Consider the following 72,089-nt stretch of genomic DNA (forward strand, 5'->3'; position numbering starts at 1 on the left):
CTACTCGCCCGCAAGGGTCTCAAGGCGCTTGTACGAATACCGCTGTGGAACCCATCCTGGCTTTCCCTGTGAGGTGTCCACTCCTGGGCACCCCCAAGGTGGAGGCCAGGCATCCTTAGTGTTGTGGGGAGCATTGTGGGGGCCGTTGTGGAGATTAAGCAAGCTATTGCCCAGAGTTGCAGAGTGGGACTCCATGATTGGAATAGGCACTGAGGCGAGAATTATCAGGTTCGTGGAATTTTGAGCCCAAGACCCACCGAGGCGGGGAATTGAACCCTGGTCCCGGGCTAGACCTCTGCATCAGGGTCTGCCGCTCTAACCATTGAGCCACACTTCTCCACGTTGCTTGTCCTGACTAGAGTGGTGGTTTCTGCCTGGTTTTGGCGCCAGCCTTAGCCAACCTGAAATCCCATTTCTAACACCCTTCTAATGTATATGTTGGGCTGCTGTATAGCCTATGACCATCTGCTGATACTGTAGTTTGCAATGCTGTATTGGGTGTTCCGATTGGTGCTGTAGTTCTTGAGCTTACCCGCCTCAAAGGTTTGGGCTCTCTCTTTATTATATTAGTATAGATATATATATATATTTTACTTAGTCAAACAATAACTTCTGGTATGTTTTAATTCGCTGACCCATCTCCACCCATAAACATCATCCATCGCTGATGCCTCATAATCTCTAAACACCATCAATCACTGCCCCAAGAACCTCTGGCTCACTGGTTAGAGGAGGCAGACCTGGAAGCAGAAGTCAGCCCGGGACCAGGGTTCAATTCCCGGCTCGGCGGGGTCTTGAGCGCTAAAATGTCCATGGACTCGACAATTCTCGCTCCGGTGCCTACTCGATTCACGGGTTCACACTCTGCGACTCTGGGCAATAGCTTGCTTAATCTCCACAACGGCCCCTCGCGGCGGGATGCCTGGCTTTCACCTTGCGGATACCCTGCCGGGGTTATCTCACAGGGGAATACCAGGACGGGTTCCCTAAGCAAGCGCTTAGAAACCGCTCGGTGATTTGCGCTATATAAATTCCTGTACATTTACATTTACATTTACATTTACCTAAACTACACTCATCCCTGAAGCCTGAAGATCATTTATACCCCCAAAATCCACCATCACTGAACGATAAAATTACTCATTAACCCTAACTCCACCCATTCCTTAACCCTAAAACCCTCTTTCTATCAAGTCAAGTCAAGTCAAGCAAGCTTTATTCGACAATTGTCATAAAAGCATTAAATACCTAAAATACATTATGATATTAAAAAGTTTAAAATACAAAGCTTAAAATTCATTAAATCTATATACGACACAGTTCATAGGTACTAAAGTGCATGATTAACCATCAGATTTTAGGGTCTTTAACAAAAAAGGATTAACCCGCCAACAGTTTACTTCTGATTGCCCATGCCCAACCTAGGAACTTTGCCACAGCAATATACACAGAGGTATTATTACTGGTACGAATTATTCTAGTGGCTACCCTACCACTCCTGGTGCCCAGTAGCTTACACATTGGGCGTAGCCATACCCGCCGAGATACTGCATACGCAGGACACCCAAATAACATATGGTTAATTGTTTCCAGAGATACCGGGCAACCAGGACAGGCAACCTTTTCGCCCCCTGACCATCTGGATGTGAACGCTCTAACTGGTAGGCTGCCAAAATCCAGAGAGATCCCAGTCAATGAAAGTGGGGCAATTTTCCTAAAAGCTTTGGAGGCCACAACTTCCCAGTACAAGCCCTTAAGGACCTTTTTCGGGGGAAACCTAGCATTGACAGGGTCTTCCCACAGCTCTTTTAAGCCTAGCTCCGCAAGAATCCCACCAACTCTAGCTAACCACTTGAACTCTCTCCCCAGCGCTATGCTCACCTGAAAAAGTCAATTCCACAGCGCCAGGAAGCCACTTGGCCACAGAGCGCTCTATAAATATTTTCAAATTCAAATTTATTTTGTGAAAGGTATCAGTCTTAATTACATCCATGAGCCCAGCAGCAAATAGACTCAATTCGGGGGTTGTCCATAGCCGCCTCCAGTATAAAACTGGGCGCAGTGAGGCAATTAAAGCGATTGGTCTCATTCCCAAGTCATAAAAGAAAGGGCTCATAGGGGTGCTCTGGGGAAGTTTGATAAGGTTTCTTAAGAACCTATGGTGGTGCTTTAGCGTTGCCAGCTCAACCTGCTGATTCCAGCATAGGTCATGTTGGATGTTAACACCCAAATAACTAAATGCTTGCACCTGCTCGAGAGGCAATTGGTTCATGGATATGATACCCTTAAAAGATTTGTGTTTGTTAAAAGACATACATTTTGATTTTAAAACATTCACTTCCAAACCTCGGTTGGTGCAAAAGTTTTCAAAGATTCCTAATTCCTTTTGCAATCCACTCCGGGTTTTTGCGATCATTAGACAGTCGTCGGCAAACATTAATATGGGCACTTTGGCTCCAGCTAAAATTGGGGCATCGACGTTGGCTTCAATCAATAATTTGGCCACGTCGTTTATATACATAGAAATAAAGTTGGGGCAAGGACACAGCCTTGCCGTACCCCTCTTTCAACAGGAAACTGGCTAGTGACGTTTCCTGGGCGACCCCACCTAATTTGCGCGAAGTTACATTCGTGGAGTCTTATTATAAGTGAAAGAAGGGCATGAGGCATGTCCATATCATTTAGAACAGACCACGGAGTTGAACGCGGGACAAGGTTGAATGCTGCCCTTAGATCAATAAAGGCAGTGTATAGACTGCCCCCACTTAATTACACAGTCTTCCAGTAAAGCATAGCGAAATGCAGTACTTGGTCGACTGTGCTAATAGAGGCTCTAAATCCTGCTTGTAAGTGGGATAACATTTTCTGCTCGCGTTCCCACTCCTGTACCTTATTTAAAATCAGCCTGCCAAAAATCTTTTGCATAGTATAAATCAGGCTGATTGGGCGGTAATTACCAGGAAGCAATTTATCCCCTCTCTTAAACACAGGAATAATTTCCGCACCATTCCATGATTTGGGTACTGGAGCTCCTTTGGCTATTAAATTTGCCAGCAACAGTATATAACTTCACCAGGAGTGTCTGTCATGCAGAAAGATGTTTGCTGGGACTCCATCTATACCAGGCGCTCTACCTGGAACCACTAGGTCTAAGACACAATGTACATGCATCTTCCAAAAAGGGTGTTTATGGGACCTCTGGATTAAGGTATGCCTCCTCTCCCTTGGTATATTGTGGCTTGAAATAGGCCACCCATTCGTCTTGTGCTACCCAATTTTGAGGCTTGTCAGGATTACCCTCACATCCCCACTTAATACATTCCAGAAACTCCTCGAGTCTTTTTGGGCACCTGCTTCTTTGAGCTCTTGCCACCTGCGCTCATCCCAGGCACGCTTAGATTTAGAGACTGTGCTCTTATAGGCTGCCCTTGTAAGACGCACACTGATACTTGATCCACTTTTAATGGCTCTACCCAGATCTATCCGGGCTTGCCTGCACTCCCCAGTATACCAACATGGGGGGTGGTGGATACATTTTTTATTTGGTTTACTAGGCCTAACAAACAAACTATTAAGTTCGCCAAAAAAGGATTCATGTATCTTAGTGCCGGATTCCAGAGGTGAACCCATATCCCCTTTGCTGGCTTGTGCCCCCATCTCCCTCGTAGCTTGCTAAAAATAAAATCTATATTCTCTTGGCATTCCAACACTTTGGCCCATTTTACATGGCGCATGTCGTTCGTGACGACTAAGTCTTGGGAAGACCCTTCGGCCAGCCCCCTGTCGTCGGTGGATACCTTCCAATATGACAGAGACATACATAAAGGGTTATGATCACTCTCTCTTTCTATGCCTAATCCCCACCCATCCCATCACCCTTAAAACACCTCAGCACACCAAAACTCCACCCATCTCTGAACGCTAAAAAAACCCTCACCACCTGTAAGGGTTTTGTATTGGGAGGTATAGAAAAAGCAAAGGTAGGAGGCGTTCTGTTTTCAGGGGTATTTCATTTATTATACTAGGGAACCAAAGTATTCAAATTACACCAGTCTCAAGGGTTTCTTGACTGTACTTGAGGCTCCTCCTCATTGTCTTCTTCAGGAAATGGCGCTCCTCATACATGGTGACAAAAAAAAGGTCCAAAAGCAAATAATGAGTTATAGGTTTCCCATTAAGAGAAGGTTCATGTGCTACCGTTACCAAATAGGGTGGTTTGTGCGCAGGTAGCGTTAATTAGGAAGAGTTCTGCAGAGGGTCATGATCTTTCTTATACAATTTTTCACAAGTCGTCTGTCACCAGAGTGGTATCTATGTTGTGGTCCCCCAACACCAACTAAAAGCACAGTTTAGGTGGTGGCACTTGCCTTTGACCACGACCCGCCTCCTTGGTCGTGGTGAGTGAGACTGTGGCAGTGTTCTCGCTCTTAGTTTCACAGGTACATCAGGCAATGTTGTGGGTTAGTCTGTTCTTGGGATCCTCTCCTCCGGTCCTCCCCGTAAGCCAAGCTGTCCCTTCTTCCGAATCTTCTGCTCGTGCTGGAGGTCCTTGGTCGTCTGCTCTCCTCGTCTTCTGGTTCGCGTCCTTGCTCCGGCTGCTCAGGCCCAGCACTTCCTCTACACTCACGTCCTCTCTCCCGCTACTCCGCTCTGGCACTTCCTCCGTAAAAAAAGGGGCATGGTTGCTCACACTCCACCTTCCATCAGAAAGCTAGAACGCTCTCTGCTTTCCTGCTAGGGGTCGGGAAGTCGGCCATGCTTGAGCCCTATCCGTCCCCACATATCTCCCCACCCCCCAGGAATGGCCGTTGTGGCCATTCAGCTGCTGGATATCTGGAGAGGTAGTCAGCGCCAATCTGGGTCTTTCCTGGTATGTGTATGGTCTAAAAAGCAAATGGTTGTAGTGCTAAGAACCAGTGCAGGATACAGGGATTTGATTCCTTATTCTGTGCTTGCCAGGTGAGGGGTGCATGGTCTGTGAGAACCAGAAATTTACATCCCAAGAGGTATTACTGGAGGGCTTCTACGGCCCATTTTATTGCTAAGCATTCTTTTTCGATTATGGAGTAGTGTCTCTCCCTAGGAAACAGTTTTCTAATTATATATAAGGAGGGTTTTAACGCTCCCTGCGGATCGGATTGACAGAGGACGGCCCCAGACCTTGTTCGAATGCATCTTTCTGAAGTATAAAAGTTTTCCTGAAGTCGGGACAATGAAGAACGGTATCTGGCATATATGAGATTTTAGGGTATTGAAGCTGTCTTCATGGTCTTTGTTCCATAATGTACGGCAAGGAGTTCCGAGTAATATCGTAATGCAGTTAGTTAGGCTCCACCAAAATACATATGCAAAAGTGCACTGGGGGAAATCAGGAGAATTGACGGAAGAGATACCCGTACAAAGGGGTGTGCGCCAGGGCTGTGTCCTGGCACCAACCCTATTTTTACTGTACATCAACGACATGATTGAAGCTCTTAAAAAACCATCCATGATTCCCCGAAACTAGGTGGTGAGCATATTTGTGCTCTAACTTTTGCAGACAACACTATTTTGTTATCGCAAACACCTAGGGGTCTACGGAATCTTTTAATTGCATTGGATGGGTATTGCAAGGAAAAGGGCCTTGAAATCAACCCAGTAAAAACTAAATATAAGACTATCAGACCCCATAGCTCATTCACAAATAAACTGCAGTTAAATGATGTCATTTTGGAGCGTGTTCCAAATTTCGAATATTTTGGGGTTACCGTTGACTCTAAACTGTCATGGAACCCCCAGATCATGAAATCTAAACTGATTCTTACTCAAAACGCATCCCCAATTATAAAGAAACTTTCGTCTATTACGTCAAAAGCGATTAGACCGGCACTCCAAGTATATAAATCGAGAGCCCGGACTGCGGCTCTATACGGTTCAGAATTATGGGGGGGAGGGGGTCCTATCATCAATACCTATAGGGGAAAATAAAATTATGAGAAGGTTCACTGCCCTCCCGCAAAATACACCAGTGATTCCCCTTATGCTGGATATTGATAGTAAACGTATAGAGCATAGGGCTATCTGGATGACCATTTCGTATTGGATCAGAATATGGACAACGGAGGAACTGCTTGTCTACAGGCAAGCCTTGCAAGAGTTGATTAATTTGGACGTTTATGTCACATTCCCCTGGCTGGTCCATATTCGTAAATGGTTACTGGACTTGGGCCTGAGCAGACACTAAATTGGAATGTAAAACCATTTTTTGGAATTTTATTGAGCAGAGTGTTATAGCAAGGTCTAGTCATGGTTCCCTTACAACTCAGTTTCTGACTCTTAAAAATAGTCCCTCTTTTGAATTTTTTTTAGATGAGGTGGAGCCTCTTTTAGCCAAGATACGGCATATTACAAATCAAGACATTTACATCCAGGTGGGGGAAAAGGAGTGACGAGGTAGAAGATTGCACCTGCACAGAATGTTCCCTGGGAAGAGATGAGGATATTGCTCATGTTTTATTTTTTTGTAAATTATATGAAATTCCCAGGAAAAAGTGGATTAAACCTCTGGGCAGGAATCTCGGCATTAGAAAATATACTGAAATGTCGCGTATCCTTAAGTCAGACACCTCCAGACTGGTTGTTTTTGGAATGAGCAGATTTCTACTGGCTGTTCATTTTATTAGAACAAAGCGAGGCTTAAGGTTCTGATATGTAATGCACTTAATGAATTATGATGGTTTGGTATTTAATGAATGTCATTTTATACACTTGAATTTGTATATTAAGATAGTGGGAATTTTTTTTACATTATGTCTGTTCGCTCATTTTATAAAATTGTGTATTTTAGTTATTTTAGAAAATGTATCCCTCTGCTGCTAACAACCTAGAGTTTTAGAAATTGTTTGGAAAGAGGATAATTGTTTGTTTTTTATGCAAATGTGTTTTTTACTTTGATGATTCTGTGAATCGAATAAAGATGCTTAAACAAAGAAATGCGTAACAGGTTTTTGTAAGAAGGTCTGTGAGAAGGCTGGCTATTGTAGAGAAGTGAAGAAGGAATTTGCGGTAATACCCAATAAAATATAAAGATCGTATATCTTTCTTTGTGGTAGGGGTGGAAAGTTTCCAAATAGCCTCATTTTCATCCATTTGTGGCTGTATAAGTCCCTGCAGTATACTATACCCTAGATATTGAATCTTGTTCGTGCCTAATACTGACTTCTTTGGGTTTATGGTTAAATCTGCTTCTTGTATAGCCTCAAAGACCAAAGCCAGGTGAGTTAGGTGTTCTTCCCACGTAGGGCTATATATAACTATATAGTCCAGGTAAACTGGTATATTGTCTATGGGGTTTCAGTATCTTATCCATAAGATGCTGAAAAGTTGCAGGGGCTCCATGCAAACCGAAGGGGAGGACTCTAAATTGGTATAAACCTGAAGGTGTAGCAAACTCCGTTTTTTTAGGTCTCGCCTGGAATTAGCATCCGAAGGATGCGTCCAGGCTGGAGACTTATAGCTGCCGGTCTCGGGGGAATGAGGGACAAAAGGGTGCCACGCGCTTCTCTGGAGCTGGATTTGACTGCGCGCACGCGCACCCACACTCACGCATGCGCACATACACACACTCACGCATGCGCACATACACAGCCACACGCATACACAGCGACACGCATACACAGGCACACACACACCCCCCCACGTCGCCGCAGCACCTACACACACACTAGCACACCTACACGCACACACAGAGACCCCCCCACACACACACCAGCGCACCTACACACACGCATACAAAGACCCCCCTCCCCCGCCGCCGCCGCCGCCATCGCACACATACAGAGCCCCTCCGCTGCCGCACGCGCACACACACATGCCCCCCGCCCTCGCAGCTCAGCAACAAGGCGAAGCCCCACTCACCGGCTTCCTTAGTGCGGCAGCTCTCCTCTCATCGGCAGCTGCAGGGCTCCTCTATGCCGGTTACCACGGGCTCTCCCGCACTCCTGGGAGCCTCGTGGAAGGCGCCAGCAGCAGGACTCTTCCTCCCTCCATCTCAGGGCGAGTGCACCGGGGCACAGGGTAGGCTCCTGCCTGCTCCGGTGCTCAAAACAGCCGCGGCTCTTCCGTGGGAGGCGGGGTAGGCTCCCGCCCTCCTACTTCCGGTTTCCGGTTGTCCCGCCCGGCCTGCCTGACTTCCTGGTCGCAGGCCGGCGGCGATGTTCGGTTTGTACCGGGCTGCTGCGGTGATGCGGGGGGACAGATGCATTAACAACGGAGCTTCCTTACCGGTATCTGAACCCGCGGTCCGTACCGTGCGTTAACCCTCGGAGTACCGTGTGATAGTTAACACCTCTGTGCATTCTCCACACATATCTTTACAGCGAGAGCCTTACCCCGCAGAACTATCTCATACGCGGATAGGTGGGATAGCTGAGCGGGTTGAAGTCTCTACTGCAGGTTCGTTATTGTGGGCAACATCGTTTTTAACTCTTCTGCAGCCGATACAAAGAGTGACACCTTTATTTACAGTGCTAAGAAGCCGCAGGGGACAGGTTCAAATAAAAACACCAGTGCGTGTGCGCCGCGTGCCCTTGGACGTGTTTATAGAGTGAGCGCTAAGGGTTACTGGCCACTTTACACAAGGGTGCAAAGGCGAGCAGGGCTGGATGCAGAAGGAAGGGGGGGAGGGGGGGCGGCACACTGGACCCTCGGTGCTGCTCTCCCGACCTCCTGTGCTGCTCCTTGGGTGTCTCTCCCCATCTCCGCCTCTTGCTTCTTCCCTCCCTGGCTCTTTCCTTCCTTCCCTCCGCTCCCTGCAGTGCCCCTTCCCCCCCCCCTCTCAGCCTTTCCTATCCTGGTTCACGCATCCTGGAGCCTCGGAGCGCGAGTGATAAGATGTCCTGTCTGAGCGCGGCCGAAAGCACGAGTGGGAGCGCGGCCTCCAAGCCTCTGGGGGTGGGGGCAGGACCACAGGCTCTGTAGCACAGCCAGAGACAGGCACTGTACCCTAGATAGAGACCGGCACTGTACCCTGGATAGAGACAGGCACTGCACCAGAGCCAGAGACAGGCACTGTACCACAGCCAGGCACTGTACCCCAGCCAGAGACTGGCACTTTACCACAGCTAGAGACAGGCACTGTAACACAGCCAGAGACAGGCACTGCACTACAGCCAGAGACAGGCACTGTGCCACAGCCAGAGACAGGCACTGCACCAGAGACAGGCACTGCACCACAGCCAGACACATGCACTTTACCACAGCTAGAGACTGGCACTTAACCACAGCTAAAGAAAGGCACTGTACCCTAGATAGAGACAGGCACTGTATCCAGCGACAAGCAGACACTGTACGTCAGCTAAATACAGGCACTGTACCACACACAGAGACATTCACTTTACTCCAGCTAGAGACAGGTACTGTACCCTAGATAGAGACATTGTACCCTGGATAGAGACAGGCACTGTACACCAGCTAGAGACAGGCACTTTACTACAGCTAGAGACAGGCACTGTACCCCAGCTAGAGACAGGCACTGTACCACATCCAGAGACAGGGACTGTACCACAGCCAGAGACAGGCACTGTAACACATTCTCAACTGGCCCACTTTACACGTAGTGTCTGATTACTACATATAGCAGTATGATTTCAGTGGATTGCACAAGTGCAGCACCTGGGTGGACCCCACAGACCTGTGTGCATATACAGTCTGATTTAAAAAAAATAATAAATGTTGTGGGTGTGTTGTCGTCCAGCTACATCTTGTGGCCCACAGGCTCATGTATTTGGAGTTTGATCTTTTCTTGGTTGTTTCTCTACAATTCCTGGACTAACCCCTAGAAGATATTCTATAACGGTTTGTTCAAATCATATTACTTTGGTTTGATTCCTGCCAAGTTTGGATGGACTCCTAAAGTAGACACTATATCTTGTTGTATATTACTAATTAGTATAGGTTTATAATTCACCACACTTATGTGGAAACAGAACACATACTGCAGCTGATGCACTACTTTACATTCAAAGGTAGCGCCTTCCCATCTGGGCAACTCCATATGCACCATAATCAATGGGGTAAAAAAATACATTTCACAAACCAGTCCGGACCACCTAAGATGGGAAGTATCTGTAGGTGTGATTGGCTCGCCTCATTCTTTATCGCATCCGTTCTTTGGCACAGCTAAATGCTTATAGTGCATGATCTGAGCAGTCTCTGCCATACAGGCAAGCCATCAAATCATTTCTCCCAAAGAGCTCACACACCATCCACCCATGCACCAGCATCTCATGCTTACCTGTTCTATCCCTCACTCCTTTTAGGTCTCGCTGGTACTGCATCCGAAGGATGCGTCCAGCTGGAGACTTATAGCTGCCCGTCCCGTATTTCCAATGCAATAGGTCTCACTTTTGCGAGAGTTTAAGCTATTAGCATTGTAAATGACAATGCCTTTTATTTATGTTTAAAAGCAAAAACATAAATAAAAGGCATTGCCATTTACAATGCCAATAGCTCTAACTTTAATAATGCGAGACCTATTGCATTGCAAATGCTTGTCCTTTACCTGCGGGGTTAGAGGAATCTGCCAATAGCCTTTCGTCAGGTCTAGTGTGTACATAAAGCTGGCCTTCCCTAACTGCTCAATGAATCCGTCAACACGTGGCATGGGGTACGTGTCAAATTTAGTGATTTTGTTTACCTGGCGAAAGTTAATACAGAATTGCAGCTACCGTCAGGTTTTGTTGCAATCGGGGAACACCAGTCACTTTGGGAGGGTTCTATTGTGTTGGATTGTAACATAGCAGCTATTTCCATTTTAACAGCTTTCCTTCGGGCCGCTGGTATGCGATAAGGTTTCAGTTTCACTATCCGATCTTGTAGAGACACTATATCATATTGCATTAAGGAGGTTAGGCCTGGGTTGGTAGAAGAAAGATATGCATATTTGTCTAATAGGTTGAGTAGCTGTTGTTTCTGGTCACCGGTTATTTGTGGTCTTAGGTTGACATTGACATCTGCATCCGTTTGAGAAGGAAGTAGAGGAATGTCTACCGGGGAGATTGTACTTCTATGCATAACAGGTTTTGTGTTTCCCGAAGGGGAGGACGTCTCTTCCCACTTCTTGAGAAGGTTTACATGATATATTTGTCTCCCCCCGACTGAAGAGGCAGGAGTACGCTATATGTTACAGGAGACACTTTCTTATCTATTACATAGGGCCTTTGCCATTGCGTTTATTTTCAGAGGAAGGTAACAGTATAAGTATCTTATCCCCTGGCATGTATTCCCTTAGGTAACTACCTTGGGCATAAAATCTCTTTTGGTCTTTTTGTGCTTTTTCCATATGGTTGTGCGCTACACCCCATAACTGGGATAGGGTACTCTTTATGCCTTCTACATAAGCAAATGTGAGTTTTCCCTCTTTCTCCAAGTTCTCCCACTGTTCTGCTGCTATATTAAGGAAGGATCGTGGTTTCCTTCCGAATACCAACCCAAAAGGGGAAAAACCAGTGGATCATTGCTCGTGCGCTCTTATAGCAAAAAGGACCAGGCGTAGGCGCCTGTCCCAGTCTTTTCCTGTCTTTGAAACAACCTTACGTAGAATATTTTTGATGGTTTTGTTGTAATAATCCACTAGACCATCAATCTGAGGGTGGTAGACTGAGGTACTGATAGGTTTGATCCCCAATACTCTACAAATATGATACATAAGGCGGGACTTAAACGGGGTCCCCTGATCGGTCAGTATTTCTTCTGGGAACCCCACTCTTGTAAAGAAAGAGCTCATAGCCTGCGCTACGTTGGTAGTAGTCATGTTAGATAAAGGGAAGGCTTCTGTATATTGACTAGCATATCAAGCTTTTATTCACTACAGAAAAACGACAACCTGTGTCCAGGAGAGCCATTTGAGCCTTCCCATTCATGTAAACCATTCACATATATTGACCCAGGGGTTTTCCCGTGACATATACGTGGCCTTTGGTATACCCTACCTTCATACGCTCAGCTGCTGGTGTTTTATGTGGACACTGTCTGGCTATATGGCTCCATTCTGCACAGCTGTAACACTATGGACCTTGACTACTAGGGATATGGGTGGATTTAGAAGGTATACAGGGGTTTCCCTGAAGTTTCTTCTTGGTGCACACTGTGCCCCTAGAAGGACTAAAGGTAGGTCTTTGAACTCGGTGATCTGTGAAAAGCACAAGCAAGGTCTACTGCTGTTGCCGACCTGAGATGGGGGTGTTGCTTAACCTAATTATGGGTGCTGACAGGTAAGGCCTCAAGTAACTGCTCTAGGTATACTTTCTCTGTTACCTTTTCCATAGTAGCGGAGTGAGGTGAGAGCCATCTGGTACTTAGGTCCCTGATCCGGTAGTAAAGGGCCCTTGGATTTTCTCCTGCAACCCAGTTCTCCTTCCTGAACCTGGCCCTGTAATATTCTGTGTCACATCCTGAGGTACTGGGTTTTTAAGAACCGGCACAGAACCGGTAACCCAGCGGTGCCAGTGGATCAACACCCAGAGACCTCGGGTTCTCCTGAGTCAGACCTACAGAAACTCGGAGTCTTCTAGGTGAAGTCAAAGATTAGTTTATTGGCTGCAACCAAGGTAACAGGGTCCTAGAAGTACAACACGGGTATATTCTCAGGAGACTGCACACTTTCACGAAGTCAGGCTTCTCTTCTTATAGGTTATTTTCAGCCTTGGGCAAAACATTCCTTGGATTCGTGGTATTTCATTTATAGTTACTGATTACAAAAGAAAAGCAGAGTCATGATGACATGTACATATTTCACGTCGTGCTGCCCATAACAAATCATCCAGCAAGGCCCAACATTTCATCAGATATCGCTGGACCCCTAGTAAAAACGGTCACCTCCCCATCATAAAGCAAGTGAAGAAAAGGAATGGAGAAAAGATGTGAGCGAGATATGGCAGGTGTGCGCGCTGAAATGGTTTTATGGCTGGTTGAGCCTAGATGCTATCTTGCTCGGCCACTGGGAGGGAACTGACCTAAAGAGTTCGGCCTGGGGCAAGGGTTCTAACTTGTACTGGGGTCAGGGAGAAGTCGATTAAGGAGTATGTGTCCTTGTGGAATCAAATTCAACTGGATTAAGGCCTATGTAAAGGGCAACATGTAGCTAAGGGTTTAGAATGTAAATGACGATTTCGAGGTGAAATCGTCACTCGAATACGCCGAAAATACATGTACTTGATGTACTCGTCATTCTCGGTCTTTTGATACCAAATTCGTCCTATTTCGGCGAAGTTTTTATTCTCGAGTCCAGTACTATTATATGCATCCAGATTTTTCAGAACTACAGACCCTCCTTTTGCCCTTACATAGGCAATTAATCTATCCTCATGTTAATCTGAGTCCAGATCTATATTCCTAAAGTCATTGAGATGTTGCTGCAACATCATTCTAGTGCTGAGTTCATTTCTTGACACAGGCTTCCTTACACATGATGTAGCACAGAGGCCACATATTGCAGGAGCACACTGTATGCATAGACAGAACAGGAAAAGAATGGCTAAGACCATCCCAATGACCATCAGAATTTTCCATCCCCAGGCAGATATTAGTTCCCAGAACCATCCCATTAACGACCAATCTCCTTTATCCACATGAATAGATTCGGAAATCTTATGTAGTTTGGAGATGGCCTTGTACACTGTTGGAGCATTATCTGGAATGAAAATGCAACAACTGGACTGGATCAATTTGCATACTCCACCTCGGTCCGCAAGTATTACATCCAAAGCGACCCGGTTCTGAAGGGTCATAAGTCGATCCGACTGGAGCTCAGCAGTCAGGTTACTAAGGGCACCAGCAGTTTCAATCACGGTGGATTCAACTACCCTTGTCAATTGCCTTATGTTCCTGCTGTTAGCCATGGCTCCCCAGAACGGCAGAAAACCCATTGCAAAGTCACCAAATTCTTGACCTGCAGTGTCTTCTTTACTCAAAACACCTCTAACTACCCTTGTCCGATGGTAATCCGCCGCTGCTGTGTAGGTGGGAGGTAACAGGAATGAAACAAAACATGAGCCCGAGAAGTCAGGGGGCAACCATGTATAGGCTCTATCATGGCAGATGAAATAAGTACCCTTAGCGGCTAAAAACGCAGGGGAAGTCTGAGATCCAAAAACATACGTTTCTGTACAGACACTCTTCCCTAGCTGAGCTCTGGGATTCTTGCCAATACCTTGCAGACATAGGTGACCTTGATGGGGTACGATCCAGATAGGGGACGATCTTTTGGCTTGCTGTTTCTCACTTAATGTAGTGCCATATCCGGTCACATTCCAACCTACATATGCGAGTATCTCATCATCCGGGGTATCTTCGTAAGAAGTTACTTCCTTGATCATGTCAACTATACCTTTGACTAGGGCGCTAGTCTTGAGGTTGTCTTTTACAGAACGTAGGGGTTGGATTTCTCGTGCATATATGAACATTGTCCTATAGGCCCATACTGACCCATTGTGACTAAATGGCAGGACCAAATAGGGGATACCTCTATCCGTGGTGTGGGGCATGAGACCACATACCCAACAGTTAGTTGTGTTCATTACAAGTTTGTGTTGGTGTAATAACGTAAATGTAAATGTAAATGTATGAAACTTATATAGCGCAGGACTTACCCTGGGGCATCTCCGCGCTTACTTAGGGAACCCATCCTGGTATTCCCCTGTGAGAAACCCCGGCAGGGTATCCACAAGGTGAAAGCCAGGCATCCCGCCGCGAGGGGCCGATGTGGAGATTAAGCAAGCTATTGCCCAGAGTCGCAGAGTGTGACCCCGTGAGTCGAGTAGGCACCGGAGCGAGAATTGTCAAGACCGTGGAATTTATGAGCCCGAGACCCGCTGAGGTGGGGAATCGAACCCTGGTCCACGGTCAATCTCAGATTCCGGGTCTGCCGCCTCTAACCACTGAGCCACACTTCTCCACTACTCCACTACTCCATAACTGAACGAAGGAGTTATTAATGAACTCTAATCTCCTATTTGATTCGTGGTCAGGCAAAGGGTGGAAAGAATGAGAGGAAACAGTAGGAGGAGGTATGGGTGATGTAGTGGGCGCAAATGTCACATGAAAAGAGAAATAAACATAGCTTATCAGAAAGACCATTACGCTGAATAGCATAAAAATACACACTATTATAAAACTTTTCTTCGTCATCGTGTAAAAAAGTCTCTGCTTAAAGTTCATTTGTTTGACAGGCCTCTCCACATCAGGAAACTCCATCCTCTCTGAGGTGCTGCCCGCGGTGGTAGGTTGTTTCTGCTAAAGGATGCTTCCGTCAGTCTAGGGCAGCTCCCTTGGACCAACCGGAACCAGCGACCTAACGTCGTCAGCTGCACCCAAAAGTCTTTAATCAACCGCGACCCTAGCAGCGGAACCCGGATGGCGGTTCGAAAAAAAACAAAAATAAGCAAGTTACCTAGATGGGAGAATCTGCACTTTCAAAAATAGGATTTGGGGAAACACACATTTTTTCTTTATTAGTCCACAGGTTTTTCTCTCGGATCATAAAAGAAATTACTTTTACTTTTAGTCTGTTTTTCTTGGACGTAAATTGTAGCGTCTTTTTCCGGGTACTGTCTGGTCCAGAAATAGTAGTTCAGGTTCCACAGAGTTCAATTGTTCTGGTGGTGGCACAGTTTCTTGAAAAATGTTCTCACTTTCACAATCAGGATTAGCTTCTTTTACACGTTCATAAGTTGTGCGCTCTGAGTCAGTGCCTCTTTTCCGGACCCATTGGTCATGTGGCAGAGGGAAGGGTATCTTCTTACAATGGATCCCGTGGACCCAATTGGCCTTCCCCTCCACCCTAACAGCCGACCTTGTAGACAGAAGGACGAGGTGAGGCCCGGTCCATCTGGGCTGGTCGTTTCTTGTTCTTTGAAAGTTGCGGACTAGGATCCATGAACCGGGTTCAATGGAGTGACCCGGAGTCTCAGAGACCGGAGGCAAGGTGTTGTGGACCTGTTGATATAAAACACGCAATTTAGCCGTCAATTCATACAAATAGTCAAGCAAAATAGGGTGTTGCAGCTCGCTAAACTTCGTGGGCCTAGGCACTCCCCATATGTTGGCTGGCCGACCAAAGACTATTTCATAGGGGCTGAGTTTCACTCGCGAATGCACAGTCATTCTGGTGGATAGGAGTGCTAAGGGTAGAGCGTCAGGCCATTTAAGACCTGTGCTCGCTTGGATTTTGGCCAATTTAAGTTTAAGCGTGCCATTGTAACATTCCATTAATCCAGCTGATTGGGGGTGATTTGCAGCGTGGAACTTCTGCCTAATGCCTAGCCCTTCACACACTCTTTTCATCACACGACCCACAAATTCACTTCCGTTGTCAGACCAGACCATTCTAGGCATTCCGAACCTGGGGAAGTACTCTTTTACAAGGGCTTTCGCTGTGGACAAGGCAGTATTGTCCCTTAGGGGATAGGCTTCTACCCATCTTGAGAAGGCACAAACAACCACGAGCACGTATTTTAAGTTGTTGCACCTCTCCATGTGTATGAAATCTAGCTGCAAAACCTCGAACGGATACGTAGGAGGTGCAAAATGACCAGCTGGAGTTGGGGTTCCCCTACCAGGATTGTGCTTCAGGCATACCATGCAATTCTTGACAACATTCTCTGCACACTTGGGAATCCCTGAATTCTTCCACACTGGGGCCAACAACTCGCAAATCCCTTTCGCGCTGATATGGGCCATCCCATGAGCCATTGTAACCACTGCAAGCATATATGCATCGGGTAACAACCATCTCTGTTGCTCTGTCGATTCAATCCAACAACCATTTGCATCCATTCTCCCTGTACTTTCTCTCCACATGCTTAACTCTTTCTCCGTGGCCTCAGTTTGGATGGACTTCACACTTTCTATCGTGTCTTCACATATTCCAACATCACCAGTCCATCTTTCTGGGCTCGCAACGTACATTCGGCTCATCACATTCTTTGCAGTTTCCTTAGCAGTTTCATCAGCGAATGCATTTCCACGACCAACATCATCAGTCACTTTCTTGTGAGCACTACATTTTACGATCGCTATTTGCAGGGGCAACGTCAGTGATTCAAGAAGCTCATTCACCAACTGACCATGCTGAATCTTAGCTCCATGCGAAGTCAGGAACCCACGTTCTCTCCACAATCGTCCAAAACTGTGAGCCACTCCAAAAGCGTACTGGCTGTCGGTATAGAAAGTCACTTTCATTCCTTTAGATAATACACATGCTCTCGTCAGTGCCACGAGTTCAGCGGCTTGAGCTGAACCATGTGGTATTCGCGCAGTTTCAATGACTGTGTGCAAAGTTGTGACAGCATATGCTGTAGTCACGTTACCATTTGGGAGTTTAAAGCATGAACCATCCACCCATAATGTACCATCACATTCAGCAAGAGGAGTGTCGAACAGATCAACTCTCCCTTTCGTCTCTTCCTCTGTTCGAAGGAAACAATCGTGCTGTTCTGAAGCATCCGATTCCTCTGCAATTGGTAACAATGTGGCTAGGTTCAAGGTACTGCACCTTTTTATGTGCACGTGGCTCGCTAGTAGCGTCAATTCATAACTGGACAGTCGAGCACTAGTTAAGTGCTGTGTCTTGGTCCTATTTAACAATGTGTCTACTGCATGCGGGACCATCACGATTAGTGTATTATTTATTACTAGACCAGCAGACTGTCGAATGGAAACAGCTGCTGCTGCTGTGGCCCTTAAACAACTTGGCAATGCTCGTGCTACCGGATCCAAAGTTGACGAAAAATAGGCGCATGGCCGCTGTCTATCTCCGTATAACTGGGTCAGCACAGACAATGCACAGCCCTCCTTCTCGTGGACATATAATGTGAAAGGCTTACTGTAGTTGGGGTTACCTAACACAGGGGCCGAACATAATGCTGTGCGTAATTCAAGAAAACTTTTCTGACACTCTTCAGACCAGTGAATGGGATTGGGTGTATTTTTACATGTTAGTGCCAACAAGGGTTTGGCTAATAACGAAAAATTTGGAATCCACTGTCTACAGTACGATGTGATGCCCAAGAAAGCGCGTACTTCTCTCTGCGTTCTTGGCACATTCAATTTTGCTATTGCCTGAATTCTTTCTGGGGTCAGTTTCCTTCCCTCCTTCGATAAGAGATGACCTAAGTAGGTCACTTCTTGTCGGCAATATTGAAGCTTGGAAAGTGACACCTTGTGATGCAAATCACATAGATGACGCAATAATGACAACGTGGCCATTTTACAAATTTTCTCAGTATCCGCAGCGATGAGCAAATCGTCCACGTACTGTACGAGAGTGGCACCTGTAGGCAAAACAATCGTGTCAAGCTGTGTTTTCAGAGCTTGACTGTATATTGAGGGGCTTTCACAGTAGCCCTGAGGAGCGCGTTTGAAGCGGAAGCTTCGACCTCCTAAACTAAAGGAAAAAATATCCCTGCTTTCCTCAGCAATCGGGATACTGAAGAAAGCATTCTTCAGGTCAATCACCGAAAACCAGGAGGCAGAGGCTGGAATCATAGTCAATAATGTTGTAATGTCGGGGACAACTGGGAATTGTGGCACCACTATCTTATTTACTTCTCTAAGATCAATCACGAATCTATACACAGGTGGCTGAGAAGGGTCAGTTCGTTTTAAAACAGGCAGAACAGGACTATTGCAAACATTGCCTCGTGTTTCTTCAATCACGTCTTTTTCAATCAGCTCGTAAACAATCGCTAGCAAAGCTTTTTCACCCTCATTGGATATTCTGTATTGGGGAATTCGTGGCATTTTGACATTCGATTTTAATGTTACAACATATGGCGGAATTTCTAAAAGGCCTACATCATTTGGACCAGTAGCCCAAAGAATATCTGGGAGAAGTGCCAATTCTGTTGGAAGTGCATTTCTCGACAAATACATGGGAGAAACCACTTTCTTACCTAAAGTAAGTTGTACTCCTGAAGGAGAACAGTACAAAGTCGCATACAATCTTTTTAGCAAATCTAATCCTAGCAAATTTTCACCACAACCTGTTGTCAAAATAAGGGGTGCTTCGAATTCACAAGGACCAACAGAAAGAGATAAAGGGTCAGAAATCGGATTTCTAACCGGGGCGCCAGAAAAACCTACGGAAACGTTCATTTCGCCAGACAAAGGTGCGCCAGGGAGTTTGGAGTGCATAATAGAACTCTTTGTAGCACCAGTATCCAACAGAAAAGGTTCTGACACACCTGATGTAATCACCTCAACGTAAGGTCCACTCTGATCTACTGGAACTGAAACGACTCCCTCTCTTCGTCTATGGCTGTCCTAGCAATCCTCATTTTCCCACTGCTCATTTTCTGTGTAATACTCATCAACGTAGTATTGAGCTGTCCTGTCAGACACGTTATTTTGCTGGTCAAACCTGTTCATAGAGTTTTGTGGTGGAAGGGGACGTGCGTCCTGAGGGGCGTTTCCACGCCCTCTACCTCTAGGCGCTTGCTGACTGCCACGACCTCTTACACCGGAAATTCCATTTGCACGTTGTGGTAGGGCAGGACAGTTATATTTGTAATGACCCTCTTGTTTGCAATATAAACACTGGTTGGGACCTACGCGGTGTTGAGTGTAATCGAATCTTTGCAAGTTTCTCTGATATTGTTGAGGCTGCTGAAAAGCATTCTGGTAGTGATTCTGACCATTATTACTTTGATTACCACCACCACGTGGCGGATAGGCTTGCTGTAGCAAAACCTTCGTTTTGAGTTCTCTAGTTTTCTTTTCTACTTTATCTTTCTCATCTTTGTCTCTATTCTCGTAGTACTGTGCGGTAGCTAATATCTGGGCTGAAGATGAGACTGCCCAAGAACTTTCCGAATCTTTTAATTTCCTACACAAATCTGGAAGCAGATTGTGCACAAATTTATCGACGAACAATCTCTGACCACCTTCCGTGGTCATATCTTGACCGCTGTGGTCAATGAATGTTTCTTCAAATCTGGTGAAGAAATCTGAAACAGTTTCTTCTTTCTTTTGCTGCATGCAGATAACTTATCCCAATTTACGAGTATTGTAGGCATTATCGTTTTCATGTAATCTACTATTCTACCAGGTAGTTCCGCTATCAGAGGCTCAGGCTTGGCACCACCAACTTGGCGTGCATCTGCAGCAGTAATATTAGCCCACGTGTCACCTAATTCCTGGTCATGATCTACATGACGAATTTTACCCCATAAAGGCTGTGGAACAACGTTCCCGAATAACATATCGATATTGGCCAAATTCATTATACATGACCCAGCAGTTTGCGACAATTCTTTATAGTACCCTGCAGGATTTTTACGTGGATCTGGTAGAGTTTGTTTGAGTGCTAAAACTTCGGCTCGCTTCCATGGGACATGTACCCATACACGGTGAAAGTGTGGCAGGACAGGTGGGACAGCTGTCGCGTCACCCTCCCTCCACTGTGGGGGAACTTCTCTCATAGGGTATTGTCGTGCCTTTTTCGTACTAGATGCACTAAATTCCGATGGTGACCCAGAACTGCTTCCCTTACTTCGATATGATAATAGCATTTCAACTGCCTTTTCCACATCGGGACCTACAATCATACCCTCTCCGAACTTAAATCGTACACGACACATCTCTTGTGGGATGCATTCTTGATCATTGTCTTCTAAATCCTCGCCAAGAAAGACACACATCTGTTCGAAAACATATCTCTGTGTCGCTGCTTCCCATTGATGGAAGACTTCCATGACAGACTGTACATCATATTTTGCAGTGTCCAAGACCCATTTCCGAGCTAAACTATTCAGGGAATCTCTCTCTTGATAATCAGGCAGTTGACTTCGCAACTGTCTTCTTCCTATGTTAGGGGTCGTAGTAGGCGACCCGAAAAGAGGTAAAAGAAGATTAGTAACAGTGCTGGCCATTTTCTGCCGAATGGAAGGTGAAACTGAAGGACAAACAGATGGAAAAACGGGGTGAGATAAGGCGGGTGTAGAGATGGCAGAAGAGGTATCAGGAATAATAGATGTGGTACTAGGCAAAATCGTAGAGGGGGCATTAGGAGATGTAGAAAGTATGGTAGGCAAAATCGTAGAAAACACAGATGAAACAGAAGTGGTCGGTGGGCCTGGAGGAGGCTGCACCGAAGAAGTAGGAGCCGGCTGAAGAACAGCTGGTGGGTGCTGTGGAAGAGCAGGAGGCGCAGCTTGTGCAACTAAAGGTTGCGGGGGTGCTGTGGCATTCTGCGCATAGGGGGGTGGTGAAGTTAATAATTGCGACATTAATTGGTCAATTGGTCTTTTTCACGCTCTTTTGCTGCCTCTTGCTGAAAAGACGGCAAAACTGGATAACACTTATCTATAGCCATTTTACGTTGCCTGTGCAACTGCTCATTTATCTGTTCTTCCTCATTATCTTTAAACTGCACAGCAGCTTGCATTACTGAAAGTCCCCCTTCTCTCTTATTTTTCTTAGCTAATTTAATTTCTTTTTGTTTGGCTTCTTTGCGCCATAAGCGGAAAGAGTCAAACATCGCCGGCCGGGCTTTCTTTTTGAAGAGTTTAACTTCAAGGTTGTCTAAGATTTCAGAATCAAAGCTACCATATTGGGGCCATTTTAAAACACCATCTTTCCTAGTGTATTTAATCCATACTTCGTTGTAAACGATGGGGCCTACCCCATGTTTAACATATGGCTCGTAAGTCGGAGTTCCAACTGGAGGAACCGGACATGAGTCCTCCAATCGGGAGTCCCTATTATTACTACCAAGACAAAACCAATTTCCAAGTCTAAGACTAGGCATCCTCGCTCTCTAGTCTAGTTCCAAAACTTTAAAGGATTTATCGATTACGATATTTCTCGTGAATACACGAGTCCTTCGGTTATGGTGCTTGCAAGAACCAATAAAAACCTTTTTGTATCTCCAAGATACCACAAAGTAAGTCCAACTAAGGACTGGGAGACGCTCCAATTATACTTAACTGAAAAATATCGATGGCGTCACCAGAAGACTCGTCTCAGCGTTTCGCTCTACCGAAAACTTCAAGGGTCCAACATCAGGGCGATAGCCAGGGCAGCAGTCCTCGTAGCCGTCGGGAAGCGGGGAACCTCGCAGCAAAGACCTTCGGACCACGTCGACATGCAGGGGTCGATGAGGTGGTGGGCCCTCCTCCGGAATTTCCACACGAAGCTCCTCACGATCTTCAGGCTGATTGGTACCACTGGAATCGCCCCAAACGTTGGGCGCCAATTGAGGTACTGGGTTTTTAAGAACCGGCACAGAACCGGTAACCCAGCGGTGCCAGGGGATCAACACCCAGAGACCTCGGGTTCTCCTGAGTCAGACCTACAGAAACTCGGAGTCTTCTAGGTGAAGTCAAAGATTAGTTTATTGGCTGCAACCAAGGTAACAGGGTCCTAGAAGTACAACACGGGTATATTCTCAGGAGACTGCACACTTTCACGAAGTCAGGCTTCTCTTCTTATACGTTATTTTCAGCCTTGGGCAAAACATTCCTTGGATTCGTGGTATTTCATTTATAGTTACTGATTACAAAAGAAAAGCAGAGTCATGATGACATGTACATATTTCACGTCGTGCTGCCCATAACATATCATCCGGCAAGGCCCAACATTTCATCAGATATCGCTGGACCCCTAATAAAAACGGTCACCTCCCCATCATAAAGCAAGTGAAGAAAAGGAATGGAGAAAAGATGTGAGCGAGATATGGCAGGTGTGCGCGCTGAAATGGTTTTATGGCTGGTTGAGCCTAGATGCTATCTTGCTCGGCCACTGGGAGGGAACTGACCTAACGAGTTCGGCCTGGGGCAATGGTTCTAACTTGTACTGGGGTCAGGGAGAAGTCGATTAAGGAGTATGTGTCCTTGTGGAATCAAATTCAACTGGATTAAGGCCTATGTAAAGGGCAACATGTAGCTAAGGGTTTAGAATGTAAATGACGATTTCGAGGTGAAATCGTCACTCAAATACGCCGAAAATACATGTACTTGATGTACTCGTCATTCTCGGTCTTTTGATACCAAATTCGTCCTATTTCGGCGAAGTTTTTATTCTCGAGTCCAGTACTATTATATGCATCCAGATTTTTCAGAACCACAATCCTAGCTGTTCTAGTATTGCTTTTTTATATCCTCATAATCCGTGGTGTCTGCTGGGTTCACTGCCTGGTAGATGACGTACAATTCACCTGAAAGTAGGGGGACTATGTACTGGCCCCACCTTTCAGGAGGCTAGGAGGCCGTAGTGGCGACCCGCTCAAAGTTTATAAAAAAATTAGTAGTCTGGGTCGTCACCATCTTGAAATTTTTGTAATACCGATCCTGGGTCATTGGATCAAACTATGTTAATGACCATGGCGTCTGTTAACCTCAGGATGGCTGTATCCTGTACTTGTTGTTTATTAGCAATGAGTTCAGCTTGAGTCTTTAGGGCCTCTTGTAACAACTCACGGTCTCTCTGCGCAGTCTGAGCATGTTGCTCCAATACCAATTTCAGATGCCTCTGTCCCTCTGCTAGTTGGGATATAATCCCTTCTATGGGCACGGATTGTGTCATTTCAGCGACACGAAAAGGGGAAGGTCTCACTTGTGACACCACAGTAAGGGTTTTGTATTCGGAGGTATAGAACAAAGCAGACGTAGGAGGCAGTCTGTTTTCAGGGGTATTTTGTTTATTATACAAAGGATCCAAAGTAATCAAAAGACACCAGTCTCAAGGGTTTATTGACTGCACTTGAGGCTCTTCCTCCTTGCCTTCTTCAGGAAATGGCACTCCTCATACGTGGTGACCAAAAGAAAAATAAGAGAAAACAAATAATGAGTTATGGGTTTCCCATTAAAAGAAGGTTCACGTGCTACTGTGCTACCGCCACCAAATAGGGTGTTTTTTGCGCAGGTAGGGTTAACCCCTTCCATGCTGATGACGGCCGGGAGCCGTCATGGCACACAGTGCTCGTGTGCTGATGACGGCTACCGGCTGTCATGACTGCACCCGCGATCGGATTGTGCCGCACAGGCGCAGAATCGTGCCCGCGCCCAGAGTGACGTGATCTTTCCTATACAATTCTCACAAGTCGTCTGTCACCAGAGTGCTCCCTATGTTGTGGTCCCCCACCAAAAGCACTGTTTAGGTGGACCACGACCCGCCTCTTGGTTCATGGAGAGTGGGACTGTGGCAGTGTTCTCGCGATGGTTTCACCAGTACCGCAGGCAATGTTGTGGGTTAGCCCCTTCTTGGGATCCTCTGCTTCAGTCCTCCCGGTAAGCCAAGCCATCCCGTCTTCCAAATCTTCCGCTTGTGTTGGAGGTCATTGGTCGTCTGCTCTCCTCGTCTTCTGGTTCACGTCCTCACTCCCGCTGCTCCGGCCTGGCACTTCCTCTACGCTGGTGTCCTCTCTCCCGCTACTCCGTCCCAGCACTTCCTCCGTGAAAAAGAGGCATGGTTGCTCATAAGCCACTTTTCGTCAGAAAGCTAGAACGCTCTCTGCTTTCCTGATAGGGGTCGGGACGTCGGCAATGCTTGAACCCTATCCGCCTCACACCACCCTTAAACACCAGCCATCCATGACCCATAAGAACCCATCATCCTGAAATACTTATCCCTGAACCCTAAAACCCCTTTCTTCATCTAAACTCCACCCATACCTTAATTCTTAAAACCCCTCACTACCCTAAACTTCACCCCATGCTGAACCCTAAAACCTCTTAACCACCCCAGTTGCTAACCATAATTGGACCTTAGAAGCCCTTGCCACTCATCAATTAATCCTAAAAATCCCTCACCACACCTACACTCCACCTATCTCTGAACCCCAAAACACCCTTTCTATGCCCAAACTCTAATTATTCCACACCCCTAAAAAACCCTAAAGATTACCAATCCCTGAATCCCAAAACCCCACATTACTCCTAAACACCACCCAAGTTTAATGTCATTTTGAATTTGTTCTTACAATTATCTTTCTTTAAAATGTTTCCTTTCATTTTTGATCTTTTTGTATTTCCTTCAAATGTCTTTCCTCAAATTGGTTTCCATTATTTGCTTTTCTTCAATGTGTTTCTCAGTTTTCGTTTTCTGTTAATTCACACACATCAGTTCAATAGGCAGCAACTTGAAGTGATGACGAGACCATGCCTCATCTGTTTTGTGTTACTAAACACTTTATCTAAAAGTCCCATTAATACAGAGGTCAGAGTGGGCGTATGGCAGGGCACGGCGTGCCCCTACTTTTTTTTAATTCAATAGAATCTGTTCCCCTATTTTTTTATTTTAAAAATGTGTCCCAGGACAGAAGAAATTACCAAGGCCTAAAGATAAGACTTGGCCATTCGTGATGGTTTGAAGACAGGTGGGGTGGGCAGAGAAGGAAAAGGATTCTGTCTATTCCTTCTTGCCCAGAGAAGACAAGGTTCAGCCTTCATGACCATTCCACCAGACTCCTGATGGGGCATATTCCCATGCTAGACCTTAGAAGGCCCCACAAGACATTAGAAGCCCTGCTGTCTTAGCACTAGCAGGTGGCTCCTAGCAGGGGCAAGTGTGGGTTAACCTTGAAGGCCTGTCCACCACAATCCATACTGAAGTTCACCTCCAGCCTTGTGTGCAGTCCTACGAAGCAGCACAATCTAGAGCATCAGTTTCAGCAGTAGTAGTAGTGCAACTCACAGGGATTGGCAATGTCGGATTTGCACGCACACCAAACGAAGTTTGCAAGCTTTACAGTCTCTCTGCTTCATGCACAAGCACTTTTGACATGTGCTGTCCCCTATGGGACCACTGGATTTATGCAGCAATGGAGGACAACATTATTTTGCAGTGTTGACAAAATTAGGTGGCAAAAAAAAGGCTGCAGCGTAATGTGGTACATTTTCTGATACTTTATTATTTTGACATTTTTACACATATTAAGAGTCTCTACATAGATTTTGCCTCATTAGTACCAGTGTAACATACCAATGCAGCAGTGAGAAAGGTGACCAGTCAACCTTTGCAAAGGGCCCTTCACTTTGCAGTAACACAAGTCACTTTTTTTGTAATTTTTGATCTGCCTGAGCTACAAACAATTTTTTGGTTAAAATTGTCAGAATATACAGCAGCTGATGTATTATGTAACAAATTTGACAGAGCCTTAATTATGTGGAAAACATTTGAAAACTAGAATATTTTGCCATTTATGCCTGAACTCCTCTTGGGGAAAAAGGGAGGAGAAGTGCTGATAACAAATGGCTTGTGATTCCACTTTGAAGCGTATTTGAGACATTTAATGATTGGAAACGTATACCACTTTGTGAATGTATTTTAATGTCAATAACTCATTTTAAATCTTAAATAAACATTTGTATCCACTGGTTGAATTACAAAATTTAGTAAGCTGTAACTGGTCAGTGAAATGCCAAACAAATACTAAAAATGGGAATGATTTGCTCTTTCTGGCCACACCTCTTAGCAGGCGCACTGACCCAATCCTCTGGTTATTCCCACCTACTTTTTTTTCCCTACTTCCACCACTGCATTGATGGATGTAACAAAATGCCCATAGCATTAAGATCCGCACAGAACCCTGGTGTCTTTTTCAGACCCCATGCTGGCATCCCTCCATTCTATAAGGGACTCTCTACAACAGCGGTGAAGCTTCAACTGTCACCAAACATGTGATAGTGCGTCCTATACAACCTGTGACGATCAGCCTTTGGACAGTGCACTCTCTACGGTCAATGACGTCCCCATCTCTGCTGAGGTACGCTGTCTACGCATTCGCCCTCTGCTTGGACACACTAGTCAATCATGTTTTTCTCAAGAAGCTCACCTACAAAAATGCTTTAAATTATTGAATAACAGTTTTTAGACATGGAAGAAACTATTACCATGACGTTTATGAAACTTAATCAGCCCTGAAGAAGTCCGGTAACGGACGAAACGGGTTGGCTATCTGCATTTTAACTAAGAAAATTGAATAAAGAATTGAATAGAATTGAGGAAGTCTCCGTTTACTGTTTCTTGGGAAAACTGACAACACTGAAATTGTGTATATCTAATAAGATCTTTACTTGTAAGATGCAACATATGTACTAGATCACTGAAGGGTGCAGACCATCTCCTGTGAATCCCATCTGTCCCCCAGCAGCCAACAAATACATCTTCAGGAACAGGAAGTCTTACCACTCTATTAATGTGCAAGTTGTGTGCAATGCTAAGCATATTATAATGGACATCGTGGCACAATTTCCAGGAAGCACACATGACTCCTATATATTCCGGCACAGTGGCATCCACAGGCGTCTGCTCAGGGGTGAATTTGGCGACGGACATCTACTTGGTACACACATATACCTATACCCAGCATTTGGTGCCTGAGGCTTGAGCCGGGCAGTTACACTTCGTTTTAATCTTCGTTTTAGGACTTTTGCTAACTTTTGTTTCTTGTTATCACTTCCCCTTGTGTCCTCTCCCCCCCCTGCACCCAGCGCGCGGATTTAGCGCGACGCTAATTGTCTTGTCCGATTTTGGGTCAAGACATTTTTAAACACTGCTAAATAATTCCTGAGCATTTACTTACTTACCTCACCCAGCGCTACCTTCCTCAGAGGGTCCGGCCGATTTTGGGGCTGCTCGACCTGGGGTTAGGGCAGAGCTAGTGCGGCAGCCATCTTGGGCAGGGCTTCCTCCCTTGAGGTGAGAGGAAAAGTCTATAAAAATAGTTGAAGGACTCCTGGCTCGAGATCCCAGCATTTGGTGCCTGAGGCTTGAGCCGGGCAGTTACACTTCGTTTTAATCTTCGTTTTAGGACTTTTGCTAACTTTTGTTTCTTGTTATCACTTCCCCTTGTGTCCTCTCCCCCCCCTGCACCCAGCGCGCGGATTTAGCGCGACGCTAATTGTCTTGTCCGATTTTGGGTCAAGACATTTCTAAACACTGCTAAATAATTCCTGAGCATTTACTTACTTACCTCACCCAGCGCTACCTTCCTCAGAGGGTCCGGCCGATTTTGGGGCTGCTCGACCTGGGGTTAGGGCAGAGCTAGTGCGGCAGCCATCTTGGGCAGGGCTTCCTCCCTTGAGGTGAGAGGAAAAGTCTATAAAAATAAACGGCTATGACTCCGCGCAGCGGACGCGCCGTCATCGCGCCGGAGTCAAGCCAGAGTCCTGCCCGTCTGCGCCCGTCCGCGCCAGGACGGGACCAGGGGCCACTCCATCGGCCCCGGGCTTTACATCATACTCCCGTTCTGAACTACTGTCTTTTCAGTCCCCCTTCTGCACCTTGGCTCCCATTTTCAATTGCCAAGATGCTCCATTAAAATGTTGTGCTTGTGCCCTTACTCTGGATTCCATCCCTGCGGTCACAGACTCCTTGTCCTCCTCCTTTTGGTCCACCATTCAGGCTACGCATTCGGCCTCTAACAATATGCCCATAGCTACTCCTTCTATGAACTTTATTAGCATAAATTGCCGATCTTTGGCAAAACATAAAAGAGAGATTTTTGATCTTCTCGAATCGGAAAGTCCAGCCGCAATGTTTCTAACAGAAACATGGCTTAACAATTGCTCTGGTCCTGATATTGCTATGGCTCTCCCCAATAATTACACCTATGTGGGGAGAAACCGTGTGCTCAAAGAGGGAGGAGGCATAGCGATCATTTTTAAAAGAGAGTTTTCCTGTAAATGGGAGGATTTAGATTTCCCTAATTGCGAGGCTGGCTTTTTTAAACTTTCCCTTACCCCGCATTTTACTTTGTCTGGAACCCTGATTTACCGGCCCCCGGGCTCGGCTAATTCATGGGCCTCTTCCTTCCCCGAGCTGATTGCCCCTCTTATTTTACAAGCCACTAATTTTTTAGTTGTGGGTGACTTAAATATTCATTTTAATCTCACATCCTGTCCCATTGGTATGCGCCTACTTCAGGACTTAGCTGCCCTTGACCTCCACCTACACAATTCCGGCCCCACCCATAAAGCCGGGAATTTATTGGATCCCATCATCTCAAATCTCAACTATATTACCCACCACTCTTCCTCCCCTGTCATTTGGTCCGATCATTTTATTGTTAACTTTTCAATTAGAATACCAGCTCATAATAATTCCTCTACCCTTCCCCCTCATAAAGCCAGTAGGAACTGGAAACGTTTGAATATAGACAAACTTAACTCTTGCCTCGATAATTCAAAACCAACATCTCTCATCATCTCTACCAAGGATGTTTCTGCAGTCAATTCCTGGCTAAACACAGCCTTAGATTTATGTCTCCCCACTCAGAGGAATAAGTCACAGTTCCATCATCCACCAGCCCCCTGGTTTAATGACTCTTTGCGTTTGGAAAAGTCCCGTTGCAAGAAACTGGAGCGCTTATGGCGTTCGGACTATTGCACACTTAAGAAAGCAAATTACAAGGCTGCCCTCCGGACTTACCACACTGCTTGTGACACTGCCAGAGCCAATCATGCTAATAGCATCATACTCAAGGCCCAAAATAGACCTAAGGCTCTGTTCAAACTAGTAAAAGATCTTTCTGGCATGTCCTCTGCACCTAAAGACCCTTCTTTGGACTCTTCCCAATGCAACGCTTTGGCTAAATTCTTCTTGGACAAAATTGATAAGATCTATGCTATCCTTGATGCCACTCCCAATGCTCCTACTATTCTTGAGCCCGTATTTTCCACTCTCCGTTTTGCTGCTGCTGATGATGGAACTTATACTACTCCACCTATTCACTTTTGGGAACCGATATCTCTTCCGCTTCTCCAGAAATATTTACAGGAAATTAAATCGGGTTCCCCCACCGACCCGCTGCCCCCTCAAATAATGGCCTCCCTGGACCCAAATCTGCTTCAGATCATCCTAGATATGTTGAATGCCTCACTGGAGGAGGCTTCAGTTCCCAGCGAATGGAAACATGCAATGGTGGTTCCATTGCTAAAGAAGGCCAATGCGGATTCTAATAACCTCTCTAACTTTCGTCCTATCTCTCTCCTTTCCTGTTATTCTAAAATTCTTGAAAAACACGTGAATTCTTCTCTCACTTCTTATGTTGAATCTTCTCACCTTCTTCACTGCTCTCAGTCTGGGTTCAGGGCTGGTTTCTCCACGGAGACTACGCTTCTCGGCGTGTCTGAGACCATCAGGAGACAGGTGGACAATGGGGAGACTGTGGCACTCATTTTACTTGACTTGAGTGCCGCATTTGACACCGTCTCCCACTCCATCTTATTGTCCACCTTGCAATCCGTGGGGATTGTTGGCCCTGCCCTGGCCTGGATTGCTAGTTTCCTTTCTAATCGCACTTTCCAGGTCTTTTCTGCTACCTCGGTTTCTTCTATCTACTCTTCCCCTCACGGTGTTCCCCAAGGGTCTATTCTTAGTCCCCTCTTCTTTAATCTCTATGTGAGACCGCTTGCTTTCTTGGCAGAGCAAGCGGGGCTCACAATATATTCTTACGCTGACGATACTCAAATCGTCTACTCTCTTTCCACCAAGAATCATTCGCCTTCCTCCTCTCTGCAGACCGGTTTGGAACAGATTGCCAATTGGATGCAGAGACATAAATTAAAGCTCAATGGGGACAAAACGGAGCTGCTCCTATTCGGTCCCAATGCACCTCTGTGGGGCCCGCAACATTGGCCTCGTCAGATGGGCCCTTTACCTACCCCCTCAGACTCTGCCCGTAATCTCGGGGTTCTGCTTGACAACCAGTTGTCATTGAAGCAACATGCGGTAAAGGTCTCTGCCACCTGTACTACCATCATCAGGTGGCTTAGAAAAATCACATGGATGCTCCCAGTGGATACCCTGAGAACCGTGGTCCAAGCCCTTGTTATCTCTCGGTTGGACTACGGGAATGTACTACTTCTGGGCGCCTGTAAGGAGGTACTAAAGAAATTTCAGGTTGTTCAGAATATGGCTGTGCGCCTGATATGTAACCTACCTGCTAGATCATCGGCCACTACCCATCTGCACAAACTGCATTGGCTACGAATAGAGAGCCGTATAAAATTCAAAGCTCTTTGTATCATGCACCGTATTAAAATGGATCTGGCACCGAAATATCTATCTTCCTTGGTCCAGCACTATGTTCCATCTCGCACTTTAAGATCGTCCACCCAAAATAAGTTTCAAATTCCACGTGTGAAGCGAGCCAAGATGGGCGGACGTTCGTTCGCCTTTCTGGCCCCCTCTTTATGGAACTCTATGCCCCAATCCCTGCGCTCGGAAGTCTGTTATATGGCATTCCGCAAAGGTATTAAGACCTGGCTTTTTAACATGTAACTGCCTTGCCCATGTTTTTCTTCCCATCTTCCGTCTGCTACAGCGCCGGGAAACCTTCGGGTAGCTGCGCGCTCAACAAATGCAATTATAATAATAATAATAATAATTTGCTACATCAATCAACCAAATGTAATTGCATAACTGTGGCTAACCCTTTGCTTTCCACCCTGTAGGTGACAGCGCATACGTCATGCAGGACTACATCCTGACACCGTACCTCAACCCAGCCACACCACAGGAGCAGAGGTACAATGCGGCACACATGAGCACACGGAATGTGATAGAACGCACCTTCGGGATACTGAAAAGTTGTTTTTGCATTCTTCACAAGACTGATGGAGCGCTTCAGTACAGCCCAGAGACCTGCTGTAGGATCGTGGCTGCATGTGTCATGTTACACAACATTGCCACCAGAAGAGGCATACACCTCGAGATGTCCGACTCTGAGTCTGATGGGGACGACCAACCACCTGCACAACACCGACAGGCGCATGTGGCAAACTCAGCAGAAGGACGGAGGAGACTTGCACACATCACCCAACATTTTTTCTGATGCAGGTAATAATGAGCCTTAACAAGTGAATTGTGAACGTAAATGTTTTATTAACATGAACCCATGTTAAGTAAAAATTATAATAGTGCAAATTGTGAGGGTGATTGAATTGAGGCATAAAGTCTACAGAAAATAGTTACAAGCACTGTTTGTCAATCACCACGTCGTAAATGACCATGGTTACACCACCACGGCCCAGAAATGAGGATATGCATGGCTAGCGCCTCCTGCCACTTACACTCAGCCTCCTATCTCGTGCCTCTGCAACATCAACAGGATGTGTGTGTGTGGATGTTGTGCTGCGCAAACTGTGCCTCCTGGCAGGGGTCACTGGCACCCACATGCTACTGAGGCTCGATGCCTCCTCACTCCCCTCCTCCCCTTCCAAGTTGATGGCACTCACTGTCCCGGACTGTAAGTGTTCCACTACTGTGGTCACTTGTCCCAAGGGCCTTGCAACATCCCCACAGACATGACCGAAGTCAACTTGCATTGCAACGGAGCTCCATGCCTATAGCGCTGTGGTGTTGCTGAGCTTGTTGATAGCCCTTGTATTTTCTGCGGTGCGGTTCAGGCTCTGGCGATGCCTTCTCCGCTAAGTGGCCTGTCCTGCAAGAACTGCCCATGTGAGCTCCTGTAGGCTTGCGTTTGTTTGGCGATTGGCCTCTGCTACCACTGTTGTTAGTTCACGCACACTGTCTGCCATTGCGCTTATGTTCTTTGCCAGCTAGGAGATCTGAAGAGTGATTGTGCCATGTTTCTCCCCTGCAGGTGCTGGACGCGTAGCATCTGTGACTCTACGCCATCCTAGACATTTGTTGGCTGCTCAACACGTGCTGCAATATGTGCCCTGGACCTGTGCCGTTGCCCTGGTTGGACTTGTGCTGCTGTTGGAGTTGGTGTGGAACAACGTGGCTGGATGGAGACTGTAGTAGGTGCTGGAGTTAGTCCGGCCTCCATTGGCAGCAGTGAGGGGACATGTGCCCTGCGTTTTGGTGGTAGTGGTGGTGGTGGGCTTGCTTGGACCACTGGAGTCTCTACATCGCTCTACGCAGGTGTCTCGGAGATGTGGAGTTGGTCAATGTCATCAGAGTCTTCCACAGCTGCATCTGTGATGTGAAACAGTGCAGTGTTAATATTTGTTAATCCTACATTTGTTGTACATATGGTATTCTTTGCTCAGATAAAATCACTGACTAAGTACACTGGCTGCCATGCTGTGTTGGTGTTTTCTGATTGCCCTCGCTGCTTTTGAATGCACAATTTGCTGACATGACTACAACTCCCATGATGCATTTTGTCTAGGGGGGAAACGTGGCCTGGAGTTTGATCTGCATACTGTGTTTGCCTGGGGTGATGTGCCTGATCATACATTACGCAAGGGATCAACGCTTGCATGCATCTTACCTTGTGTTGTACTTGCTGCACCGGATGTGTCCCGCTGTGTGACTCCCACCACTGCCTCAGGCTGGGTTGTCGCCTCAACAAGGTCCTCAAGGGCTGTGTTTGTGGGTGCAGTCGATGGTCCTCCTCCTGTGGCACCTGCATCCCTCAGCCTTTCAGCAATGCGCTCTTTGGCACGTATCCTGAGGTCGTACCACCTTTTCTTCAAATCATCAATGCTGTGTAGTGTAGTTCCTATATCCCTGATAGGCTCTGCGCATTGAAATAATATACACTATAATTTTGACATAGGACTGAGGTCAGTATGTCTCTATCGAGTACATTAAACTTAATTACTTGTGTGTGCCAGCTAACTCTGAGGTCACTAGAAACTTCTCGAATGAACAAGAAGAGATACGTTTCTGACAACCGCATAAACATGACAACTTTGTTTCCCTTAGAGTCGGAACAATCTCAGAATCGTGGAAACAATAGGTAACCATTTTACTCAGTCGATCGTGCATGCTTCCTTTCTCCAGAGTTGCACAGAAATAGGGAGATGGGCGTTTCAATAAAAAAGGTTTATTGAACAGTCTTATTTCTAATGCAAGAGATATGAACTGCTACAATCATAAGACAGAATGCGAAGTATAATACGTACAGCGTTAGCAGTAGGATTAAATAATACTGCAATAGCATGGTCTGCAGCTATGACATATATTCATAAAAATACTTACAAAAATAACACAGGCTAAAATACTCATCTGGTGCTTCTAAAATAATCCTACCCAAGTGTACCTAACCTAAGTGTAGTACGAGGGAAGAAGTAGGTGCTGTTTAGCTATAGTTTAGTTTAGCTATAGTTGCCAAGAGTCTCTCTATGTTCTAGTCTGCTCCATACCTTAGAATGAGAGAGGTTGGAATCTCTTTCCCGGGTCTCGATTTCTAACACCCCGCAAGGGGAGTCAGAAACACTGGAGCTGGGTTCTCGGCGAGGAGGATGGCAGCATCTGGTCAGTGCGTCAGTTGGGGATTTGTCTTCCTTCCGAACTCGCCATGGCGAGCCGCGTCGTGCAAGTAGGCAGTCGAACCATGGACCGAACCTTGGTTTGCCATGGCAAGTGAAGGTATATTTATACCTTGAAGGTGTTTAGGAATGCCAGTATTGACGTAAAAGTCGGGCATAAGAACGTCATGAATGAACCCCTAAGGAATAGATGTTCATGCATAATAAATGAGTTCTTGGAGAAATCAATATCCAAGCAAGGGGAAGTTCTAAAGGCTTAAGAGTCTGGTTTCCCAAGAACTCGTTGTGACATAGATGAACGGATGTAGGTGGCCATGCCTGTATTTGGTTAGCATGGAGAATGCCTAAATAAGGGCTGGATTTCTATGCCTAAATAAGGGCAATGTGAATTGTACCTATATAAGGGCATAAATCGGGAAATCTATATACAGAATCTAAATCGACACACAACAAACCTTAGCCTTGATGTGCAGCCAAATTTTTTGTTTCTAAGCCTCAGGAACCTTCAGGGACAATTTACCAAATAATTTGTTGTGGCTTCTGCTGACCTCCTCAATTAGGTATTCCAACTCCCTCTCTGAGAACTTCATTTTCCTCTTCCTGAGCGTGGCACCCTCCCCTAATGTATTTTTGGCCATCCTGGGTTTGACAAGCTGTATGCAGTAATGTCAGTGATTCTAGTCAGCCTCAGTACTCTGCCACCTTGTCTGAGCTCCTCAGAGCACTGAATGAAGCATGGTCTGTGTAACTTCCTGGCTGTGATGTCATCAGCCTGCTTCCAATGCCACCCGCTTTTTGCGATTTTGGCTAATAGCGAGATCGCAAATAGCGAGATCGCTATTTGGGATTGTCAGGTTTTGCGAGTTCCATTTGTGTACTCGCAGTAGTTTTTGAGATTTTTAGAGAATTGCTATTTCTGCGCGTGGGCTTTCATGCATTCCAGATAGCGATTTTTTAATTGCGATTCCTTATTTTTTGCAAATAAGAAATTGATATTTCTGATTTTGATGCCCGCATATGCATATTTACATACCTTTGTAAACAGGTTACTGAGGCTTAGTTTTTTTTCTGGTTCCAGTACCCCCTGAGCCCCCACTCTGCCTATTCTTTACATTTATATTTTACATTTACTGCTATGGAGTGAGAATACATTTCATGAAAAGGAATATAAAGTAGGGTTGCCAAAAGAAAAATGCCAGCCATTTGTTGTTTAAAGGGCATGCAAAGACCTCGTCTTAACACTAAGGGGCCGATTATGATGGCGGATTTCCCGCATCCACCGGGCCGGCGGAAGCCACCGCCGGCCCGGAGGATGCGGGAAATCCGCCGGGGAGCCCTGCAAGACCCACCGCCATATTAGGATGGCTGGTGGGTCTTCCTATCTGTCCGCCGCCTTTCCGCCGCGGGCGGATTGCGCCCGCGGCGGAAAAGCATTAACATGGCTGGCGGTGTCTATCAGACACCGCCAGCCATATTAGGATGACAGCGGAAAGATGCCTTTACACGGCGGCATTTCCACCGTGTAAAGGCATACGGATTTGTGTTTGGGGGCCCGTTGTGGGCCCCCAGGGGTGAAGGGGGGTGGGGGGTGTACATGGGGGGTACCTATGGTACCCCCCTGCATTTGCCTGCACAAAGCGGCAGGCACCGCGAGGTGCCTGCCGCTTTGTGCATGCAAATGCACAACTTACTTTTTTAACATTGCGGCGGGTGCTGCTTCAAGCAGCACCCGTCGCAATGATAAAAATACAGGATGTGACCGCCAGGGTGGCGGTCACATCCTAATTAGCACGGAGGGACCGCCGCTGCCCCTGCGGACGGTCCCTCCTCCTCTAGGGTGGCGGACGGACGCAAGTCCGTCCGCCATCCTAATGAGCCCCTAAATAGGGTTATGAATAAAAAAGTATGCATTCATTTGTAATGTGACTTCTCTGTCTTTGTTCCCTTTAATTATCAGTCATGGATCATTCAGGCAGCCCTAGAACACAATTAAAATTGCTTTCTATTTATATTTGCTGTTCGAAGTATGCATAGATAAGTGCTGAAAATATGGCTTTAGGCAACTGCTTATTTTTGTACCATCTGGGACATCAAACTAATTAGCTGGCAACCCTAATCATAAGAATGAAGGTTTGTTGCAGGATCAGCACATTATTTATTTCCTCTCCTCCACCCTCAATTATTGATTAATGCCAGAATAGCAGGGCTTTAAGTGGGCTGGGTCCTGCCATTGCTCAGCACCGGCGGTTCTTCAAAGCAGGAGCTGAGACGGTTCCCTATCAGGCTCTCTATTTTCACCCTCACACTCAGAATGAAAAAAAAAATCTTAACTTTGCAGCAGTTCACTGTTTTGATGTAATGGTTATTTTTTTTGCAGTTCTGTATTGTACATGAGCACCAACAAGGACATCTTCATTTATTTTTTGGTAGGCATGGAGGGTTAAGCGATTTATCCAGAAACAAAGGATGTTGAGCCGACGCTGAGCCTCAAAGCTGCTTCCTCAGCTCCAAAGTTGGCAGCTGTAGCCATTGTGCCACAACCCCTCATGCAAGAACTAAAGCATTTTCAATATTATATACAACAAAGCCATAGTTTTATGTATGCATGTAGTATATTTATCTTATGCAACTAACAACCTTTGACAAATCCAGTAGTCCTGGCTTGTTCTAGGTGTAATGTTACTTATGTGGAGGCAATAACAAAAGCAGCGAAATACCAGTCGGGTGGCACATTATGCAGAGCACAGATTTTTAGCATAAATGTTTTAAGGCATGCCCTTAATTATATTGGACATGCCCCTTTGAGAGACCCCCCCCCCCAGTTTCTCCATTCCACTTAAAGCCTTGCATAATAGCAATAGTTTAACATATATCTGAAACCCTATGTTGCTTTCAATAACATGTTGAGTTACTTCAAGTGTATGGGACTACACCCTGCATTCAGACAACCCACTCCTCATTCTTGCCCTTCACTTTCACGCTCACCCTGCACTCATAGTGATCAAAATGCACTCATACTGATCACCATGCACTCACACCATTCACCTGCTCACCCTGCACTCACAGTGATCACTTTGCACTCACAATGCACCTGCGCTGTTCACCCTGTACTTCACCCTGCAGACACATAGCACACTACTCACCCTGCACTCACGTGACACTTCACTCACCTGTCCCCCTCACTGCTCAATCTGCAATCTCACTCAAACAAGTCCATCACTAACCATGCATTAATTTGTCCCAGTCTGCACTTACATCCACACCTATATTCATATGGCCACCTCACTCAACCCTGAGTCACTCCTCTTGCCCTACTCTCACACTGTGGCATCGCTCACATGGGCACTCCTGCCTCCCACACAGCGCAGAGGGTTAATGTGCCTGCTACAAAAAACGTGTACCATGCAGATCACAGAAATGAGTGTGGGTGAACTATGAGTAGCGCTATAAAAAAATTAAATGTTTGTCAGAAAGGTGCTATAAAGAGATGAGGTGCATTGTTGGTGAGTGGCAGTGAGGGAATTCATGGAGAAGGAGGAAATGGGGGAGGGGCGCCAAAAAGACTGTTGCTCCGTGTGCAACCAGTGCTAGGGCCATCCCTGGCTGGGAGTGTTGGCCCTGCCCCTCCCCCCCCCCAAGTTGCGCCCCTGATGTAATCAGACCTATGTATTTGCACTCTCTGAGACTTCGTCATCACCCATGTGATTGTGCACTCTGCACAATCTGTGATTTAATCTCTAAATGTGTGAGGTCTTTGCAACCTGCAGGGGCGGCTCTAGGCTCTAAGGCCGCCCCTGCAACCCGTGATGTCATCACCCGTGTGTTTGAACATTCTGTACAATATGTGGTTTCACTACCCATATTGTGAAAGCTGTACAATCTATGACGTCACCAGTTATGTGGTTGTGCACGGTTTATAATATGTGATGTCATCAGCCTTGTGACTGTGAGAACTGTACACTATGTGATGTCATCTGGCCTGGAAACGTGAGCTCTAAAAATTGGATACGCCATCTCTGCGACAGTGCACCTTAAACCTCTTTTCCCCAGCCCCTATTTGCCAGGCACTCGCTGCGGCAGGACTTAACAAGAAAATAGCTGTCTTAAGTTCCAGTGTGTGTGTGTATCAAGCATCTTGGAGTAGGAAGGAACGCAAGACACCTGGGAGCCCATTGTCTTTATTTCTCTTCACAAAGCTTTTAGCGCCGCCTCCTGGGTACATGTGAGATTGCAGCTCATATGCTTTTCTCAAAATTCTCCTCAATAGAAATGTATCATCTCCAAAGAAAAGGGAATTTTATACACTCACTCTTGGTCATAAGTTGTCTTCCACTACGTAACTTTTCATGCCAACCGGCGGATCTCCATTTACAATATCAGGAAGACAAGGATTCAGGCTGCTGAACATAGCATTAACAATTGTCCTCCGCTTCAAACCCCTCCTCAAATCCTTCCAGTATCTCTCATTTTCGTCTCCAACACCTCACGACTCTCCCTTTTTACCTCTACTTCTTCAGATGAATCGGAACTTATTCTGGACTCCTGTCTCAACCCCCGTACGCCCCCCCCCCCCAACCAGTTCATTTTGGTTTTTGCTTCCTCCCCTCCAGACTCCTTTACACCTATTTCTTCGGTATACAACCTTTACAACGCAACTTTTACCACGACCTACCATTACCACGCATTTTTTACAACGCAGGATCTATTACAACGCATACCATTACCACGCATGTATTTACAACGCAGGTACTTTTACAACGCATACCATTACAACGTAAGTATTGGTAAGTATATTATTTTATTAAAAATATTATTTGGGTTTTTGGGTAAAGGGGTATTTTTAGGGTTCAGGGTCAGTTTTCAGTTTTTGGGTAAAGGGGTATTTTTAGGGTTTAGGGTCAGTTTTCAGTTTTTGGGTAAAGGGGTATTTTTAGGGTTCAGGGTCAGTTTTCAGTTTTTGGGTAAAGGCTTATTTTTAGGGTTCAGGGTCAGTTTTCAGTTTTTGGGTAAAGGGGTATTTTAAGGGTTTAGGGTCAGTTTTCAGTTTTTGGGTAAAGGGGTATTTTTAGGGTTCAGGGTCAGTTTTCAGTTTTTGGGTAAAGGGGTATTTTTAGGGTTCAGGGTCAGTTTTCAGTTTTTGGGTAAAGGGGTATTTTTAGGGTTCAGGATTAGTTTTGGGTTTTTGGGTAAAGGGGTATTTTTAGGGTTTAGGGTCAGTTTTGAGTTTTTGGGTAAAGGGGTATTTTTAGGGTTCAGGGTCAGTTTTGGGTTTTTGGGTAAAGGGGTATTTTTAGGGTTCAGGGTCAGTGTTGGGTTTTTGGGTAAAAGGCTACAGGGTAAAAATTAAATATAATTAAATTTAAATTAAATTAAATTAAATTGATTAAATTAAATTAAATAAATTAAATTAAATTAAATTAAATTAAATTAAATTAAATTAAATTACATTAATTTAATTAAATTAAATTACATTATATTAATTTTAATTAAATTAAATTAAAAACAATATTATATACTTACCAATACTTACGTTGTAATTGTATGCGTTGTAAAGGTATATGCGTTGTAAATACATGCGTGGTAATGGTACTTCGTTGTAATGGATCCTGGGTTGTAAAAATTGCGTGGTAATGGTAGGCGTGGTAAAAGTATGCGTTGTAACGTCATACATCCATTTCTTCACCCTAGAACCTCCCATCCATCTCCTTTACCCCTCTCTTCAGATACCCCCTCCACTCAGCCCATCCTGTCTCCTTGCCAATATCTCAAAACAAAAGAGGAAGCATAGAGGTACTGATAGAATCACCCTCCTAGCAGTATCATATAAACAATGAGATTCTATCAATGTGACGAGGTGTTAAAATGTTTAAGTGTTTTTTATTCTGTGAATGATTCAGTGAAATACTAGACTCTCTCTTAGGTTTAGAAAGACAAGAGCACTATGTGCTTTTTAAAATACCCCTCACACACTAAAAAAATCCTTTAGTGTCATGCTTCATCATAGGGGTCTTCCCGTCCCTATAACGGGGCGGGGCGTGCTACGACCAAACGAACTACGTGGGAGCACTTAAGTAGTGACAAAGGCTATGTGTAGGTGTAGGGGTGTCAGTGAAGTGTAGGGACCTTACTAGTGAGTGCAGAAAATACAAAAAATTACAAAAAATTTAAAAATTCCCTGGCTTAGTAGAAAAATATATTTTATTAACTTCTCTAGCTGGGAACATTAAGAAGGGGAATGTGAGGTAGAGCAGTAGCTTGCTACCTAGTCAACATGTTTCGTAAGCAGTCCCCTACTGCTTACTCATCAGGACCATATAGTGATCCCTACTAATAATAGCTCAGTTCTACAATGATAAGCCTACTGTCCTACAAACAATACAGCAAAAATAAGCTGACTGTTTGAGCTTCAGGGCATGAGCTGGCCCTAGTGAAGCATGGTAATTTTCAATGAATACCAAAAATATTGACCTATTGCGGTCTCTGTAAATGAATAGGAAAAAAAGGAAAGAGAGAAGGGGAGAGAACAACATAAATACGTGTTTTTCTTCAATCGAATATTGTTACAAATATTTTTTGTTGTTGTCATGAGACATAGTAGAGGCGATTCGCCTTGAGCTACTATAAGCGATTGTTGTGCCTTATTTGATAAAAGGCAGTTGTTATACACCTCTCATAACTGGTTGATTCCACCAGACGTATTCTGCAGAACCCTCATACTGAAGGGGTTCACATTTGTTTCATCACCCATACAATTGCGACTCAACACACTCAAACGACCAACCTGGCAGGTAGAAAAAATGGAAACCCTTTTTCCGCGTTTTTAAAAAAAAAACACAATGGTGATATCGACTATGGCCATCGTGATGGCGTTATACGTACTCTTTTTATGAGTGTTCAATGCCCCATGAGCTTGCAGGCGAAGGGTGTTCAGCGCGGTCGACTGTAAAATAAAACCGCACCCATCTGTCATATACAGCTCATATCTGTGATTTTTTATGCCCCCGTGACCCATTTATAAAAGACTCGAGGTCTGAGTCTATTACTTACATCACCGGCATAAGAGCTTGTCCTTATTCCTACCCCCGTGCTGCTCCGAAGACTGCCGGTCTCCTGCTCGTTGCACAGTTAAGAAACCATTCAGTTCCGCGTTGTCAGGCACATGTGTTGACGCCCACGGGAAAAACTATTGTGCTGACCTAAGAATATTTTTGGTATTCATTGAAAATTACCATGCTTCACTAGGGCCAGCTCATGCCCTGAAGCTCAAACAGTCAGCTTATTTTTGCTGTATTGTTTGTAGGACAGTAGGCTTATCATTGTAGAACTGAGCTATTATTAGTAGGGATCACTATATGGTCCTGATGAGTAAGCAGTAGAGGACTGCTTACGAAACATGTCGACTAGGTAGCAAGCTACTGCTCTACCTCACATTCCCCTTCTTAATGTTCCCAGCTAGAGAAGTTAATAAAATATATTTTTCTACTAAGCCAGGGAATTTTTAAATTTTTTGTAATTTTTTGTATTTTCTGCACTCACTGGTAAGGTCCCTACACTTCACTGACACCCCTACACCTACACATAGCCTTTGTCACTACTTAAGTGCTCCTGCGTAGTTCGTTTGGTCGTAGCACGCCCCGCCCCGTTATAGGGACGGGAAGACCCCTATGATGAAGCATGATACTAAAGGATTTTTTTAGTGTGTGAGGGGTATTTTAAAAAGCACATAGTTCTCTTGTCTTTCTAAACCTAAGAGAGAGTCTAGTATCTCACTGAATCATTCACAGAATAAAAAACACTTAAAAATTTTAACACCTCGTCACATTGATAGCATGTCCTTGCCAATATCCCCATCATCTCTGATACTCCCCCTCTATCACCGTTTCACCACTTCACCCATTAAGAGAAGCATCACCACTACTGCCACCCAGGCCCGGTTCTAGAGGGTGAGCCGGGCGGGCTAGGCCCACCCAAACATGAGCCTGGCCCACCCAAACATGAACCTTGGCCCTCGCAGTGACGTCAGGCTGACCCCTTCAGCTGTTTATCAGATCCGGCTATGGCACAGAGTTTGGACAGAGCAGGTAAGAGAATGTGTGGCTATTGCTTCGTTTTTAAAAAATTTGCGAAGGCCCAGCTAGATACATACTTTGTGTATGCTTCGAGGATGTGTGTATATTAGTTAATATTCTACAAGTCTGTGAGGGGCCAGCAAGACACATACTTCGTGTATGCTGCGTGTACTTAATTTATATTGTTGTATCGTTATCATGACGGATGCAAGACACAACTACTAAAAAGCAATATTTTGTCTGTTCTAATTTTTAAATGCATATAAACTGTATTTTATGTGGATGTGGATAGCTCAATGGGTTACTTGCAGTACAGAAGTTACAATCCTAAAATAGGACAGTGATCTATAAACTGACATCAAAGAGCTGCATACAAACCTGAATGGTATACTTAGAACTTTTTTTGTGTGTTTCAATATAGTTAGAACTTCCCTACTCTTTCATTACTCTAATGTTACTATAAAGAGTTTGTTTTGGCAGATATACATCATAAAGCCAACCCCACAAACACTGGGGTATGCTTTCAATCCTGCGTTTGTGCTTCTCCAGACCAAACGCTCTAAAAACATACTGCCCACCAGTATGGATGACATGCGATTCCTACACCTTGTAATCCTCATTGGCTTATGTGACATTCCCTATAGGCTGATTTACATACTTGTTCGATTCATTGTCTGTGCATAATGTGTGAATGATGTAAAGTACTATGACACTCTACACTATGAGTAGCGCTATACAACAAATGAAATCGAATATGAGAGAGGGGCTACGGAGAGATGACACTGTTGGAGGGTGGCAATTAGGGAATCCGAGGAGGAGGTCATCAGGGGGAGAGGCTATGGAGCGATGAGGGGCACTGTTAGATGGTGGCAGTGAGGGAATCAAAGGAGGAGGCCAAGGGGGGCTGGGCTACAGAGCGATGAGGGGCACTGGTGGAGGGTGGCAATGAGGGAATCCAAGGAGGAGGTTATGGGGAGGAGGGCCTTTGGAGAGAGAAGGGGCGCTGTTGGAAGGTGATAGGGAGGGAATCCGAGGAGGAGGTCATGGGGAGGAGGGCCTTTGGAGAGAGGAGGGGCACTGGTGGACGGTGCAAATGAGGGAATCCAAGGACGAGGTAATGGGGTCGGGGCTACGGAGCGATGGGGTGGCACTGTTGGAGGGTGGCAATGAGGGGATCCAAGGAGGAGGTCATGGGGGGCTGGGCTACGGAGCGACGAGGGGCACTGGTGGAGGGTGGCAATGAGGGAATCCAAGGAGGAGGTCATGGGGTGGCTGGGCTACGGAGCGATGAGGGGCACTGGTGGAGGGTGGCAATGAGGGAATCCAAGGAGGAGGTCTTGGGGAGGAGGGCCTTTGGAGAGATGAGGGGCGCTGTTGGAAGGTGGTAGTGAAGGAATCCGAGGATGAGCTCATGAGGGAGAGGGGCTTTGGAGAGATGAAGGGCACTGTTGGAGGGTGGCAGTGAGTGAATCCAAGGAGGAGGTCATGGGGGGAGGGAAGGAGATACAGAGAGATGAGGGGCGCTGGTGGAGGGTGGTAGTGAGAGAGTCTGAGGAGGAGGTCATGAGGGGGAGGGGCTACGAAGAGATGGAGTGCACTGTTGGAGGGTTGTAGTAAAGGTATCTACAGAGAAAGAGGTCAGGGTGGGGCACCAATAAATAACTCTCCACATGTTCTGTATACACACAGAAGCAATCCTTGTATCATAGCGACTGTTGGCAAGTAGATATGATGTAATCTATGACTTGTAGACTACCTCCAGAAGCGACAAATTGGGACAGTAGTGGCCCACTCGAATGTACCCTTGGCCCACCCAAATAAAAATTCCCGGAGCCGGGCCTGCTGCCACCTTACACCCTAAAATAATCTTCCCAGTCGCCTTCCTACAGCTCAATGGAGCTAAATCAGTTGGTACACCTTCTTTCAATGTCAATGAACATCTTTCCCTCTCAATGTATGAAAATGTAGCAGAGATGGCAAGTTTGCTCGGATTACTACCTGTAAGAAAGTGAATTATTAAGGGTTTGGATGGGGCCACCAGAAGCAATAAAGACACTAACCGGTTCGGTGTAATCAGAGGATTTAGTCATTTAAACCTGAACTCAATCGCTGGTAGCTGAGGCACAGAGCAGACAGGCTTAACTTAAAGAAAATATGTGAACCATTTAGAAGTACTAAATACAGTAAAAAAGTCAAAAACATAACACAATAGAAATAAACTTTAGAACAGTAGGGAAAATTAGGAAGCAAAATGGCACCAAAACTACAGAAATCCGACAGGTGGAATCATAGATATGAGTTTTAGAAAATTTAAAGTAAAAAGTGCCATGCAAAAAGTAAAGCACCAATGATTTTCTATGGATGCAGTTGACCGGTGCCTAGGTGCGATTTCAGGCTGACCCCGATGGGGCATGGGTCAGCTATACCAAGCAGGTTCGTCTCAGTTAGAGATTGTGCCATGGGACATAGATGAAAGTTGAAACCCTTCAGCAGAGCCAGGTTGGAGGCTTTATTCAACAATGGGTTCCATGAAACTGAATTCCTTTTTTTGCCAGCGCAAGGAGAGAGCAGAAATGTGCCATATCTTGCTAAATATGGAGCATTTCTGCTTTCTCCCTTTCACACAATGCAGTGCAGCAAGTTTCCTTGGCACTTAGTGTTATGTGAAAAAATGGTAAATGTGCCCTATGGGTAATTTCTGCTCTATCCTTGCACTGGGGCACCGTATGCTGCCTAGCGCCAATGCAGACACTGTTGCACCGTAGTGCAAGGGTGTCTGCGTTACAGGCAGGATTGGTTTTGTTTGGGAAGGGACACCTTCCTGCACAAAAGCTATGCTTGAATGTACATTCCTCTTTCTGTGTGTGCCGATGAGGAAAGAGGAATTTAAGAGGAGCAATAAAGATATTGCTCCTTGTTATGTCTCTGTTGAGTAGGTGCACCATTTTGGCACAAACACAGGTTTACAAGTCTTTGTAAATCTGTATTTGCATAAAAATCTATGTGTGAATGCATGAGGGCACCCATGTACTACCCATGTAATGCCTACCTGACGCAAAGTAACACAAGGCAGTGCAATGTGGTGACGTGCAATACTTTGCATTTACTAAACCACACAAAGTAGCTTTGCATGGCTTAGTAAATGGCAAAAATGTATTTGCGTCGAGACTGCGCCAAAAAAGTAATGCAACCCTGATACGAAATCATAGTAAATCTGGCCCCATGTTCTTGCTCTCCTGAAACCTGCAGTACTAAGGTCATAGAGCAGTTTCCATCAGCCCTCACCTCAATCAGATGGAAAGCTGTTGATTGCACCCACTGCCGAATCAAACAGGGCACGTGAGCAAGGCCTGATCCACAGGCAATATTAGGGCAGCTGACTTAGGGCCCCACTAAAAGAGGATACCATAGTATGATAAAATGATTCAAAGATAACCATCACTAGAGTAGGATGAGCACTGAAACAGCAAAATGTAATTTTGCCATGGCTTCCAAAAATCTTTTCACCGGAGCTGGTCTAGAGGAAAAGTTAACCAAGTGGTGGACCTGGCAGGCATTGCACCAGTGACCCTAAAATCACCAGATGGTCCTTAGAGGCCTGTTCTTGTTCTTTACTTTGTCTCTTCACATATTTTTCTTAAAATATATATTTTGTGTTTTTTCATCAATTTTATAACAAAGAAAAATCAACATCCACTTCAAAGTAACAAATGACCCAGTTGACTTACAGATACATCCACACAAAGCATCCACAGTTCATTAGTCCATTGGCATTCAGACCCCTGAAAAGCTGCATCTTTCAGCGCTCTTGCCTTCAGTTTCCATGTGAGAATGCTGATGGGCAATTATATACCACAGGCTAGAGCAACTAGAAGCAGGCAATAGTCTGATATGCAGAGACGCTTGCCGAAATGTCTGTGCCACCACCAATTACCAATGAGTTGTCTCCTGGAACACTGATGCCAGCCATGCTCTAGATCCATGGAGTGCCAGCACTGCTGCATTAACCCTCTGAGCTTGTGCAGAGTAGAGGAAGCTCTGCCAACCTACTGCGGTTTTCCCCTTGATTGCGATCTCAATCGCGGTCTGTAATGGGATTGGGGCATAGGTCTTTCACGGTTTGTCAGTGCTCCAGCCCATGTTCACCCAGCTGATGCATCTGTGAAGAAGTGAGATTTCCTATTGCGGAGGACTTTCAGGTCTGCTGGGAATTATAACATGTACTTGAGGTGTGATTAAGGGAGTAGTTTCTTAACTTCCAGAAACAGTCTCTGGAACAATCCATACTTCTGCATCACCAAGTGTGTAAGCAATCCATGCAAGTCAGAGGTTTTTGTGGGGCCTAATGCAAAAACTAGTTGTGGTGCCCTGACCGAAGGAATCTAGTTTCCCAGCTTGACCAAACCGTGTGAGTCTGAATATTGCTTCTCTTCATTGTTACCCCTTTTCATTATCATCACATTTAGGAGCACCTTCAGATAATTGACTTCAGGATGCACACTGTACAAAAACCTTTGTATATGGTTTAATTGACCATACAATTGCTCCAGCTATAACAACAATAAAGATCTTATGCTGGAGGCACAAGACAACAGACTTGCCTCTTAGGTCAATAATAAAAAAGTCATCAAAGCAGAAGACGAAAAAAATCAATAGCCATCCAGTGTCATAATTGCACAATGCACAATATGGAAACCCTGTTTCTATCCCAGCTTCTCAGTTTGACCAAAATATGTGACCTTAGGTGTAAGAAGTTAGCCTGGCATATGTTGTCCACTATTCTAGTGGGCACCTTGCACCAGTCTAAACGACCCTTATGATGGTGGTTGTAAAGTCAACCTTATAGATCAGCTATCCTAGTGGTAGCATGGACCAGCAGTCTTAGGCTAAAACTTCAGAGAGCATGTGAAGCCATCTGTTTTACCATATATAATCCCTTGAATACCAACTTAAAGGACACCACACAAGGTATATATCAAATATATATATATTTATTACTAACACAACCCCTCTGCACTCTTTATGAGGTCAGAGTTCGAGATACGTTACAAGTTACTCATTAAACATACTATAAGTTGCACAAATACAATTCTGCCCTAGTATAAGAACCATTTCAGGGATGGTGAATAGGCCTAGGGCCTAGGGAATCGCTGGGGCTACACTACAGAACCAAGGGTTTGGAAGTAGGAGTCCCACGAGAGACGCGTGCAGTGTGGGAACACAGACGCAAGTTACCATTGACTTACAATGGGGAACGAAGAAGTCACAAAGTTACTGATTAAGGACACTTCCGGGTGCACTACGGTGAAACCCCTTTAAACTAGGACACTTGGGTAGTCAATACCCGCGGGAGCACCGGAGTACTCAAGTTACCTCACCCAGGGAAGCCGGGTGCATAGGTTTCTTTTCGTGTCGGGTTTCGTCGATGCTTTCAATGGCGACCTGAAAAAGAGGTGCTGCAGGTGGCCGAAGGAAGAGTGTCCGGGTGGATCCAAGGGTGGATCAAGGAGCTGAAGAACCTGAAAGCAGAGGGGACAGAGTCTGGGTCACTAGCCAGTGACCAGGAAGGAACCAGGATGGAACCAGGTGATGTCGCGATGCAAAAAGGTGAAGAGGTGAAGCTTGTCTCTGCAGCCACGAGGACCAGGAGGTGTCGACGATGACCAGAAGCTGGAGTCGTGCTGTCCCACAAAGGATATAGTTGCCTGCAGTGTCGGTATCCGTATTGGACCCAACAAGCCTTGGTAACCGCAACCCATGCAGGAAGTGAAGATTCGCTTCAGGTCAGACCAGCAAGGTTTGAGGCGCTTCTCTTTTGGAAGGAAGCTGGAGCAAGCCCAGAGCAACCAGGCAAGCATTGAAAATTCAAAGGATCGTCTTCAGAGGGCTCACTAGCCAACGGGCTAGTAACTGGGAAGACGTGTCAAGCACAAATGCAGGAGTGGGCCCCACGCGGCACCCGTGGAGTGTGGAGGGCTGAGCTCTGGTACATATGTTTCTCGGGTCTGGGGCTTCTCGTGCCCCAATGCACAACTGTGAGTTATCTCAGGAGTCGATGCAATTAGCAATTTGCAGGATGTCCAGGGAGTCTGGTCCCACGTCTCTAGTACCCGCCATGGGTCTCAATTTTGCTGTGGATGTGGGTCGGAGTCCAAGAAGTCTAGAAGTCCAGTCCTGAGTAGCTGAGTTGTCGGGTTCCATCGGGAGAGTCGACAAAGCAAACCGGCAAGTTACTTGTGGTGCCTGTTTGAAAAGGGTGGTCACTCCTTGACCACAAGGGAGATCTTCTTCAGTCTTCTAGTCAGCATAGAGTGTCCAAGTCCAAGAGATCTGTTTCGTAGTTTCTTTCCAGGGTAATCTGATGTCTCTAGACACAGCTCCTAACTTTATACCAAACTAAGGGGCTGGATTACCTGCTAGGTCCATCCTATGGGTGGACCCTGAGAAGGGGGTGGTTACACCCCTTTCTCTTTGTCCAAATTCACGCCAAAGCTGGGGCTGGAGTGCCCCAGCAACTGGTTTGAACTGGGCTATGCATGGAGCACCTTGTGTGCCCCAGGCAGTGTCTCATTTGGCAGCCCTCCCTGCCCCAATACACTAAAAGCCTGTCTGGGGAGGTGCTAGTACCTCCCGAGGCAGGAAACCTATTGTCCAGGCCTCCCCTCCCGGAGTTTCGTCCAGCATCAGAAGGTCAGATTCGTGTCTGTGGCAGCAGCATCCATTTTGTGATGCTGAGGCTCTGTTTAACTTTAACCGGGTAAAGCATTAACCAACATGTCTTCTCCCTCTAGAAGGGTGGAATGCTACCCCCGCCACCAGAATTGGCGGGGGGTAGTATTCCAAAGTGTTTGACACCCTACACAACATGTTTTGACAAAGCCAAACCAAAGTAAGCATTAACCGCGAGGATTATAATGCACTTAAGAGTACACCCCTTTCCCTTTGTCCAGTTTCGTGCCAGAGCTGGGGCTGTGTGCCCCAGCAACCGGTTTGAACTGGGCTATGCATGGAGCACCTTGTGTGCCCCAGGCAGTGTCTGTAAAGCATTCACTGAATGCAGCCCTCCCTGCCCCAATACACAAAACCCTGTCTGGGGAGGTGCCAGCACCTCCCTGGACAGGAAACCTATTATCTAGGCCTCCCCTGCCGGAGTTTTGTCCAGTAACAGGAGGTCAGATTCGTGTCTGTGGCAGCAGCATCCATTTTGTGATGCTGAGGTTCTGTTTGACTTTAACCGGGTAAAGCAGTTACTACATGTCTTCTCCCTCTAGAAGGGTGGAATGCTACCCCCGCCGCCAGGACTGGCGGAGGGGGGGGGGGTAGTATTCCAAAGGGTTTGACACCTAACACGACATGTTTTGATAAAGCCAAACCAAAGTTGGCATTAACCGCAAGGATTATAACGCACTTAAGAGTATATGGTATGGCTATATCATAGAACAGCTATAAGGACATGGTTCCGAAAGCTGCAGAGGGGCTCAGCTCATGTTAGGGCACCCTCTCACATAAAACCAAGCACTCTGCCTCCAGGATTGTTAAGGCCTGCCATAGGAGTGACTTATAGGTATATATGTGTCTATATATAAGGGTAGATATGGGTATACTATATCTAAGCAAGGGGTGATTACACCACCTTGCCCAAGCTGAGTGTTCAGCCTGTGGTGTCAGTTTGGATGGCCAGCCAGGGGTGGCATAATACATGCTGCAGTCCCTGGTAGGCCTTGGATGCACCTATGCCCTGGGTACCTATGATACACTATACAGGGGCTCACAAAGGTGACCCAATACCCAATTAGGTATGTACCTAAAGTACATGGTATCAATTTAGAGAGAGAACAGCTGGGCTGTGGGTCTGATTAGCAGGCCCACAGCCACACTAAAGTCGAAAAACCAGAAAATCACATCAAAAAGTGGGGGTGACCATAGGAAGCAGACCCTACTCTCCTACATTAGGCAATTACTTTTCTTCTCTGTACCTCATTTTCCATGAGTATACCTTTTGAAAGCACCTTTAAATTAATCAGTTCAGGATACACATGGTACAAATATGTCAATTGTATATTGCTTAATATACTCTAATGTTGCTCCATCTATAACAGTAAGGCTTAGCTAGAAGGCACAAGACTGCTGACTTTGCTCTTGAGTCATTAATAAAATCATCAGGTTAGAAGGAGTGCTGCTGACTGTGCAATACAATGAAGGCCACTCAGTGAATTGAGGTCATCTAGCGTGCTTAAATAAAACAATCCAAAATAAAAATCAAAACCTTGTACCTCAGTTATAAACAAAGGAACGGTCAGCCATGACTAGTGCAGGTAAGAGCGGTGGTTGCAGTGGGGCTGGAGGGGGGGAGGATGAGGGGTATTTCGACAGACGATGATGAGGAAAAATTAATTATTTATTTAATTTCCCCTCGTCATCATCCGTAGAAATCCCCCCCCACAAAACCTGGTCCCACCGCTCTTACCTGCATGGGCCGCTGCTGGGAACAGTTATCCAGCAACACTATTAACAGGGAGAAAGGATGCCGGCATGACGAGGCGCGTATGAGAGCTGTTCTCCTCTCTGGCACTATTCTGCTGTGGAAAATCATTGGACCCGTCACAGCCTCAGTACCACTAACTACTGGCTGACAGTAAGGTGGGAAATCCTTGGATGTTGGTCATAAGGTCTGGGCATGCATGCCCTGCACTTTTTTGCACAGTGACATCTCTGTCACTAGTTTAATAGTTTAGCAATTATAGGTGTGATTGGCGCTCCAGGCCCACTGGTGATACCAGGGTCCTCTGTGCCCATTCAACTGAAAAGAACTTCTTAGGACATTGGTTGAAACTGTTGTGCTCAGTTATTCTTCCAAAAGCAGCTCAGTGCTAGGGATCTCTGCTCGCTCAGGGAGGCCACTAATCTGATTGTTTCTCCTGATACCTCTTCTTTCTACATCTTTGGCACAACATTTAAGGAAATGAAATTCTGTCTTAAAGTGCTTCCTCAGGGCTCAAATGCCAGGTGTCACCATTGTCAGTTTTGTTTCAGCTTCTAACTTTAAGCCTGCCAATTTCTTCTGATCCGCTTCAAGTTAAGCCTGTATCAAGCATTAGAACATACATGTTTGCCTCTAGTGCCTCACGAGTATCCCTATTGCAGCAATATGTGGCTCAATCTATCAGCAGTGTCCACAGCTGTGGGACGCTCTCTGGCAACAATCTTTGATGTTACAGTGGTCAGTGACTGGCTCTGAAAATCGCCTGGAAAAACGGAAATCGGTGGCTTGATCAAGGGATTTTGGATTGCCATGTGTCTGATCTATGCAGATGTTAGGAGTGCTTTACCTCCTCCAGCCTCCTTTGGTGCTCTTTAGCATTCATGTGCACGCTGCTGCCCACTATTCCTGTTTGTTAGGCTGCCCTGACTCGAATACCGCTATGTCACAGTATCCAGCTCCTGCAGTAACATATGTGCCTAACTATCATTTAGAAGCCTCGGGCCATACCAGGGTGCACTACCATGCATCAGTGTAGCGATATAGCAGTCTGGGGTACAATATCAGAACCACACTTTCTTTCCAGCGGTTTGTTTGCAAGGTGATGACCAAACTACTTACAGTCACAGAAACAACACCCTTTGCTCCTTTCCCAATGAGATTGTAGGAACAAAGAGGTGTCTCAGCCAAGTGTCTAGAGTACTCCTCTGGCCTCTCTCTGCTGAGCCTCTTTCCTTTTCATGATGATTCTGTCCCTCTTCCATCCACCTCTCTGCTCCCCTCTTGGCCATCTACCCGTCTCCCCCCAGCATCTTCCCTTCTCTTGCTGGTTCTTTCACTCTTACATCTACCTCTCTCTTTCCTTTTGTTTTTATCTGTCTTGCTTTTTATAAACTCTCCTATACCCACTGTTACAAAGCAGTCGGGAAGCAAGTCGTAGTATTCAAGTGTAGGTTTATTAGAACAGCCCCACAACCGTGGTGGTGCGTGGGTCAGCGGAACATCAGAAATGACAGTTGATGTCACAGAAGATGAACTGGGGAGGAATGGAATGTTGGGGGAACCAATGGGGAAGGGGAGAGCACAGAGGGAGCTCGCGCGCAGGGAAGGGGAAGATGCCACGCGCTGGTGCACAGGGGATGTCATAAGTGAGATATAACACATCTTCCTCTCTTGAGAGTATTGACAACTATGCCACGGAATGTGGTGAACATTAACATGTGGGTACATAAACTGGTGGACAATTAGTCACAGACAAAATCATCCAAGCGTTTCGGTCTTCGGATGGTTCTACCAAACCTTCCAGAGACCGACGGTAAGTTAGGTGCACATTCGGTGTCAGAATGGGAATCATAGCTAGTTCTGCCGAACCTACCACTGAGCCTGTGACCGTCAGACGCAACTTCAGAGTCAGAATGTGGGTCATCGTGACTACTCCGATTATATGTCGAAGTGCTGGGATTGACACCAACAGACTGATCTGTCGATTGACCATCATCTGAGTCAGAGTCAGGTTGGAGATCATGTGTGATGTCATTTCTAGACATATTACTCTCTTCAACACAAGACCTATCAACATCCACCCACAGATCATTGCTAACCGTAACCCGTTGCTGTTGATTGTGAGCCTTGCATCCAGGATGATAATTTGCCAGTCTGCTCATGTGCCATACTTTTCCATCGCTGAGTCTTGCCGCATTGTTAAACAATTCATCAATGTAAAGAGGGGCAGTGAATCTGCTTTCTCCTTTCTTTACTTTTTTTTCCAAACGAACTTTCACAAGGTCGCCAACCTTAAATGCATGATCCTTAGCGCTGTGTTTCGAATCATACCATTCCTTGTAGTATTTCTGTGCTTTGATAATGTTATTCCTTATGTTTTCTGGTGGCCATTCGATTTGCTTGGATTCAGACATCCACCCCAGGTCAATGCTTAAAGGCTGTCTGCTTCTCATGAGAACAAATGGTGCTGTGCGTGTGCTTGCACAAGGAGAAATCCTGAATGCCCAGATGAGTTTGTATACTTCTTCTTCCCAGTTTAGGTTTGCATTTCTAGATAGTTGTATGTGTCCCTTCAAGACACGGTTGAAACGTTCAGTGAGACCATTACCTTCTGGATGGTAAATTGAAGTGGTGTGATGAGTGACACAGTTCCTTGCTAAAAATGACTTGAATGCCTCTGAGCAGAATTGCGGACCATTATCGGTGAGCACTGATTTGGGTAATCCTTCACTTAAAAACAGTTTGTCCAAGAAATCAATACATTTTGAGCTATCAATTTCATCTACTATTTTTATTTCCGGCCACTTGGAGAAATGATCTATCGCCACCAGGATGTACTTGATTTCTCCGTCATGTCCTTCGATGGGCCCCACTATGTCTAAGCCCAATCTCTCCCATGCCATTTGAGGGGGTTGAATTGGAGAGAGACTGACTTTTGAAGTTTTAAGAGTTTTGTCTGAGTCACAGCATTCCACACAGTTCCTGACCTGGACCTCAATTTGCTTGTCAATACCCGGCCACCAATAACTTGACCTGACTCTCTGCTTAGTCTTGGTGATGCCAAGGTGGCCTATGTGACACAATCTTAGAATTTTGTCTCTGAGCGTGACTGGGGCTATAGCTTTACCCATTCTGTACAACACACCGTTTTCCCAACTGAGTTCATTTCTTGTTTCCCAGAACGCTTTGACATTGTCATGTAGGTTGCGTTTTTCTGGCCATGCAGAGTTGACGAATTTGCATACCTCCTGTAGCGTAGAGTCGCGCGCCATGTGCTGACCCCATTCTTCCGCTGATATTCCATCCAGGTCAGTGTTGAAGAGCAGAGCCACTTTCTCCTCATCTTCTTGTGTGACCATGCTTTCCGTGTGAGGCAGAGGTAGTCTGCTGAGGAAATCTGCAATTTTGTTTTTCACTCCAGGCCAATATTCCGCCGAGTAGTTGTAATCCAACAACTTGATTGACATTTTGCTCAGTCTTGGTGAAGCATTTTGTAGACCAGAGGCAGACAGTATTTTGATTAATGGTTTGTGATCCGTGCGAAGATGGATTTTGTATCCCCACACATATGCTCTGAAGTAATTGAACGCCCATGAACAAGCCAGCATTTCACGCTCAATAACTGAGTACTTTTCTTCTGCAGAGGTGAGCGACCTGGAGGCAAAGGCTACAACCCATTCCTGGTTCGATGTGTCCTTCTGTGCTAGCACAACACCAATTCCTTTGTTGCTTGCATCAGTAGTTAGATAGATTTCTGCTTTGGGATCAAAACCTTTGAGGAAAGGCGCCTCGCTGATTTCTTTTTTGATGGTATCAAAGGTGTTCTGACAGTCAGGTGACCAGACAAACTTGGTTTTATTTTTCAGTAATTGTCTTATACTGTAGGTTTTTTCAGAGAAATTCCTTATGAATTTGGAGTAATACTCCGTCAAGCCAAGAAAGGCTCTTACATCTTCTTTGCTTGAGGGACATGGAGCATTGAGGATTGCGTCCACTAAACCTTGTTTGGGTTTAATTCCTTCTTGGCTGATGGTGTGCCCAAGGTAAATTACTTTGTCTTGTGAGATTTTACATTTGTATAATTCTACGGTTAAACCATGCATTTTCAGTTTGCTGAAAACTTGCCTAAGGCGTGTGTCATGTTCCAATTGGTTGCTGCCCATGACCAGGATATCATCCTGGAAAAACCTGATGCCATCAACACCTCCCAGGATGGATGTCATGACCCTTTGGAAAAGTGCTGCAGCAGAGGCCAATCCAAATGGTACCCTGGTAAACCGATAACAACCAAAGGGTGTGATAAAGGTTGTGAATTTTTTACTGTCCGCATGCAGTGGAATTTGGTGATACGCGGATTTCAAGTCTATTATGGAAAATACACACATATCATTAGTGGCACTAAACATTTCACTTATACGTGGTAGAGGATATTGATCAACAATAATGTTTTTATTTAGGTCCCTGAGATCGATGCAGAGTCTAATTTTCCCATTGGGACGTTTCACAACTACCAAGGGGGAAACCCACTCCGCCGATTCCACCACTTCTATAATGCCATCCTTGACAAGTCTGGTTAACTCTGTTTGAACATCACTTCTCACTGACACTGGTAGATGTCTTACCTTGTGAATGCAAGGAACAGCTGAGTCTTTTAGTTCAATTTTATGTTCGAAACTGTTAAGAAGACCAACTTTACCTGAGAACACTTCTGGAAAATCTTTTTGTATTGCCAGTTTACTAGAATCATTAATAGACAACACCGGATCAGCACTATTGGGATCGAGCATGATACCAAGATCAGCTTGGTCACTCCAGCCAAGGACAGAAGGGCCTTTTTTAGCAACATAAAGTCTGCAAAATGCTCTCCTGTTTTTAAATTCAAATTCTAGATCACGTGTTCCTAGGAATTCTATGTTGTTTCCTGTGTAGCTTCTAGCAATAACCTTTGGTTTTTCAAGAGATGAGCCTATTTTATCCGTGAATTGCTTTCAGACGTTCTCGTTGATAATCGTGAAGGGAGACCCAGAGTCTGCCATCAGATTGACCGTCACACCTCCCAAATTTACATCACACATGGGTTTTTTCTTCTTTGTTGGCGTGAGTTCCAACACGTCATATTCAATTGAGAAAACATAACTGACACTGTCGGAGTCAGAATACTCTGAATATTCTTCAGTGGAATCACTCTCTTCTTGAATTTGTCGGACCTGTCTGCTTTGTTTATACATTTTCCTATTGCATGCCTTAGCGATGTGTCCAGTCATTCCGCATGACAAGCATTTTTGATGTATAGCTGGACACCTTCTTGAATCAGCTAAATGGGTTGGAGACCCACAGCGATAACATTTAAGTTCAGGAAGATCATTGTCTTTTGTATTACCACGTCTATCACTGCTTTGTTTTGATTTGCTTGGTTCACTTCTCCTGTGATATTCATGTCTCGTTTCTTTTTTGTTTCCTTTCTGTTTAAGTTTGCTAGCATTGGAGGACCTTATAGCTTTAATTTCCGCTGGTTCATCCATCACTGCTTTGGAGCATCTGCCTGTGAGTTCAGCTTTCTTGACAAGAGCAACAACCTCCTTCAAAGAAGCATCTCCATTGACCCAAAGTTTGTCCTGGATATTGGGGTTGCTCGCGTGCATAATTATTTGATCACGCACAAACTCTTCTTGCAGTGCTCCAAATCTGCAGGTTGTTCAGGGCAGCAACGTAATCTTCGATGCTTTCTTCTTTTCCTTGCTTCCTTCTAGAGAATTTGTACCGGTCGACAGCGACACACACAATTGGCGAGAAGTGATCATCCAGATCATCCAAGGCATGTTGATATACATCATCGCCCGTTCTTACTTTCTTCTCTATGTTGTTGTAGGTCTTAACTCCACCTGGACCTAAACAGTACAAAAGTACATTTTTTTTCTTCACAGCCGTGAAATCATCATCCTCCACAGTCTCAATATAATTAATAAAGTACTCTTTCCACTCTTTCCAAGGCATGCATGGTGCACCCTTGAGAGGTAAGAACGCTTGAGGTTGCGAAAGATTCAAGGAACTAAGAGCACACATAGCGGTAGACAACTATAGGTTAAAAGTTCTCACTGTGATAAGTTCTTATGTACTTGTGAATGGCACCTTACACCCCTCTTTTTGAATTGATCTCAGCTGTCACCTTTAAAACTCATATTTTGTTCCTTTAATTCAGAATAGCCCTTTGTAAAATTGCTTGCTTCATTCAGTTTCACTTTTATTATTATTGGCCCCTTTATAAACACATTACGCAATGTTCCATGAATGCAGAGCGTTGTCCAGGCTCGAACACAGGGCTCGAAGAGTACGATCAATTTCACAATTTTTTTTTCAAAATGGCCCCCAACGCTGCGTTTCAGTGACGTCACGCGTCGCCGAGCATGCGCAGATGTGGTGGATTAGAAGCGCGAACACAGCTGACAGGAATTTCCTTGAAGAATGCGCACGGCAAGCGCATACACAGCTGACAGGAATTACAGCACACAAGCACTGCCGCTGCCGGGGAACAACGTCGAGCAGCCTCAGGCGGCACACGTGAAGGGGATATCCTTAAATGCCATGCGACCCTACCTTCGTGTGACACTGCAGCTGACACGTCCAGAGATACTCAAATCTCGACCGAAGGCATTCGCTTTCACAGCCCCCGATGGTTGTCGTCTTCCCAAGGTAGGAGGAATTGTCCCGATCTGTCGGTCGATACCGATTACATCAAAATTTAAATCCGTCAGCTGTTTCATGAAAGTACCACGGTGTGAGGCTGTAGTTCCGCTGGTTTCCGCTCGTCCTCGTCGCCACTGTTACAAAGCAGTCGGGAAGCTCGCGCGCAGGGAAGGGGAAGATGCCACGCGCTGGTGCACAGGGGATGTCATAAGTGAGATACAACACCCACCTCTCCCCTTGATGCCCTACTCTTTAACTGCCACCTCTCCCCAGCCTCATCTTCCGTAGCTGCTTCTGTTCATCATGCACCCATCGCTCCCTTTCCTCGTTCCCTCTACCCCAGGCTCTGCTCCTCATACACCCATCTCCCCCTTGACCCTTTCCTTGCTCTTCCAGCTTCTCACTTTGTCTCAGTGGTCCTGCTCCACCGACAACCAGTTTTTCCCTCGATGATGTACTCTTCCCATAGGAGTGCCACCTGCACAATCTAATAGTAAATGGATTGTATTTTTAAATTTAGGCCGATAAAAGATAACCTGGGACGTCAGCAAAAGCTGGCATTTGTTTCTGCTTGAAATAAAAGGTTTATACAGTTAATATAAGCATAAATCACGTCTAAATTATTTCCAAGAAATATAAATAATCACTAAAGGATTAATAAAGCTAAGAGAGGCAGAATTGGGAAATAAAAGGCATACATTTTTTCACAAATTGATGCTCAATTAGCAGCTCTGTGCTTATATTTTGTACGACTTGTACGACACTGGTGGTAACTCGATATATGTGTATCATCACCCCACTTTAAATTCACCTGCCCCCCCCCCCTTCAGTCTGTGTAAAGGAAGCAATGCCCCTTGCGTATGGAGCATAGCCCTTCCTTTTTTGTGCAATTTGCAGGATACCTCATCGTTCTTTCCTGGACGGGGAGGTCTGCCTGAACTTCACAGTAATACACACTGTCTAGCTAACTTTAAGCCCATCTCATCGTGGTTGTCATGAAGAGACGCAGCGATTAAGCCACAAAAGGGCTCGGCTGGGGGAACTGCTAAAAGAAAGGAAAAAAACATAAATGCCTGCGTTGTGAATACCAGGGCTTTCTTTAGCATGGTGTGGCATCTGAGACTTGTTAGTATCTGATGTCATGGTACTACAATGTCATGGTTACGCAAGGTTCTGTGACATGTTTGTATTCTGTTTGTAGCTTTCTTGGTGTTAGAATGTATTGCTTCGAATGTGAGGAGCTGTTATCCTGACTGGCTGTGGCCTGGATGGGTTCCTTCCTTCTTCTTAGAATAAACCTGAACAACTTAACTTCATCATTGTGCCCAGTGTCTTCCTTTCAGCCGCATATGGATTCTACACTGGCGTAGTTGGCAGCTGAAAAAAACAAGCATTAGAAATGCAATCGGGCTCGGATTTATTTGAGTTTGAGCTAATGGCATTGTAAATGGTAATGTATTTTTGCTAAGTGTTATGGAGTGTGTTAATGTGGTGGTGGTGGTAGTGGTAGTACTGGTGGTGGTGGTACTGGTAGTACTGGCGGTGGTGTTAGTACTGTTGGTGGTGGTAGTGGTAGTACTGGTGGCTGTAGTAGTGGTAGTACTGGTGGCTGTAGTAGTGGTAGTACTGGTGCTGGTAGTACTGGTAGTACTGATAGTGGTAGTACTGGTGATGGTGGTGGTACTTGTAGTGGTAGTACTGGTGGTAGTGGTGCTGGTACTGGTAGTACTGGTGGTGGTGGTACTGGTAGTACTGGTGGTGGTACTGGTAGTGGTAGTAGTGGTAGTACTGGAGGTGGTGGTACTGGTAATGGTAGTACTGTTGGTGGTAGTACTGGTGGTGGTAGTACTGGTAGTGGTGGTACTGGTGGTGGTGGTACTGGTAGCGGGAGTACTGGTGGTGGTGGTACTGGTAGCAGTAGCATTGGTGGTGGTGGTACTGCTGCCCGTAATACTGGTAGTGGTAGTACTGGTGGTGGTGGTACTGGTGGTGGTAGTACTGGTGGTGGTAGTGGTACTAGTTGTGGTAGTACTGCTACTGGTAGTACTGGTGGTGGTGGTAGTACTGTTGGTGGTGGTAGTGGTAGTACTGGTGGCTGTAGTAGTGGTAGTACTGGTGGTGGTAGTACTGGTAGTACTGATGGTGGTAGTACTGGTAGTACTGGTGGTGGTGGTGGTGGTACTGGTAGTGGTAGTACTGGTGGTGGTGGTACTGGTAGTACTGGTAGTGGCGGTACTGGTAGTACTGGTGGTGGTGGTACTGGTAGTGGTAGTAGTGGTAGTACTGGAGGTGGTGATACTGGTAGTGGTAGTACTGTTGGTGGTAGTACTGCTGGTGGTAGTACTGGTAGTGGTGGTACTGGTGGTGGTGGTACTGGTAGCGGGAGTACTGGTGGTGGTGGTACTGGTAGCAGTAGCATTGGTGGTAGTGGTACTGCTGCCCGTAATACTTCTACCAATCTGCACTCTGCACTACCAATCTGCACTCTGCACTCTGCACTACCAATCTGCACTCTGCACTACCACTCTGCACTCTGCACTACCACTCTGCACTACCACTCTGCACTCTGCACTACCACTCTGCACTCTGCACTACCACTCTGCACTACCACTCTGCACTCTGCACTACCACTCTGCACTCTGCACTACCAATCTGCACTCTGCACTACCAATCTGCACTCTGCACTACCACTCTGCACTACCACTCTGCACTCTGCACTACCACTCTGCACTCCCACTCTGCACTCTGCACTACCACTCTGCACTACCACTCTGCACTCTGCACTACCACTCTGCACTCTGCACTACCACTCTGCACTACCACTCTGCACTACCACTCTGCACTCTGCACTACCAATCTGCACTCTGCACTACCAATCTGCACTCTGCACTACCAATCTGCACTCTGCACTACCACTCTGCACTCTGCACTACCACTCTGCACTACCACTCTGCACTCTGCACTACCACTCTGCACTCTGCACTACCACTCTGCACTACCAATCTGCACTCTGCACTACCAATCTGCACTCTGCAGTACCACTCGCACTCACAATCTGCATTCTCACTCTGCACTCTGCACTACCACTCTGCACTACCACTCTGCACTCTGCACTACCATCCTGCACTCTGCACTACCACTCTGCACTACCACTCTGCACTCTGCACTACCACTCTGCACTATCACTCTGCACTACCACTCTGCACTCTGCACTACCACTCTGCACTCTGCACTACCACTCTGCACTCTGCACTACCACTCTGCACTACCAATCTGCACTACCAGTCTGCACTACCACTCTGCACTCTGCACTACCACTCTGCACTACCACTCTGCACTACCACTCTGCACTCTGCACTCTGCACTACCACTCGGCACTCTGCACTCTGCACTACCACTCTGCACTCTGCACTACCACTCTGCACTCTGCACTACCACTCTGCACTCTGCACTTACCACTCTGCACTCTGCACTACCACTCTGCACTCTGCACTACCACTCTGCACTCTGCACTACCACTCTGCACTCTGCACTACCACTCTGCACTCTGCACTACCACTCTGCACTCTGCACTACCACTCTGCACTACCACTCTGCACTCTGCACTACCACTCTGCACTACCACTCTGCACTCTGCACTACCACTCTGCACTCTGCACTACCAATCTGCACTCTTCACTACCAATCTGCACTCTTCACTACCAATCTGCACTCTGCACTACCACTCGCACTCTCAATCTGCACTCTCACTCTGCACTCTGCACTACCACTCTGCACTACCACTCTGCACTCTGCACTACCACTCTGCACTACCACTCTGTACTCTGCACTACCACTCTGCACTACCACTCTGCACTCTGCACTACCACTCTGCACTCTGCACTACCACTCTGCACTCTGCACTACCAATCTGCACTCTGCACTACCAATCTGCACTCTGCACTACCAATCTGCACTCTGCACTCTCAATCTGCACTCTGCTGCACTACCGCTCTGCACTACCACTCTGCACTCTGCACTACCACTCTGCACTACCAAACTGCACTCTGCACTACCAAACTGCACTCTGCACTCTCAATCTGCACTCTGCACTCTCAATCTGCACTCTGCACTACCACTCGCACTCTCAATCTGCACTCTGCACTACCACTCACACTCTCAATCTGCACTCTGCACTCTGCACTACCACTCTGCACTACCACTCTGCACTACCACTCTGCACTCTGCACGAGCAGGGAGACTGTGTTCTCTCCTAGTGAGTGCCTGCAGCTGGCAAAAGCAAGGTGTGAAAAGCCCGGGTTTCATGGTTCGCTGGAAGGTGCACGTCTAGCAAGGTAAATTCACCATATTATTAAAGATGTGGTTGACGAAGACCCAGGTCATCAACATACATAATGTCCTGACTTTGAAGCGGATATCCATTTGAAAAAAAGAGAAGGTGTATTTATTTATCTCCCCTGTTATTCTTGTTTTTATGCTGCAGTTTGCAGCTAGGACATAATTCCCTGAGCTATTTCACCTGTAGTCTAAAACATGCGGGTTGGACAAGGCTCTAAGCAACAAACTCGCTATCCCACTAGTCTATGTTACACATAAATATGTGATCTACAAATATACGCTATATTCTGAAATAGGCATATTAATCATTTGAACTATTTTAACATTCAAACCTACGGCCAGAGGTTACACACAGATCTCTCGAGCGCAATAACCACAGGTTGCATCTTACCACTATTATACCCCAAGACTTGCAGGTCAGACAGTTGTTTGCAGCAGCTGGTTTATCCCCAAAGAACATTTAATGTAGTCTGTAACCATTACCGTAAGCCCCGGAAAACTTTACATTTTGTCAGATTTTTTTTTTTACAGCTGAGGGTATTACTGCAATACGTAGCCTGGCTGTCCTGAAGTCTTCTGCTCATGGTGCCGCCTTCTGACAATCGCCTTTACCCAATTGGTAGGTTCCTAGATCATATTTCCCCATTAACCGAAATAAAAAAGATGACCGAAAAACGAAGCATAAGAAGTCACGGTCACCTTCAAGGGGTGGAGCGTGTTAAGAACTTTCCTCAAACTTGTGTGGGGTGCAAACTGCTTCTAAAAAGCGTGCTAGCGGTCTTAAGAGAGATAATGATTTATTAAGCGGTGACGTTTTTGTTTAAGACAAGTTCTTGAACTACGAAAAAGAGGCAAGTCTCGTTGGTGGCCACAACTTTAGTATTTAAAAACCCTCCAGTCACACAGATGACGTTTCGTTGTCGGCAGGCCATTCCCTCAGATCTGCTCTCCTCTGAGCAGGTCATCCATCAACCGAAGCAGAAGAATAGCGCGCCGTCACCGACCAGCACTACGGAAACAAAGAGGCCACATCACGCCTCCCAGCTTTCACCGCCTGTTGCCAAGAGCCCTTTCATGCCTCCAACTGCACTCATTTAATAAACACAAACCGAAAAAAAAAATCACATCAATTGTACACTTCCCTTGCATGTAGCCTTTGTGATTTAAACACATGCATGCAAAACGGACCCTGTCAGAATTAAATTCAACTCGTAGAAAACTTTACTGCGAGAGACCATTTTGAATTCGGGACTATATAACAACTGAACTTGTATTCGAAACAGGCCGTGGTTGAAACATTAATCGAGCTGATGTAACCTACCTGAAATTACAAGTCATAAATTCATAACAGACGTGGCAAAATGTTGTCTTTTCGCTATGACACTGATTCGCTATGCCTGTGTGCACGTGAGGAGGACGCGCGCCCGACAAACGCACTGCTCTATGGTGAACGCGCGCACACCATCTGGAATGCATTACACGGCCACCCTGACAGCTCCTAATTAAGATTAATAAGTCTGCCGTGCACGTAACCACAGACAATATGCCATGAAACTGAAATAAATGACGGACGAAAAGTAAATATAGCCTATCACGTCAAGGCTACTAAATAGACAGCACAGCGAAGACGAATCACTAGGCAGATGCCATAAAAAACGCGGCGCGCACTAAGGAATGTGGCAGCCCGGACCCCTTTCAGAATTCTTTTTTTTTCAAACACATAAGAGCTCGGAAGCTCCGCCCCCACTTCGTGGTGACGTAGGCCCGAGCCCTAAAAAGGAGGACCCAAAAGCCTCAACATCCCATCAACCTTGTGCAAGGTATTGCGCTGCTTCTCTTCATTTTGGGGACTGGGAGCTTTCGCCGCATTTATACACCCTTACTTCACTGGGGTTTCAGAGTCGACGCAGGCTCGTCCCTACCTTGACTCTTTCTACTGGCTTCTGGCACCTGTGGGAATTACAGCTTAGTGCTCTACATTAATAGTTTTAATGGAGCTGAAGCAGCACTACACTTTTGAATGTACTTTTATAACTGCACCTCGTTGTATGCCTGTATTGTAAGTGACCACACCACAAGTGAGTTGAGATTCTTTATTGAGGTATGGAATCAACGACATCCATAGCCCTGCCAGTCAGGAACAACTGCAGGAGTGCAACTTAGAATGTTGACAGTGAGAATGGTCAAACCACCAGGAGCAGGGGAGGAGGGGGGAACAGAAGATACCAACACAGGTAAATATGTAATTACAACACATCTCCTACCCCATAATGGAACTGCACACAAAATGGTTAATCACCACATTATGTAGTCTTTCTGACACTCGGGTCTGTGTTACCCTTTCCTTAGATCATGCTTGATCCTTGGGCTGTCTTCCTCCTGATCAACCTTCCCCTCAACAGTGACACTTGCTGCATCAGTTCCATTTTCATTGTTCCTCACAATGCGATCCATGCTCCATGTCTGACCATCATTGAGAACTACAACATTTTTTAATATCTTTGCTATTATTTTCCTCTCTGAGATCTTCGAGCATCCCAAGTGTACTGATCTGGGGAGCTTGACTTTTACCTTGTCTCCTACCTTCCATGTCCTGCCTATTTTCCCTAGACCTTCATTATATTTCTTGACATACGTTTCCTGATATTTCCTTATTCTTTCTGCCATTGGTCTCTTGCCATCCACTTCCTCCTCCTTTCACCTCAGCCACAAGGGACTCATCTTAGTTCCCAGTTCTCTTCCTTTTAGGGATTTAAATGGAGATATCCCAGTCACACTGTGTGGAGTGACTAGGTATGACCAGATCATTTCATCTAAGGCTTTTCTCACATTAACCCCACTACTTCCATTCAACTGTATACACTCTTTGATCATGCGGTTTACTCTCTCAATCATTCTGTTAGCTCTCGGACAGTACAATGCCGTTCTTTGATGAGTTATAGCAAAGCTATGTAAGAACCCACTCATTTGTGACGAAACAAATTGGACCCCGTTGTCCGTCACTAATATTTGTGGTACTCCTTCGGTCCTGAAAATTTTTTGCAAGAACGCTATCACTGAACTTGTAGTCACATTTTCCACAATCTTTATTACCACCCACTTGGAGTGATAATCTACCAGGGAGATGATGAATCTTCCTCCCAACCCTTTTACTTCTAGGGGTCCAACAATGTCCATGGCTAATTTCTCCCACGGTGTGGTTGGTACTTCAACTGCCGATATGGGACCTTTCCTGCTTCTTTTAGTTTTATCACTCCTTGCACAACTACTGCACCGTCTGATGTATCTCTCCACCATAGTGTCCATACTTGGCCACCAGTAATGCACTCTGACTTTGTTTTTTGTTAGGCTGCAACCTAAATGGCCCTCATGTGCCAAACTTACAATCCTTTCTCTCATGTTCTCCGGTGGCACTAGTTTCCTCCCTCTGTACAAGTTCCCTTCTTGGAAGTTTAGTTCATGTCTGACCTCCCAAAACTCCTTTTCTTCCTCTCCAAGTCCTGCACTTTTCTCGGGCCAACCACTAGCCACTAATACTTCCAGTTTAGGTAACACTACATCTTCCTCCTTTGCTTTTTCCCACTCTATTCTATTGATTCCTTCTCTGATCTCCGCCACTACATGTTCTTCAACATAGTCATCTTCTTTACCATTACTCTCTATGGGTAGACGGTATAAACAATCTGCGGCCTCATTGAATTTTCCGGGGAAGTACACCATTCTGTAATTGAAACCCTCCAGACCTAAGAACCATTTTGCTATTCTTGGAGTGGTTCTCTCAAGGTTTTTTGTGCTGAAGGCATTTACTAATGGCTTGTGATCTGTGCGGGTAGTGAAAGGCAATCACCACACATAAACTCGGAAGTGCCTAACCGCCCAATAGCAAGCTAGAGCCTCCCTCTCCACTACAGAATACCGTGACTCAGTCTCAGTGAGGGACCTTGAAGCAAAGGCGATTATCCTTTCTTCCCCTTCTACTCCTTGGCTAAGAGTAGCCCCTATTCCTTTTGTGCTTGCATCCGTAGTTATTACAGTGTTTCTTGCTGTATCAAATTGCCCAAGAAAGGGTGCATTCATTATTTTGCATTTCAAATCTTCAAACGCCCCCTTACAATCTTCACTCCACTCAAATTTCACTCCCTTTTTGAGTAGATACCTCATGGGAGCAGTCATTTCTGCGAAATTCTTAATGAACTTGGAGTAGTACTCCGCCAGTCCGAGGAAGGATTTCACCTCTTACTTTGATCCTGGCCATGGTGCAGATTTGATTGCCTCCACATGGTCAGTTTTTGGCTTGATTCCATCCCTGGAAATCACATGTCCAAGATATGTAACCGAGGTTACCCCTATTTGGCACTTGGATTTCTGCAGGGTCAATCCTGCATCCCTTAACCTCACCAACACTTCCCTCAACACTCTGTTGTAATCTTCTGCATCTTTCTCATAAATCAATAAGTCGTCCTGAAAACACAGAACTTGCTTTTGCCCTTCTAGAATGGCCTGCATTGCCCTTTGGAAAACCGCCGCAGCAGAGGCCAACCCAAATGGCATTCTGCAGAATCTATAAGCTCCAAAAGGGGGATATAAAAGTGGTCAAAGCCTTACTTGATGGGTGAAGTTTTATCTGATGGTACGCTTGAGAAAGGTCTATCACTGTGAAGTATTCCGCCTCCTTGACCTGACTTATCATTTCATTAATATTGGGTAAAGGGAATCTGTCCACCCATATGTTGCAATTCAATTCCCTTAGGTCAATGCAGAGTCTTATTTTGTTCGAATTCCCTTTTGCTGCTATTACTATGGGCGCAAGCCATTCAGAATTCTCTGCCGGCTCTATCACTTCCTGTCTTAATAACTTTTCTAGTTCTTCTATAAGTGGTTCCCTCGCTAAAAACGGAATCGTCCTGCACTTGTGTACCACTGGTTTTGCATTTTCTTTGAGTCTTATTTTGTGTTGATACTCTTTCAAACACCCAATGTTTTCAATGAAAACTTCTTTGAACTCTTCCACCACCTCTAGGCCACACACGCTTCTGTCTACTAGCATAACTGGCTCTTCTGCTGTGGGGTCTAATTTCATCCCTAGGTTTTTCTGGTGTGCCCATCCCAGCAGGTTGGACCCCACCTTTGCCACGTAGACTTTCCCTACAGTGCTTCTTCCTTTAAAAGATATTTTAATGGTGACCATTCCTTCCAGCGGTATAGGATCTCTGTTGTAACCAACCGGACATGCATCCGGTTTTTCCAACTTTACCCCTCTCTTCTCAATTCTTTCCCTGTATGTCTTCAAATTGATAAAAGTAAGCGGCGAACAAGAATCTGCATATACTTCTATCACTTCACCATTAAGATCAATTTCACATTTTGGTAAATCAACCCTTCTGACTGAGTTTTCATCTTTGTTATCTATGCATAAAACATATCCTCCCTCACTTACATCATCGTTGCTTACTAGATTCACAGATTTCTTAGAAATATCTTTACATGTTCTTTCAAAATGTCCCTTCCTGTTACATTTTCTGCAAGTCGCTGTTCTTGCCAAGCAGCGAATGCTGTTTGCTAAATGTCCTGTACTGCTACATCTGAAACATTTCAATCTGTTATCCTCATTGTATTTCTCTTTGGTTTGCTCTTTGTAAAATTTGTTTTTCTTTATATTCTTTACAGCATAAACTTCTCTGTTATCCTCCTTACTATCACCAATTTCATTTACTTTGCTCCCTTCATGTATGTTCATCTCTTTCACGCATTCAGCTGTGTGTTCTACACTCTTGGCTATGTCTATAGCATTTCTCAAATCTGGATTGCCCACCAACAATTTTTCCTGAATTTTCTTATTGTTGGTACACCTCCCCAACTGGTCCCTTATGAGTGACTCTGTTAGATCATTAAATTCACATGTATTAGCCAACCCTCTCAGGCATGCTATGTAGTTTCCTACCTTCTCATTTTTCCCTTGTACTCTTGCATAAAACTTGTGTCTTTCTAACACCACATTTATCTTGTCAGCATATTGCAATTCCAGTTTCTTTATGCTTTGGTCATAAATATCCATGTCCCCTTCTTCTCCTACTCCCCCTTCCAGATCTGGTAGGCTGTCAAAAACTCTCCTTCCTTCTGTTCCTAGGTTTATCAGGAGTATATTCTTCCTCCTTATGGCTGAAAACCCGCTTGCGCCTATTGCAATCAGATATGACTCAAACCCCTTTCTCCAATCTTTTCATGGCAGCACTGGCTCCCCTTCCTCTGTTAGGAAAGGCGGCGGTTGATTCATGCTAGCTGCCGCGATCTCTAAGATGACTTACTGTGTTTGTGAACTAAACTGACTTCCTATGAAGTACTGCTACCACACTGATGCACCTCCCTGTAGTTTAAACCTGCGCAGTTTCCCTTCTCCAGATTGTTCCCACAAGTGCATTTATCTATACCTCTGAGTTTGCTTTGTTTCCACTGCAACCTCCTATTTTCCTCCTATGTCACACAATTGTACTTCAAGAAACAGTTAACTTTTCCAAAGTACAATTTTACCCTTGTGCAGACTCTGTTACTATTATAATTGTGCTGTACATTACTATTACCTTAAATTACTATTGCATTTCAAATTGTCTTTCACCATATATCACTTCAATACCTTTCCCTTAACCGCTCCCTTACTTCACTATAATTAATCAATAATGCCGAATCCTTTACTATTGTGCCCCCACACCCTCAGAATGACCCTGATGGAATCTGAGTTCCTTAGTTAATTTGTTCCTCCAACAACCTGTTCTGCTTCCTTATTCAGTTATTGAGTAATCTGCCGATTTGGTTCACAGGAATCCCTTGACGAATCAGCCTGTGACGAAAAAATCTTTACTTTCCGACGCGCCTCTCTCGCTCTCACAAAGCTGTGCCACCGCTACCTCACACGCTCCCAAGAACGTCCCTGTTCCCTCGAAGGCTCCGCTCACCGCACGATGTGCCGCCTCACCGTCGCCTCAGTGACCAGCTGCAGCTTGCTCCGATCACCACGAAGACTCCGCTCACCACAGGATTTCCTCCTCGCCGTCTTCTCGCTAACAAGCCGCCGCTTGCTCCTGTCACCTCGAAGGCTCCGCTCACCACACGATGTGCCGCCTCACAGTCGCCTTGTAGACCATCCGCAGCTTGCTCCGGTCACCACGAAGGCTCCGCTCACCTCAGGATGTGCTGCCACACAGTCGCCTCACAGACAAGCTTCCGCTTGCACCGGTCACACTGTAAGCACCTCTTTATTTATTTATTTATTTTTTCTCAGTCACCGCCCGTCACTTCCAGCAGATTGGTCTCCTCACAGCTGTTCTCAATCTCCCAGCGAACCGATCTGCTCAATTCTTCCTCAACTTCTTTTTGGTTATCACACGTTCTTCCGACCCTTCATGTGCTCATAATAATTATTTCAGTTTAACGCACCTCCTCTCTTCCTCAGTCTGCTAGAATCGAGTGTCCTTTAGAATAATACACTTCTTCTTTACTTGCAGACTCACTACAGTAGGGTATGTAGATCTACCTCACGTAGCTGTACTTGAATTTCGCTTTCTTATCTTTTTCTCCTTTATTCTTCTTTTCCTTCACTTCACTGGTCCTGGGTAACAGATGGAGGGGATGTCGTACGTTGGCCTCCTCCCAACTATCGTCGCCAGTATTGTAATTGACCACACCACAAGTAAGTTGAGATTCTTTATTGAGGTATGGAATCAACGACATCCATAGCCCTGCCAGTCAGGAACAACTGCAGGAGTGCAACTTAGAATGTTGATAGTGAGAAGGGTCAAACCACCAGGAGCAGGGGAGAAGGGGGGGAACAGAAGATACCAACACAGGTAAATATGTAATTACAACAGCCTGTTATACCCTTCAATGACTTGAGGTGCTAGTGTGGATGCTGCTCTTTGTGTCACACTTTGGTGTCTTTTGTCATTCGGGGGGTGCTGCACTTATTGCCGCATTTGTTGTCATTTAAAATCTCATTCAACGGCCTCACTCACCTTGTCTTGTGTCACAAGTCATTTGGAATCCTGCCCTCTTCCATGATAGCGTGTTTCTTCGTGCTGCGTTCCTTCACTTAAGCTCCATCACGCTGGATTTCGTCATTTACGCTGCATTCCATGGTGGTGTTGACATTTGACGGCACGCTTGTCACGCAGCGTGCCGCCACTTTTTTCCCCACATGCAGCTCTTAGCTTCTATGCATGTCAACACTGTGACACGCACACATTAACGTGTCCTGTCCATTTCACGGTTACCTTGACGTCTTTTCTTTCTGCTGCAAGACGTCCTTTGGCTGGCTGCGAGTTGTTTTAGCTCTCACCTACACCAGTACTTGTTTTACATCAGCTGTTCTCAAGGTAAGCCCCGCCTGCACACCGGTGACAGGCACACCTAAATTATTTATTACTACTACTCGCTGCCTGCGCTTCGGTGACAGGCACACCTTTATTTTTACTTGCCAGTTTATTCAGTGACTGGCACACTGTTATTTCAGGTTTTACATATTTTTGAGTCTGACACACATACATTTCTACTCTTGGTTTGTGACTGTGCCTGGAACTCTGTTATTCTATTTTCAACCACATATTCCTGCACTTGATTTCTGCCTGTTATTTCTGTCACGGACATTCTTGTGTCTCTTTTGATTTTTGTTTACACTTTTTGTGACACTTTTAGAAGCCATGGAAAATGTGACAGCCCCTCCCTTTTTCCTTATGTCACCTGGTGAACCCGCCATCAAATGGAAAAAGTGGAAAAAATTATTTGAGCATTATACCAGGGTTTGTGGTGTAAGTCTCAGTGCCGAGCGCAGAACCTCTCTTCTTTTGCATTGTCTCGGCTCAGAAGGGCAAGATGTTTTTGATCATCTGCCAGAGTTAAGTGATGCAGAAAGCAAAGATCTTAATGAATAGGAAATCTGCTTATTTAGGCTTGACAAGCATTATTTACCTAAAGTGAGCACTATACTTGAAAGGTACCAATTTGTTAAGAGACATCAAAATGATGGTGAATCTGTTAAGGTGTATGTCACTCATCTTAGAAAACTTGCCTCTTCTTGCTAATTTGCTAAGTTACTTGATGAGAGAATAAGGTACCAGTTTATGCTAGGATGTAATATTGAAAAGGTTCATGAAGAACTGTGGCTCGGAGATGAACCTTCTGTGGATGAAGCGTTACAAGTAGCAAAAGAGGATTGAACACTCTCTAAAGTGCGTTGATACTTTGAAGAAAGATAAGCAAATTACTGTTCAAGTTGTCAAAGAAGAGGCTGAAGTGGTATCTAAAACTGATAGTGTTGTTAAATCAAAGAAAGGTACGTTTGTTCCCAAGTGTTTCAGATGCAGCAAAGTAGGACATTTTGCCAATGATAAAAATGTCCTGCCTTGAATGTGGTCTGTTTCAAATGCAAGAAGAAAGGTAATCTCTCTGTTGTTTGTAAGAGCAAGGGTTTCACATTGAATGTTAAGTGCGTTGAAACAGACATTCCTGAGGAAGATTTGGTCTGTGGACAAAAAGTTTGTCAAGTTGATTCTGCATTAGAACGAAAATCATGTCCAGTTGACACAATTCAAGTAGAAGGTGAACCTACTAAAGTTGTATTTGATTCCGGGGCAAAGATTACCACAGTCTCCAAAGCATTGTATCAAACTAATCTTGTCTTTAAGATTTCTCTTCTATAACCAGACATACGTCCCTTAGCCTATGGTGGTGAGCCTACACCATTATGTGCGTACTTTTTGGGTCTCATAGAATACGGTGGGCGTTAAAGTTTACATCTGTCAAAAAGGTGACAGCATCATCAACTGGTTTCACCAGGGGGACTTAGGTGTTATGCTGGATCCCAGTAGTTCATCTCCTATCATTATAAAACGTGAAGTTCAATCTGTTTTTGTTAATTCTGATGTCACTGTTGAAACACACATTAGACAAAATGTTCCAAAGGTTTTTAGAGAAGGTCTTGGTTGTCTTTAAGATTTTGAGTTAGACATTCCCTTACGCCCCAATTCACACCTTTCTTGCTGTAATGTTAGAAATGTGCCAATAGCTGTGAGGAGAGAGATGAAAAAGGAGTTAGACAAGCTCAAGGCTGGTGGAATAATTGAAGAAGGTACTGTACAGATTGGATTGCTCTGGTTCTGGCAGCACATAAGGCCAATGGGTCACTTCTTTTGTGTGTGGATTTGAGGCAACTCAACAAGCGTGTGGTGGTGGATCGCTATCCCCTTCCCAATATAGCTGAATTGTTAATGTTGTTGGGCGGTGCCAAAGTCTTCAGTTCCATCG

The sequence above is a fragment of the Lissotriton helveticus genome, chromosome 1_1 (assembly GCF_964261635.1).
Source record: "Lissotriton helveticus chromosome 1_1, aLisHel1.1, whole genome shotgun sequence".
Classification (NCBI taxonomy): domain Eukaryota; kingdom Metazoa; phylum Chordata; class Amphibia; order Caudata; family Salamandridae; genus Lissotriton; species Lissotriton helveticus.